The sequence below is a fragment of the Argiope bruennichi genome, chromosome X2 (genome assembly GCF_947563725.1).
Source record: "Argiope bruennichi chromosome X2, qqArgBrue1.1, whole genome shotgun sequence".
Lineage (NCBI taxonomy): Eukaryota > Metazoa > Arthropoda > Arachnida > Araneae > Araneidae > Argiope > Argiope bruennichi.
The window spans coordinates 42232128-42304216 of NC_079163.1; the positions used below are offsets into that span (position 1 = coordinate 42232128).

The window sequence follows — 72089 nt, forward strand, 5'->3', positions numbered from 1 at the left end:
ATTATTATTTTATAGTGAGTGTATCTGCCGTTCTCGCATTTTAGTTTTTACAATAATTTTATTGATTTCCTCCAGACTGGAAATTTTCAAATGGATATATATTTAATCTTTCAACTAAAGAACCAGAAACACAGTTTTTATCACCATCATAAATTATTTCTTGAGCTACCTTATTTAAAAAAAAAAAAAAAAAAAAAAAAAAAAAAAAAAAGAAGAAGGAGGAGGAGGAGGAGGAGGAGAAAGAATTATATCTTTTAGGTTATTCTTGGATTTATAAATTTTTTACAGTTATTTTAAAACTTCTTGCCTTTTTCTACGCGGATTGTGAGGAACATACTGCTTGATTGATGGTGTGACAAACATGCTAAGATTTCTTGTTTAAAAGTAGTCTTTTAAGTTGCAATTTATCTCGTTGATTGTCTCCCCCCTCTTTAAGATAAATTACCCCTTTCCCTCCATTTTCAATAAAAGCGTCGTGCAAAATTATTCACAAAGCCTCTTCCCTCTGAGCTGTTTGGTACTATATAAGAATTTTTATGATTAACCTTCAATCCAAAGCTAAATAATATGAATATAACTTCTATAATTTTGAAACGACAGGGATAGCAGCAACACAGTTTTTCTTAATTCCTGAACTCGGTCTCTTAGAATATTTTCTGTAAAATTAAAAATAAATTACGCTTTTTTTTAGTTTATTCCCTGACTTCAAAATTTTTGAGATTTTTTTAAATATATATATATATATTATAATTATTTTAAAACTGCCTTACTTTTTCCATTTGATCTATGTTATACAAGTTCATTTTGTTATCTAAAAAAAATGCCTAAGTTATTTAATATAAAAGTAGTTCTGGAATTCTAACTCAGTTTCGTGACCCTCTGCTTCAAGTTTGATTAAAATGCCTCCCCTCCCTCTCAATTTGCATAGCCTGATGATTTCTCCGTTTATTTCGTTAGTTCTAAAAATGTGTCATCATAGTTTACAATTTTCCCAATATTTCACCTTTCTCAGCTGATTGCTTATTTTCCCATATATATTTTAATGACTTTCCCCGATTAAAAATGGCAGCAGCTCTTAAATTTTCAAAATTTGTCAACAAATTCTAGAGAGTCAAAAGGTTAAAGCCTACTATCATAATCGTTTTTCACTTTGGTTGCTTGATGAGAAATTAGAAAATTTTAATTTTACTTTTTTTGGCCCAATTTGCATATAAGAAAATTCTACAGTCACTCTTTCCTTCCTCCATTGTAGATGATTAGGAATGTGATTTTACTCATATGATTCAACACACAAAAATAGCCTGTAAAAGATTTAACGGATTATTTATTGATGTTCAAAGCATTGAGTTTAAGAAATTTGGAGAATGAGGAGCTGGAATTACTACTGTAAAATCGCCAACTGAATATTCTTTTTTAATCCATTGCTATTTTTAGACATGATAAAGAAAAATTTAAGTGTCTTTAACTCAATATAATCCTCGGTTCATTATAGATATCTTTTGTTTGTTTCCATGTGTTTCTTTCTTCCTTTTTACTTCTCACCAAGTTCATTTTTACATAAATTGTAATTTAACTATTTATTATTTTATTTCCGCCACTTTAATTTTTTCTTCTCTTTGTGTAAGTGAAGGAATGGTCTTTATTTATTTTCAAACAGAAATGTTCTTTATTTGATGATTCCACAGAACGTTCATTTTCTCTTGGAGTTATCTGTATCTAAAGAAACAGTTCCTTGGTTTTTATGAAAAGTAATACTGGAAAATGGGTAACAGATACTTCTTAAGGAAAATTTCTAATTAAATATTCTTTTTGCTTCAATGTTATTTTTGATAAGTGGCACAAATACCGACAAAAATCAAGAATACAAATGTATGGCACAGATTTGATAAATTTGGAGAAAATATGATTAATCTTGATTATTTTTCCATTTATGAAATACCAAAAAATAAGCAAACTGAAATATAAATTTGCATTAAAGATGAAAATAAATGCAAATTAAAACACGAGTAATTTGGTTAACTCCAAAATAAAATTACAGTCTTTTTATCTGATTTATGTTATTTATTTACTTAAAAAAATTTTTTACACGATATGACATACTCAACATTTTACTAGTAATTACATTCACACACACACACACACACACACACGCACAAAAAAAAAAAAATTACTTTAATTGAGTATGGCTTATTTTTTTCAGAATATAAGGTAACCCACCAGAATAGAATCAATTTTATAACAGCACTAGCTCTATCGTGTGTAATATGTAATTTTATTCAAATCTTTGAATGTATTCAGAAGTTATATATAGAAAACTGTTTATCTGTACGTTCACCTATTTATGCTGTTTGATTAAAACTGGATTTTTGAAATGAATGAATGACTTTTATGAAATTAATCATCAAATGTTGCGAAAGCATACTTAAAATACCTGTCATTAAACGCCTTCCTGTGGTGTGGCGTGGAAGTTTGGAAAGGAAGTGTCCATTCATATTTCATTCTCACCTTTGACTACTGATTAAAATTACAAGGTCCATTTCAAAATAGGTGTAGTTCAAACCGAAATAAAAACAAGACTCATATATTCGTCAACTAGATATCTTATAACTGCCATGCTATGTTATCATATTGTGTTATTTGTGTTTAAACGTAAAATCATTTAGTGAAAACTTTGGATTTATCTCCGCTTATTACAAGATAACTTGGCTTTTTCTTAAACAGTTGTCCATTTTTACATATTATACCAAGTTATATGAGGATATAAGTATAATACAGAATAAAAAGCAGTGTTTAATAACTACATTACAGATTTATTAAGAGATCATTTTTGCTTGAATATTGCATGATTTCAAAAATAAATGGAATTTTATTGGCAATCAAAGGAATTTTATTTGAAATCTGTATGAAAGAGAATTTCATATTTTTATGGAAAATTCTTAATAGTAATTTTTAATATCTGTTAAGATGTGCTGCTGTTAAAGATAATTTGACATGTGCTACAGTATGTGGAAATCATGAACAGTGTTTATAAATTATCAAAATTTAATTGAGAAATTAAGTCAGTTCTGGCTCCACATTTAATGTTAATACTTGCATTCATTAGAGACAAGGTTTTAAAACACTTCACATTTCTGAAAAAGATGTTTCCGATTTAAAAATTACAGTACCAAATCCATTTTTTGAAGAATTGGCTCTAATATTTTGTGTATGAAACAGTTCAAAATGTAAATTTTAAGGTAGTTTTACACAAAATTGTAAAAAATGAGAGCATTTTAAATTTAAACTAATTGTAAAGCCATATTCTTATAATAAAACAGCATAATATAAAACTTGCAAAAAGGGATTAATTAAGAATACTGTTCGAATACCGTTCCGAAATTCAAGGATACTTTATTTTAAAATGAATAAGTTCGAATACACAGCCCTTGTAATCTAAACGAAAACATGATATTAAGTTACTTTGAAAATACCTCAAAAAAGATATTGTAGCTTCTAAGTAGTCTTTTACTTTAGCTATCTAATAATAGGTTGTTTAAAACAGAAGTTACATAAAGTATACAGTTTCTTAAAAACAAATAATGACATAGCATGAAATAAAATATTAAGAGATTTCGTGGAATTTACACTGTAAAAAAGATGTTTCTTAATAAACAAAATTTATATTCTTCATTATTTCATAATAATTAATTTTCTTTAAACTAAGCATTAACTGCAAATAAAACATTTCTTTCTCAAAATATCTGTTTCATCCTTTAGATCATAAAATTGAGAAAGCATTCTTGATCAGCAATTCAATTAAGCTTTAGATTCTTGTTTTGCATTTAATAATCAGTTTTTTGACGACAATAACAATAAAAAATATGTAAATAAGTCTTCATGATTATATCTTATAATATTTTCATCCATGTAAAAAAACGGAATAACTGATTACATTATACTTTTGTGTGTGTGTGAAATAAAGATATGTTTTAGTTCAAAATTTTATTTAAGATTGTACAAATTGCATAATACTTTAAACGTTACTGGTGGATGGAATTGTTGAAATAGCAAAAAAAAAAAAAAAAAAGTTTGTACATTTTTGCAATTGCAAAATATACAAACCAGCTCCAGAAGTGGAAATGAAAGACCTGCAAAAATACAAACGGAAAAAATAAAAGATCGACTAAAGAGCCGTAAAAATTATCATAGCGAGCCATTCGTTTTGGGGTTGCTAGACTGAATATTGTATTTATACCTCTTGCACTCAAGGTCATACGTATCATACGATGAGTTGCTTGTTATTGAGCGCCCTAGGTAATTTCCGTAGTGTACTACTACTTTAAAAGATTGTCGCTGCATTGAGATATCTGCAATAAGTATTTTTCTGCTGGGAATGCCAAAAATCATTTAAAGTCTAAATCATATCTTGACGGTTTGAGCGAATTCAGTAAGCATAAGGATAGAAAGACTAGCAAAGAAGTTGCTCGTATTGGTGATAAAGAAGCAAAGTGGATGCAAATACTGATGATAAAAAGGCAGACAAATCAGGTAGTAGAAAATGACATGGACGTAGATGAGGACGATGATTGGGAAAGCTACAACGGTAGTGATGATGACGAGAAAAGTCATAATTGATGGGACTATACTGTAGAAACCAATGATTCTTTATTTTGTAACCATTAGTCAGTTAAGGATGCATATATGAAGGAAGCGCATTTATTTTTCATTTCTGAAAAGAAAAACGTGTATCTGGATAAATTTAAATATCAATATTTAGTTGTCATATTTTGATAGCTAAATATCCTTTAAACTTTGGATTTTGCGTGTGGTGTAATGGAAGAGGTAAATATTTCAAAATTGTAGAATCTTTCAACAAGCATATGATTGATAAAGGGCATTGCAAAATTCTCTTTAAAGGGAAGGCAAAATCTGTTTATAAATGACTTTATAAAGAAGGATATCCTGATGTAAAAGAATTTGAAGAAATTGGTGAGTTTGATGAAGCTAAGAAGCAAATTGAAGAATATAATAGCTCTGATGATGAAGAAGAAAACATTAAAAGGTTGTCGAAAGATGCATATTATGAAGTAAAACTACTATTTAGAACTATTCTTGAACATTTTTCATTAGCAATATATTATAAACAAAATTTGAAATCTGTTAATTCTGGTATCCAACAAAAGGTGAAGAGAGTACTACAGCAAAAAAAATTTTTAGGATACATAAGCTGGGGCAAGTGGACTACATGTGTTAAAGTTACTCGTGATATATTTTATGCTCAAAACATGAAACAATGTTATAATTCATTTAAACCAAAGTATGAAATTGAATAAAGTGCAATCACATTTTACCCGCAAGTAAGGTTCTAGAAAGCTTCGAAATAAGTACTTGTTCATATTTCAAGCCATTTCTTATTTTGATTGATTATCGATTTTAAAAAAAGGGAGATAATCATTAGTTATTTTATTTCTTTATTTTTTCTTGTAAGGAATTCTCAAAATCATTTGTTTGAATGGTACTTATGTTTTAACTTCAATACTATTAATGAACATATTTGCTACAATTAATATGACAACTTTGGCATTTTTTTTCTTTTTTTGCGATTAATCGCTGGCATTTTGTTAATAATAACCCATCGATTAATTTATTTAATATTTATTTTCATCTGTATGGTTAACTAAAATTAAAATGAACATTTTATTCCATTATATAACTAACTTGAATGTGTTGATGTTAATTATGTCATATACGATAAAATTATGAATTAACGCTATATAAGCTAATCTTCATAAATATATTGGCAGAATTGTCACGTATTTAATCACGTACTATTTTGAAGTTGCATGAAGGTTGTGAATTCGGTTCCTCAAAATCCCCCGCCCCCCAAAGTACGTTTTTCAAATATTTTTTAAAAAATTATTTTTGTTTACTTTTTTTGTTGCTTAAATTAAATTCGCCGTTGCTTAGCTCGGAAAAACTGTATGATAATACAATACATCTTTGAATTTTAGGATGAACTTCCTTTTTCAAGTAAAGGAAAATTCATAATTGTAATCACAAATATCTCCGCCAATTGTACAGATAACTCCATGAATTTTTCTCCAGTTTTTATTATGGTATAACGTACATTTTTTCTAACTCAACTTTTTGGCCGATCTTTTTTATTTATTAGTTATTTTTGTAACTTCTTTATTTCCCCACTAGTGGTGCTTAATAATAATAAATAAATTTAGTATATATCACTCTACTATATGTAAACGTTATTTCTTAGTCTATACGAGATGCCATGTTGAATATAAAGGACTTAAAAGAACTTTACCGATCACCTTGCATATAAATATATATGTGTATTTATATGAGGATATCTCTTAATTTAAATCTTAATTAATTTCCTAATTTATAAATATTAAATTATCCCGTATTACTTTATTTTTAAATGTTCTCTTTTGTCCTAATCCACTTCCTTTCCTAAGTCTCACGAATACAACAGCAATATGTATATAACAATTGATACAGCATACCTACCCCCCCCCCAAAAAAAAATGCAAAAAAAAAAAAAAAAAAAAACCCTGAGAAAAAAAAACACCGCGATTTGGTTTTAACTTTCCTTTTGCTGAATTTAAATTCAATATCGTTCTCTTCTTATATAATTTTCTTAGTTTCACTGCCTGACGAATATGTCTTTATAATGGCTTCATTATCTAAGAAAGAATCCTTTTTCAGAGTCAACATATTTTATTCCATGTTGATTAAACTGAAAGCATCAAAAGGAAATCATACAAAAATTTTGTTAATTGATAAGATTGTTTTTTTTATATAATAATTGTCCTAACATAACGCTCTACAAATTATTTATTAATAAACTTAAATAATTTTTGGATCATTTTTATATATCTTAAAATTCCTATTTACCTGCTTCTTTTTGTCAGTTTAATTTGACTGTTGAATTTTTTAAAAACTTTTTAAAAAAACTAACAAATTAATTAAGCTAGTCAATTAAACTGAATCATAAATATTTCTTCACAATAACTATCCTAGGATGGTCAGTGTCCTTATTGTTGTGAGCAAAGCGGGCAGGGTTTGCTTAGCCAACATTGAAGGATTGCTTAACACTAGAACTACCAGACCAATGAAAATGACTGGTAGTTCTAGTCGATCTCAGAAAGAATCTTAGATATAGATAAATCTTAGATATAATCTCAGATAGATCTTAGATATAATCTCAGATAGATCTTAGATATAACCTCAGATAGATCTTAGATATAATCTCAGATAGATCTTAGATATAGATAGAATCTATATCTAAGTCGGTCTCTGGTAGTTCTAGTGTTAACAACATTCTCGAGGGATGGCAAGCATTAGCCAGCAAGCAATAAAATCCCTTAGTTCAAAATAGTTTGTATTTCCTTTTTTATGAATAATTTTTTTCACTTATTTCTTTCCAACTTATTAGGTGCCTGCTCAATTCCTCATAAAAGCTGAAGTGCAATTTCGCTACATAACTCTATTTACTTTTTTTTTAAATATGCTGAAAATTTTTTGAGTGTAATATCAAATTATATAATTTTTTGTTTTGTTCAGAATTTGTCTAAAATATTAAATTTTAACTAAAAGTATAGCGTGTTAAAATTTTTTGAGACCTAAACTGTAAAGTCCCCTATGCAAGTTAAGATAATAATTAGTTTTTATAAAAAATACATACTATGGAATTTTTGGTCAAAGAACAAATGGCACTTAAAAGAATTCAAATTGTTTGTTTGGTTAGGCTTTGGGCATAAAAAAAGGATTCAAACGAGCTATATTTAGTTTCTAATGCCATTATGAAACGAATGAATAGTTTCTTTTCCATGTTTTCAAATTTCGTGGCATGGCTAAAAAGCTACATACTTTTAAACAATAATAAAGCAAAAATTCAGCAGCTCGTTTTGATCATAACATTTTCTTTCAAAGTAATTATGTTTTTTTCTCTTTCCCAAATATTTTCTTCTAATTTGCTTTTGAATTTACTTAAAGTTAGTAATATCTTTCATTCATACTCTTTAATGTCTTAATTTTCAATTTTAGAAAGTTTTCCAGGAACTTCCTTTAAAAGCTTTTATAATTTTGGTTATAAGAATGTAAAAATATCCTATTCCCGAGATTATAGTGGAAATAATTTCTTGATGAATTATTCTCTGATTTGATCGAGGAACTATTTCGTGATTTAACTGTTATTTGTTTTTTGTAAATAATATTAACCTAGATGAGAACAAGTTTTTTGTCAATATATAGAGCTGTAAATAAAAGAATTATTTTGTTACGCTACTCTCTTATTTGATCGGTCTTGATCAAGGTATTACAATAATTATTTCATCCTTTAAAAAGCTTTTTGTTTGTTTGTTTTGTTCATGATACATTAAAATATATTTGGGATTGAAATCAATTTAAGACACGAGTTTCATTTAGTTTATTAGATAAAATCAATTTAGTAAATTAACAAATCAAAATCTTTCATTATGATTTGAAATAGGAAATGGAATATATAAGTTTTTGTTTCCTTGAAAAGTTAGGCAGAAAATTTTCATCAATGTTCTTTCCATCGTTAAGTTCTGACATGTTAGTATTTTTAAATAGTAATTAAATTCATTGTTAAAACAACATTATATGTTTTGTTAATTAGTTTTTTAGAGTTCCTCAAATTATTAAAATATAACAGCTCTAATCAGAGATGGTAAAATAACTTATCATGAACATTTAAAAATTTAAGTCTTTTGTTGTATGTATATTTCCAATGGTCTAAGAATATTTAAAGAGCAAATTCAAATTTGAAATATAACCTAAATTCCCTCAATAAATTTAATTTGTAAACACAAGAAAAGTTACGCACACATCCAAATAAAAATCAAAAAGTAACACATATAAATATTTTATTTACTAATTTTTAATACACAAACATTCATTATCAAATAATGATTATTGTAATTATTTAAATTTACTGAAATATCTAAAGTGTGTTTGTATAGACACAAAATATTATAGAGTAGTGAAAATATGAATTTAATTTTAATGTAAATAGGAAAAAACAATACACAGGTATCTAAAGTCTTTTCATAGGACATAAAGATTAGTACAGTGATTACCATATTAGTACAGCAATAAGACAGTAAACATTATATAAATTCGTTAATCAAGAAGTAACACAAAAAAATATTCCATTTATTAATTTTTAATACACAAACATTTATCATCAAATAATGATTATTATAATTGTTTATATTTAAGGAAATATCTAAAGTGTGTTTGTATAGACACAAAATATTACAACTACTTCAATGCAATAATAATATAAGTAGATCTGTGAAAATATGAAATTAAATTCAGTTTTAATATAAATAGGGAAAGATAATATACAAGTATTCATCGTCTTTTGCACAGGACATAAAGATTAGTACAGTGATTACCATATTAGTATCAAAAATTGATTACCATATTATTATTAGTATTAGCACAGTATTAAGTCAGTAAATAATAGGGCTCGGAGATGACAGAACTTCATCATCGATGTATATCATTCAACACATATCGATATTTTTCGATATATCGTGATATCATTATTTATTTATAGCTATTATAAATAGCATCTCGTAACATATCGACTAATCAGGACTCCAAATAAAAGGAAATTTACATAATGAAAATATTTGCTTTCTTTTGAATAAAAATAGTTAGAAAATAATTATTTTAAAACCCTTTTAATAAACTTCCATATTCCCCAATCGTAGTTAAACATCAGTTGGTGATTAATCACTGCTCAGCGGTCAAATGGGTATTGTCCAGACCAAATCGGTTTTCAATTTCTCCCGTTTTGCGTCATTTCTTTAACATCCCGAACAGATGATCACATTCTGATCAACTGTTTTTCGGACGCAGTTGAATATTCGTGAAGATTTCGAGATGGAGAAGAGACTAAAAAAGAATCTAATATCATTGTTTTTGTGTATTTAAACTGAAATTGATCGTTTTTGTCCATTACAAGAAAAGTATTAGAATAGAATTTTGAAGAAAATAAAAATTGTGTTTGCTATGTTTTGATTTTATCTAAGGTAATCTAGTAAGCATTCATACTTTGAAAAAAATCCAGAATTTTATTATCTGTATATTGTAATTTATAGTATGATTTTTTTTTAAAGTAAGATTGATGCATAAAAATGCTTGAAGTTTTGTTCAATTCTACAAAATTTTGCAGTTAGGTTTATTTAAAATTAATTTAATTATCTATCATGAAAGTAGTGTTTGATATTTTTCAATTATATAATTTTCAGAGTTATATATCATCATTACAAATTAAAGTTAAAAATTAAGTTTGTGTTATAAAGTTGTTATATAAAAACAAATCATCAATTGCTATATATGAACAAAGCATGAAGTCATATTTATTTATTCAAAACTTTTTAAAATATCATTTTGTAGTACTGTATACTTAAACTATAAAATTTATTAAATATTTATATTGCTTTCATTATAATTTTTAGTTTATCATTAGCAAATTTTGTGGATTTTCATTATTTTGTAAGCGATAAATGAATTTGTATGGTGATGAGTTTACAGGATTGATTTTTGCACTATAAAAACTTTCCTATATGATCTGTTTCCATGGCTATCTCTAATTATAACTTTTCTGACATTAATTAATAAGTTTTTTTAAATTAAATATTATCTAAACATCTTAGTACATATCATTGATTAGTATTTAAAATATATATATAAGTCATATTATGGAAAACCAATTTCTGTATCAGCTTTATTATGTTTTTTTTCTTTTTTTTTTAATTATTATTTTCAACTTTTGTGCTACATGGATATTTTACCAAAGCTTTTTTCTGGGATATATTACTAATTTTATATACTATATCATCATATATTAAATATATTGTATTCATTATGCTCTTTTTTGTAGAAATTAATTAGACTTTTTAATTGTTGCTTCAGAGGAAAAAAATCTGCTTATTATTTATATGTCAGAAAATTTGTATATGCAAAAGAAAATGAAAAATCAGACATCTGATAAAGTAAATACAGATCACATAATTAAAAGCTTCTACAATGGGATGAAAGGATAAATTGAAAGAAAAAAATTAAATTTAATGTACCAAAAAGATAAAAATACTACTCAAGAAAATGTAGAATCTTTGACAAGAGAAAAAGATAGCATAGGAAAAGTTAATTCATGTAGTCATCTGAAATTCAAACTCTTGGTCATTGATTGTGAAATGTAAATTTTATTCAGACTAATGTTTAAACTATAACCTAAGAATCCCAAAAGAATTATGAACAATTCTTTAATTTTAGTTTTTATTATCAGCTCTTTATTATTTTAAAACCAAACTCAAAATTTCCTTTTTTTAATTTATTTAAAATGATTTATTTTTTTACAAAATCTGCAAATACATTATTATTCATTTAATATTTGTAAACTAAAAGGATTAATATTTAAATAAAATTTTGTATGAAAAATACATAGTTGCATTTATTTTTTGGTTAATTTTGTAAAAATCTTCATAAAATTAAAACTGAAAAGCTGCTTATTTTTCCTTATCTCATTTTTATGCTCAATGTATATAAGAATATCATATTACACACCAATGCAGGCATTTTATATAATAAATTGAAAAATAAACTAATTACAAATAAATATCCAAGTGCATCACTATTACTATTGTTTTTAAAACAGTTATTTTTTACAGTACTTTCATTTTCAATCTAAGCAGCTTATATTGATATTTTAAACCCTTCATTTACCAATGCTGCATTGGTATTATATATGAACCATCTCAAAATATTTTGATACGTATTAGGGTAGGAAAAATTTAGTAAAAATTAAGCTTTATGTGATAATTTTGTTAATATGCTTAGTAGTAAATTTTTTTAATTAACATGCTCTGATAAATTTATTTTTAATAAAGCTGAATTACAAACATATTTGTATTAAAAAATTCAGATAAAAATGGTACTCATATACTCTAAATTTTCATAGCTCTCCTATGGAATCAGGCCATTATCATTTGTTGTCTCTCAGAACATAATTGGGATCAGAATTTGATTCATAATTTTAAGTGTACAAAGATATGTTTCAAAGTTTGTCAAAAATTATCAAAAGATAGTTAGTTTATCATTATGAAATTTAACAAATACATTTTTTATATATTGTTTTAAATGGGTATTACTTTTTTAAAAGGAAATAATAAATTTCCATAGAGTTTAGTTATAAAATATAAATACATGAGCAAAAATGTTAAACAACAGAAAAATTTCTCTATAATGTTAACTAACAGTAACTTAAATTATAAATCAGAAAATAAATATTTCAAACACATTCATGAAGTAACAGGATTTGAATTATAATTGTTTTATTTGTGCAAAGTAATGAGAAATAAAATGTCTTCATTTGAAAGAAATAAATGAAAATGATATTAAAAAACTGACAGGAGAAAAAATTTTGAGATAGTTTTCGTCAAAACAATTTATTGTCATAAAAGTTGGTTTAATTTACAAACAAATTTTCTTTTCTTCTAATGTTTTAAATGTAGGTTTCTAATGCATTGTTAAGTGCACAAAACATTCTAATCTAAAATATTTCCTAAATATTCTAAGAATTTGTTGGTAAAATCAATAGAATCAGTTTACTTAATACTTTGAAAGATGACAAATTTATTATGAATTCCTGAAAAACATAAAAGATCTTGAGAATAAACAAATATGAAACACATCACTATTTTGATAATGCTATGAAACAGAGTTTTAATGTTTATATATCTATATATATTGTTACGAATCTGTGATGCGGCTTCCCACCATAGTTGGTTCCATCATCAGAAAGACAGTTTTACAGTCATCTGTATTGGACGGAGTCCGAGTGTCGCGTCGGAGGTCCCAGAGCTTGGCGACTTTGGCGCCAAAATAGATTATACCCGAAACATCGCGAATTTTCCCGATCCGTCCATTAGGAACCGAGATACGCCTCGAAAGCTCCTGATTGGTTGAGAGGCTTCTAGCCCCGCCTCCTGATAAATATAAAAGGAGGCAGTCTGCGGCTGCCAGGGGAGAATAGTCGGAATCGACGGTGAAGATCGAGTCTTCCAGAGATTAGCAGAGCAGCGACGGAGTCAAGCTAGTGCTGAACTAAGCTGTGCGCTACTGTGTGCAGTAGAGTCTTGTTGTGTGCACGTCTCTGCTGAAGATAATTGTCTTCTCTGTTCTGTATATAGTTGTCGTCTTTGTGCTGTCCTGTGTGTCTTCGTGTAAATAAACGCCGTTGTTTTTTTTTTCTACTGCCGCCTGCTGATTGAACGTTCTCTACACCATATAATTTCCACTATCCAAACGAACCCGGAAATTTCGTAACAATATATATATATATATAAATATATATAAGTATGTTATTTTGCATTCATATACTAAAGATTTAACAAAGAAATTTATTTTCTTGATAATTATAGAAATGTTTCAAGCAATCACAAAATATCTAATTTTCTGTTTACTTTTAATTAACGTAATTCATTGCTTATTTATAATGGAATACGTTTTTATTCCATTCAATCGAAAATAACAAACACCTTCAACAGGGAGTCAAGTAAAAAATAGCTCTTATATAGAAAATTTTATATTGGTAGTAGGAAAATTTAGTTCATGAAGTAAAAATGATTTTTTTAGTACTTGTAGCAGCTATATCTTTATTTTATTATCTTTGTTTTTGCCAGTTTGTTTGTTTAAAAAGTGGCAACTACAGTTGCTTGTGATGGAATAAAAATATGTCGACTTGATATAGTTTCGCTTATTTTAATTTCAAATATAATCTGCATTAATCACTCCGGAAATATAATCCATATGAATAACCGATCGTAATGAGCTGTACATAATTGCGCTACAATTTGGTGATCGGAATTGGGAATAATATTTTTTTTGTCTACCTACGTAGTTATGGCTACCAGCGACGTTTCTGTTTTAAATACGGCAAATGGCGAACAAGGTAAGCGTAAAAATTCCTCAATTTTGGGAAGAAAAACCAGAAATTTGGTTTTTCCAAGTAGATGCACAATTCTCTATTGCAAACATCACTCAAAATCAAACTAAAGTTACCGTTTATTTGTTACCGATAAAACAACCGGTTTACGCTTTCTTGTAGATAGTGGTGCTGATCTTTCGATTATTCCAGCCACATCAAACCATAAAGCATGTAATTCCTTTAAATTGTATGCTGCAAATGGAACAATAATACCCAGGTTTGGGTTCAAAATTTTAACTTTGGATTTAGGTCTACGTCGAGCATTCCAGTTTCCTTTTGTAATCGCTAAAGTGGATCGAGCGATCTTAGGCGCAGACTTTTTAACCAAATTTAAATTACTCATTGATATGCATAACAGAAAATTAATAGATGGTGTTACAAATTTAACCATTCGAAGCCATATTACGTGTATAACAAGTGCCGATAGCATAAGCACGACTGATAAAAATTCTCAATATGCGAAATTGTTGTTACAATATCCGAATTTAACCAAACTAAATCTTTTAATTTCTAATTCGAAACATAACGTAAAACATCATATAGCTACAAAAGCCCCCCCCCCCCTGTTTTTTCAAAAGCTCGACAGTTAGATACAAATAAATTAAAATTAGCCAAACAGGAGTTCAAATTTATGTTAGATAATGATATAATTAGACCTTCAAAATCTCCATGGGCCATTCCACTCCATTTAGTTAGAAAAAAGGACGGAAGTTTACGACCATGCGGGGACTACAGGCGCTTAAACGCACAAACGATTCCCGATCGTTATCCAATTCCACGGATCGAGGACTTCCATCATATCTTAAAAAACAAACAAATATTCTCAAGAATTGACCTATTTAACGCCTATTTTCAAATCCCAATAGCGGAAAAAGATAAAGAAAAAACAGCTATCATAACGCCATTCGGCTTATATGAATTTAACGCTATGAGCTTTGGGTTAAGGAACGCCCCATCTACGCTTCAACGTTTCATCAATGAAGTGTTTTTTGGATTGGACTTTGTTTTTGCATACTTAGATGACATTTTAGTAACTTCTTCAACAGAAGATGAACATTCAGAAAACCTAAAAATAGTTTTCTCTCGTTTAAATAAATATGACCTTCGTATAAATCTTGGAAAGTCGATTTTTGGAGTGAATCAGCTATAATTTTTAGGATACTTGATTACTCCTTAAGGCTCTCAACCCCTTCCCGAAAGAATAAATGCCATCTTCAATTATAGGGTACCGGAAACTATTCATGAATTGCGTACCTTCCTTGGTCTTATTAATTTCTATAGGCGATACATCAAAGATGCTGCCAAAAACCAAGCAATTCTTCATGAGTATTTAAAGGGTTCCAAGAAAAAGGATAAACGTAAAATTCCTTGGACCGATGAAGCAAAAGAAAAATTTGAGCAATGCAAAAAAGATCTAGCGAATGCTACATTGCTAAGTTTTCCAAATCCTGACTCAATGTTAGCTCTTTTCAGCGATGCTTCAGATTTCGCTGTTGGATCCGTGCTGCAACAGTTTGAAGGAGGCAGTTGGAAACCCTTAGCTTTCTTTTCTAAGAAGTTATCTAATGCTCATAAAGGATGTAGTACTTACGACAGGGAACTGTTAGGAATATACCTTTCAATAAAACAATTCAAGCATATTCTTGAAGGAAAATAATTTATACCGATCAAAAACCTTTGACGTTTGCTTTTCAACAAAAAAACGAAAAAGCTTCTTCTAGACAATTATGTCATTTACAATACATCTCAGAATTTTCAACTGATATTCGTTACGTTGGCGGAAAAGAAAATATTGTCGCAGATTCACTATCCAGGATAGAAACCATCTCTGAAATAGATTATGATAAAATTGCAGAAGCACAAATTGATAATCAAGATCTTAACGAGCTACGCTCGAAACCATCTTTGATTTTCAAACAATATCCTCTGGATTCAGGAAAGGAACTTTGGTGCGATATTTCAACTACAAAAATTCGTCCATTTATACCTCAACAATTTCGAATGCAAATTTTTCACAAAATTCATGGCTTAGCACACCCTGGTGTGAAATCTACGGTTAAGCAAATATCTTCCAGATTTATTTGGTTCAACATTCGGAAAGATATCGCCCTATGGGGAAAATCTTGTATCCACTGCCAAAAGAATAAAATTAACAGGCATACGCACTCCCAAATTGCCAATTACAAGGAAGTAGATGATAGATTCACTATTATTCATATTGACATCATAGGCCATATACCTACTGCTGAAGGTAAAACTTACTGTCTTACTTGCATCGACCGATTCACATGTTGGATAGAAGTCATACCTTTAGCAAATGTGATCGCCGAAACTGCGGCTCGAGAATTTTATAATCATTGGATTTCACGTTTCGGAATGCCTTATCGTGTTATTACCGATCAAGGTAGTCAATTTAGGTCTGAACTTTTTACAAGTATCGGCATGATATGTGGTTTCCATATAAGTACAACAACAGCTTACCACCCACAATGCAATGGGAAAATTGAAAGGACCCATCGGACCTAAAAAGCCGCAATAAGAGCGCATAATTCCATTAAATGGACTCAAACTTTACCTACAGTATTGTTGGGACTAAGAGCTGTTCTGCGTGGAGATACGAATTTCACCATTGCCCAAATGGTTTATGGACAATCTATCAGGTTGCCGGGAGAGTTTTTCGAAAAAACTAAAAATAGCTGGGATATCGATACGTTTGCAAAAGACCTACAGAAACAGATGCAACAGTTAAAACCATTAGAATCTCGCCGCAAATCTTCTAAATCTGTTTTCATTCACAAAGACTTGGGCCACAGTACACATGTCTTCATACGCGTTGACAGAACGTCAGCCTTTGGAACCATCGTATGATGGACCTTTTCTAATTGTAAAAAGACATGATAAATATTTCACTGTTAAAATTAAGGGCAAGGATACAAATGAATCTATTGATAGATTAAAACCGGCATATCTGCTAACTGATATACATGTTCCTCTTCTGGACTCAGGTCATGCCCAAATATTGTCCAACGAAACACTGACGACAGCAGATCCAGAAACTGAAAAACAACCATCAGATCTGTTAAACAAAAATGTTCAAACGGAAAAAATTACACGCTCTGGTAGACATGTAAGATTTCCAGTGCGTTACCGAGATTAAGTACATTCTGTTCATTATTTTTTTTTCATTTAATTTTATTTGTATATATGTATTCCTCTCACATTTGTATAAAATGCATGATGTAAGCTGTATCATAACTCGATTGTTACTGGGGAAGGAGTGATGTAGCAGCTATATCTTTATTTTATTATCTTTGTTTTTGCCAGTTTGTCTTTTTAAAAAGTGGCAACATCAGTTGCTTGCGATGGAATAAAAATATATCGACTTGATATAGTTTCGCTTATTTTAATTTCAAATATAATCTGCATTAATCATTCCGGAAATATAATCCATATGAATAACCGATCGTAATGAGCTGTACATAATTGCGCTACATACTCTTTGAACAGCATTTTCATAAAAATCTGATTGTTTACTATTTATGAATCATGCATATATTTGATATAAAGATATCGACTCTAAAATAACCATAATTAATATCACTCTTATTCAAATTTATCAGAACTATATATTTTCAAGTAAACAATAGTTTACTCTTTCAAATAAATTTCAAAATTTTACAAAAGTTTTAGATATGTGATACTAATAAATTCTCTTTTCTTGCACAGTAAAATTCAGTAATGTTATAATATTATTTAAATGGACTTATAATAATTTGCTTTGTTTAAATAGATATTGGTTTTCATAAAAATTATCCCATTTTCATACACAGTTTTGATTGATTTTAAATTAATCTTTTTACAGTTGAAACTTATTTGGATATTCTCATAAATATAGGGCATAAATTACTTTAAATTAATAAAATACATTTCTTTTAGAAATTAAATAGTCTGATACAAATTTAATTTCATTAAAAAACTATTGATATTAGTATAAAAAAAATTTATAGCCTACCTGCTTATTAAATCAAGTCAGAGAAACAATCCCAAAAAACGCCGAGTTGATATCACACAAGCATTTCTATGGGATTGTCACTAGACATTAGTGCATTTTATTAACTGTAAATGGAAATGTGATTTCTTGTTAATAGAATCAATGAAGGAAAAGAAATAGCAAGTGTATAATAACAATAACATTTTAAGGCGCCAATTGTAAGGAGATAAAAATGTGACATACTTGGACCAATGATGATCCATTACCGGGACGAAACGCGGGAAAAGCGCTACCTGTTGGCTTGATGTTGTTTACAGCCGGTTAGGAGAATACGGCCGAAAGTGTCTAAATGCCAAAGCAATGTCTGCAAGTTACACTTTATAATATTACGTTTTTTCGATATAGTAATTTCTAATTAATTTATTGTAATTTAAGTTGATTTATTATATCTCGATTTATCGGGATGCACTAGGCGAAAGCGGAAGTATAAGGGAATTTCTTTTCTTTTTATGCGAATGCTTGAGTGTGAAAATGAGAGCTACGAATAAAATTGTGCATTTAATCTGAATTAATCCTTTTTGCTTTTATTTCTAAAGATGAATATTTAGTGATTAAACAAAGGACAGTCAATAACCTTCTGATAACCATAACCATTTTTCCATAATGGTGTCATTCAGTTAGGGAACAGAAAATAGTTTATTCCAAAACGCATGCTTACAACAAGTATATTTATATATTACACTATGACGTATTTTTAGAAAGGTAACAAAAATTCTGTATGAAGGTGTATAGAAATGAAGAGCAACAAAAATAAACACTAACCGATAACCAAAACAAAATCAAAAACGCAAATTAATTGTGAATATCGAATTATTGTATCGCGATTCATCGTGAACTATTTTTTATGATCATGCTTTCGATATATCGTTATTTTTTGAAAAATGGCATCGAAAAATGAATCTCTCAGAAATATCGATATTTTTCGATCAACAGAAAATCAGCAGTCCTAGTAAATACACACAAACGAAGTTTTATAAATTTGTAGGAATCTCATTTGATAAAAATAATTTAAAAGATCATGGTTCAATAAATTAATATTACTGAGTTTCTATTTTTAACATTAAAAAAAGCAATGGCTATTAACAATAAAAGTTGCATTGACTAAAAAAAATCTTTCATAACAACAAAATTTCAAGAAAAACTGCAATCAAGATGATATGGTATAAAGGAATTTTCAAGTGCTGGAAAAACAGGAGCTGAAATGGAAAAAAAAAAAAAAAAAAAAAAAAGGCATTTAAAATTTAAAAAAATTCATAAAAATATGATATAATGAAGCCAATGAACATGCACCACTTGCGTTTTTTTATATGGCATTATAAATTTAAATTGGGCAAACAATATTGTAAAAAACAAAGGGTGATTGGTTGAAAAAGGGGCAATTTGGTTGGAAATACGACTGTATGACTGCATCATACTTAAGTGATTATACAGGCTCACGTATAAAATATGGCAAAGTCTAGGGTAATGCATTTTCATTGGCTACTATTATACCGGGTGCGGCATAAATTCGTGCAAACTTCAAAAAATCATAATAAAAAAAGTAATGCTCGAAAAAAATTGCGGTTTGCGGGAATATGTAGAGAGCCTTTGGATTTTGTTATTTCCATTAAAAAATGTATTTAAAAATGACCGATAGATGGAGCTCACACGTTATACCGAGACTGTTTATGCAAATCAGTATAGCTATAAAACACAAGGCTGGAAATGGATCTGTCATTCGACGTCAGTAGCATGCTATCGCTACCGGATCGAGCATTAGTGGTTAAACTGTTCTATAAGAACGGTGAATCCGCGACTAACGCATTGCGACAGTTACGGACGGTGAAAGGAAGTAAGGCGAAGAAAAACCCAATTTCATTGAATGGGACATTGAATTCAGTACGCCGTTTTGAGGAAACGGGAAGATTAGAGGATCGTTCATGAAGTGGCAGACCATCCGTCAGCGCTGATTGTCCACAAGGTCCTGAAAAATGTGGTAGCCGAGACTTCAACGGGGAGTTCCAGTACATGTGAAGAAGGTAAAATAACAGGAATTCCGGAAAGGTTGATCCGACGCATTTTACACGAAATCTTGAGCTGCAACCGTACAAGATAGAGGCATTTCACCAGTTGTTGCCAGCAGATTGCGAGAAAAGACAAGCTTTTGTAACATGGGCGCTCGCACAAATGGAACGTGACCCACAATGGTTACTGAACATCATGTGGACAGATGAAGCCCACTTTTCATTGCATGGTGACGTCAATACGCAAAACAGTCGTATCTGGGCAGCATCAAACCCTCGTGCGTACACGACCAAACCACTACATTCTCCACATGTGACTGTTTAGTGCGGTTTCGCTGCGTCCTTTATTCTAGGCCCTTTCTTTATTGAAGATCATTGTCCTGTATCCGGTTGGGAAACCTGTTCCGTCACTGCAGAACGCTATCTTAGGCTTTTGCGAGACCACGTTATGCCTGCTTTGCAGCAAAGACGTGCGTTATCTTCCGTCACCTTCATGCAGGATGGTGCCCCGCCCCACGTTACTAGTTCAGTTAAGACGTTCCTCCTAGACACATTCACCGAGGACAGGGTGATAAACAGAGGATGTAAGAATGAGTGTCCCTCACGATCGCCAGATCTTTCTCCAGCGGACTTTTGGTTGTGGGGATACCTGAAGTCTCGTGTCTACCGGGGCTCTCCTGCCACTTTGATGGAACTGAAAGATTCTATTTAATTGGCCGTTAGTGGCATCGGTGCCGACATGTTACACGCAGCTGTAATAGGCGTAGTTACGCGCCTCACTTGCTTAATACCTTGGGTGGCGGTCATGTTGAGCATCTTTTGCTTTAAAATAAAATGTACTATAATATTCTGTGTTTTCCTGATTTGCATAAACCTGTCTCGGTATGACCGCCATCTATCGGTCATTTTTAAATACATTTTTTTTAATGAAAATAACGAAATCCAAAGGCTTCCTGAACATATTCCCGTAAACCGCAATTTTTTTCGAGCATTACTTTTTTTATTATGATTTTTTGAAGTTTGCACGAATTTATGCCGCATCCGGTATATATAGAGAGAAGTCCAAAACTACAAAGGACATAAAATAAAGGAAATCTTGAAATAGAAAATTAATAATCTAGCAACTTTTATCAACAGCGCAACATTTAATCATTTGTCAAATACATGTTCTTATTACTTCTACTGCTATTGCTTTGTTTTACAGCTTTTTAACAATTCATTATTATTTTAAATTTCCGCATAAATTTAAGAAATTTTGACTCCTAATGAGACTATATCTAAGAAAATTTTATTGAAAAATAACATACTTGCCTGATATAAATCAGTTTTTCTATTTTGGGTTCTATATTAGTAAATTACTTTTTCCAAATTTAATTTCTTGAGATGTCAGTATGCATTTCGCAGCTTAGTATATCAACACAAGTAAAATATGCTTTTGATTCAAAGCATATTCATTGAGGTGTTTAAACAACAGTATGTCAACTCTAACAGAATATACTTTAACCCTCTTTTTAGGGAAAAAGGCAGAGATTTCGTTGTCCTTTCATTAACCCGTCAAGTACACCCTCGTTTTTTTTATCTCATCCTTCCTTTTTTTTGTTTAGAAGCTCTGGGAATTTATAAAAATTTACATCCTGCACCTTCATGAGGGAGCAAGAAGGACGTTAGAACAGTAGACATCAAGGAATCAATGTATCTCATTTTTTGTAGGAGGATTGGGGTCAGATTGACCCCGACGTGTTCAAGCGTTTCAGATTATTTTAATGTTACGGCTATGAACATGATCAGCAAAGATCCAGAGATATTCTTGCTAACAGACAAAAGTATGATAGCTCAAATTCGTAATATATTGATGACATTTTAGAAAGTGATCATGATAGAGAATCAATAAAAGGCAGATTTTGAATACTCTTTTCCTGTTAGGGGAAAAAGCAGTAAATCTTTTTTTATATAAAATGCATTCTCTTAAAATATGAATAAATTATCTCAAAATTTATATTAAATATCATTTTATTCTGAATGAAGGATGCTAAATGTATTTTTTGAGCATGTATATAAAAATGAAAAACAAAAGTTGTGGAATTTTCAAAGTTGTAGATGCTTAAGCTTCTTTTTTCGATAAATTTCAAATGTAAAATATAGATTTTTCTTATTTTTTTCAATATTTTTATACAGAAAAAAACTACTTAAGAATGCTTTGCTATGCTTTTTTCCCCCTTACTTTAATAACTTTTATATGAATGGCATAAGGAAAAGAATACAGAAAAGATACGGGAAAAAAAGGCTAAGTTAGTTTTGGGTTTTCTTATTAAAAATCGCATTTGTATCTTAAATAAGAAGTTATTGCTATGAAAAAATATTCATATACTCTGATCATACTTAATTTTAAGCAAATAGCTAATAAGATAAGGAGTGAGTGCTTGATAATTTGGGGTCCAAATGACCTCGTACATGTGCTAATGCTAGGGGGGGGGGAATGGTGCGTGTTTTTTTAAGTATCTGAAAGGCGGCCCAAAATACTCATGCCTTCCCCTCTTTTTTTCCACAAAGAGATCTCTAAGCTGCTATCTATCTTCAGAGTCAAGGAGAAAAGAAGTCCATACTGGGGGCCGAACTAACATGGAATCTAATCAAATTTGTGATTTTAGATACGGACAATTGGGGGAGAATTTTTATTTTACGTGCCGAAAAATGAACAAATTTTATGATTCCAAATATTAACCTATTCGTTTCTCCAAAAGCTGTTAGATTTGTTGAAAGAAGACTTTATCGCCGTTAAAGTCGAAGTGAAATAAACTGTGCAGTTGGTTTGTTTATAATCAATCTGTTTATATTCGAGTGAACTTTTTCGCTATTCAGATTTTTAGAACATGAAGTCATTTAAATTCGGAATAGTAACGACTTGCGTCGAATTTTTTTTTAAATTGAAATATTGTGTTATTTATGATTTTTTCTCAAACACTGAAATACAATAAAAAGGATAGATTTCAGGAGAATTGACGTATTCTCTACATCGAAACAGAAAGGTTTTAAATAAAAAAAACAAACAAAAAAAATAATAGCCAATAGCCACAATAATTAACTAACTACCATATGATGGACTAAAAATGTAAATCCTCCAAAATGTGAGCACGTTTGGAAAAATATAATTTGAAATGAATTTGAATAATAAATTTTAAGTTTGATGAATCATCAATATATAAAAATCCAATTACATTTGTTGATATTGACTTCATTTGTTTTTGAAAATTGGAAATCTAAAATATATGCATACGCTTGTTTTATTTGTTTTTAAAAAATTGCAGTTTAAGAGACCTCCTTTCATAAAAGTACCGACTTCGCCTATTTGGGGCCCGGGGCAAACACTTCTTTGGGCCCCGCCACCTCTGCTTCAATACTTTAGTAATGAATAGGGTTTGACGGTTTTCAAACCCGGTTTTAAAAAACCGGTTTTTTAAAGTAAATTTGTCGCATTCCAAAACCGGTTTTTAAATTAAGAAAACCGGTTTTAATAATTCATATTATTATGTAAAAATTAATTTTGAGCTTATTTGATTTGCTATTCATTTTATGCAACGGGCAGCAAACACATTTTTTCATCGTTGCAAGTTGCGTTGGTCAGTGCTTGTGCACTGCACAGTTGCGCCTCGAATTCGTCAATTTATATGTTTTCATGAACATCCCTTTACACTTTTTTTTCTAGGAGAAACAAAAGTTTGATAAAGTTCATCTCTTGCTTCTCGTCGGATGTTTTGTCTATCGGTATGAAGTTGGTGCTAATAGAAACGTCAGCAATTTGACTTGCTCGTTTCGAAGAACGTGTGAAAGGAATAAATAATTCCCCGTTTTCTGCTTCTTGATCTCAGTATTTAATGATATCATATAAAATTTTCTTCATACCACTCCTGAAAGCTTTTTTACACCACTTGAACTAGCCATATCAATATGAAATATTCAGTTAAAATAAAATGCTGTCAAAAATGACATAACACTCACATACACATGAAAAAAATAGAACTAAAAAAGTATCTAATGCGAGAAATCCAAGGTCAAAGGTGCTCATCGTTCCGCATCTTACCCCTTAATGAAATGGAATTGTCGAAATGTGGTCTCACAATCCGATCTGTCTCACGACAGGTTTGCTTAATATTGTGAAGGTGAAAACTGGAAACAAAAATATAAGGTTGTTATATTTGGTAAAAATAACGTAAGTATTAAGTATGTTTAATTTTTATGTTTATATTTTCTATTTTAAAATTTAAATTTTATTATATAAATTTCTTCTATCAAAAATTAATGTAAAATAAAAAGTTATGGCTTCTGTTTAATAGAATTTTAAATAAAACACAGGGTGTTAAAATATTCCATATTTTCTTTCACAACATTTTAACATAAATTTTGTCTTTAGCAAGCATTGGAATTAGATTAAGAAGTGTCTTTTTTTTTTCAAAATTCCTAGAAAATGTGTAGATTAGATTATTTTAAATTGCATTAATATTAATAGTTAAAATAATAAAATTGTAAAATAAACGTCAAAAATATTTATTCAATAACTTTAATTTCATTTTTATATAAAAATGAAGATTGGGATAGTTTCAAAAAGTTCGGAATAGACGAGGCAATCTGAAATCATTGTAATAATATGTTGAGCTGCAAAGGATCATCTAGGAGCAATCTACATAATCATTTGAAAGCAGTTCATAAAATAATTGTCGGAAATAATATAATTGTTTTGTTTCTTGAAGTCCCCGAAGAAAAACTTACAAATCCAAAGACACTGAAAGCTGAATTTTCATTATTTGAACAAACGAATAAAAAGAACAACAACAAAACAAAAAAAAAACTGAGATTTGTAATTTGATGCCAAACTCAGTAACTAGTGAACGAGTATTTTCAATTTCAGGCAATATTGTGTCCAAAACAAGAACGAGGCTTAGCCACCGTTCAGTGGCTGTTTTTTTAAAATCTTATTTTCTTAGGAGAAATTAAAATTAGTGAAAATAATATAATTATTATTTGAAATTTTTGTTTGAGTTTTCATTATTTTGTGTAAGCAATATGTATATATAATCTTTAATTTTATTTTTTATATTTTAACTTTGATATTGATTTCGTTTTTTGTCATTCTATATAAATTTTTAAAAAATTGAATAGGGAAAAATAAAATATTTTTCCCTATTCAATTTTTTTTTTGACAAAAATTCGAAAACCGGTTTTTTGGAAATATCGAACTCGAAAACCGGTTTTTGTATAAACCCTAGAAATGAAGAACCAAACTTTATGGAGGTATTTAAAATTTTCACCTCATTATAGAAATATAACAAGAATATTGACTAGAACCTAAAATAGATATAAAGTCCCCCCCCCTCCAATGGTCAGACGAAATAACGTTCTGTCCATTTCATTGATTTTCTGACAATTCTATGTCCATCATTAAAAGGATACAGCACATCTAAAGTGCCAAAATTTGACAAAAATGCTATTTAAATTTATAATTAGAAAATGTAAAGATTTTTTTAGCAATTTGAAGTCCGTATTTTTGTGAACATATAGCATTTTGCAATATGTAAAAATACAGGCTTTTGATTGGCCAAATTTGTAGATCGTAATTGCGAAAATTTAGCTTAATTCCACTCTAGAAAGCCATGGATTTACGAAATATAGATTTTGTGTGTGTGTGTGTTCATACGATAGATTAAAGAAGCAAACATAAAACTGTCGGATTTTACACTTTATTGATATTTTGTTTTTAAAAAAAGTTCATTAAAGAAGGAAACGCAAAATAAACTTTCTATTCGTTTTGGGGGCCCCTCTCTCATGTGGGGGCTTGAGCCAACTGCCCCGTATGCCCCTGTCTTAGTCAGGCTCTGACCGCAGTCTTTTACGAATGAAAAAATGTTCATTTTAAAATTTGTTAGTGTTAGGTAGGTATTTTTAAACAAAGCACGCATCTTGTATTGTCTAGTTCTAATAAGAACCATGAGATTTCAATCGTAAAATAGATTCATTACTTATTTTATCATTATATTATCTTACTTATTTATTATTATCTTACCGATTTTTTTTTACTTACTTCATTATTTCATCATTTTTCATTAATCTAATTTTAAAAGAATAATCGAAAAAAGATTTTCATATCACATTAGTTTTAACGCTTTATGAGATTAGCATAAAAAATTATTTAATTTATAAATATTATAAATTTTATATGCATTACATTTCATTTTTACTTTTCATTCTTAAATTTCCATCATTTAATTTATATTATTGTGTTAAGAAAATACAGCTTTGCTTCAGATTATAGTCTGTGTAATTTCTGTACGCGTTTCAAGGACACTCATTTCCCCTACTCTTCACTCTTTCTTCTTCTGCGTTGCCATGGTTTCGACAAAGCTTGTTTTTTTTTCCCACGCCAGTACGTTTCAGTAAGGACTTTAAGCTGGCAGTGTAAACAAACAATTTTATTCAGTCGTTGAATCTGAGATATTTTCTTAAGTAAATAAAACAAATAATAATAAATAAAATAATAATTTTAAAAAAAAGACAGCTGGAGTGGTCTCTGTAAAACTTTCTGGCATTCTTTAATAAAGGTGCCAAGAACGCCTTGCATGGTGTAGAATAGTTATGAAATATTAATCTTTGGCATGAATTTAGCATTTTTTACTGAATCTACCGTCTGATTCTCGGCCAATTTTTTTGGCGGTTAATCCCTGGCAAATGGGCACTAATATCTGAAAATAAAATTTTCGTTTATGGCACGGTTTTTTTTCTTTTTCCCTTGATTGAAATAAAAATTATGGTCATAAAATCACATACCAAATTTGATATATTTAAAGCATTGTGTTTTTGAGTTCGAAAAATAAATGCATATAATTTTATACATCGTTATGTTTATCAGAGTAATTTTTGCACGTTTCATATTGAAATAAATAAAAGAATTATAAAACATATCTGCTATTTTCAAAAATACTCCTTTTAAAGTAAGCAACAACAAACTAATGTTCTTTTAATGCAATAAATATAATTGCGAAGGAAATAAAATATATAGAATGATAATTGTTTGGAACGCTCCAACGATTCTACACTCATGTCCAAAATTAAGGTCACAAAAATGTTTTTCAAAGTGGTGGCTAACAGTTAAATTTAAACAAATTATATTTTATATATTGTGAAGGACCGCTAACACGATATTAACCTTTGTTGTGGGAAAAAAATGTTGTTTAGCATTAGTTTTGAAGGAACTACTGAAATTAGATCGTTTAGGCATCTAGGATTTTTGCCTGCAATTTTGTGAATATTGCATTAAAACAAAAAAATTAACCTGTTTCCAGTGAGAATGAGTTCTCATAATCGTTTAGAAGATGCCTTGAGATGGAGAACCTTTGGCAGGCTTGAAGCTGGGCAGTCTCAAGCGGAGGTGGCTCGATGGTTACAAGTGGCATCCAGGTCACGACCTGCGTAATACAAGGCCTCACAACTCCCAACGCTTTCAGCCCGTGACGTCATGAGGTTGGATGAATTCTGTAGAAAACGATAGTCGTTATCGTAGTGAAGAATGGCTAATATGTTATTGGCTTTGTTTGAAAGTTTTCTGATCTTTTTGCATATTAATTTTAATTTATCGTAATGAAGATGCCTAGTGCGTGCTGTGTTCCCAATTGTAAAAGTAATTACACAAAAAATAGCTCCAATGTTTCTGTATTTTCGTTTAAAAACGATGAAAGAAGTCTAGAAGAGCATGGATCTTTGCAATAAAGCGGGACGATTTCGTACCAACTAAATATAGTAAGGTAAGTTTGATTTTTTTTTGTACAATTTTTAGTTATTTAATTCTTTTGAAATACGAAACATTTAAAATTATGTATAACTTCCATTTATCTTCTGTCATTTTTGTTTGCTCTACATTTAGTTGCTTATGCTTCCAATTATTTTGGTATTGTTTGCTTGAGCTAAATAAAAAACTTCTGTTTTATTGTTACTGGTATTGTTAAAAACTGTTTTATTGTTGCTTCTCATAGTCTTTTGTTTATTTGTTCCTAATATTTAAAATGTTTTGTTTCTGTATCTTTTTAGTTATACTTCATACATATTTTTTTAAATCTGATTTAGGCCTAATATTTGTTGCTAACATTTAGGTCTGTGCTAAACATTTTCAAGAATATCAGTTTTTAACAGTTAGAGAAACGTTTAATACCAGTACAGGAGAACTTATTCAAGTACCACTAGAGTGTAAAAGGCAATTATTTTTAGAAATTTTTAATAATTATCACCAAAATCTTACGAAGTACTTAAGTGATTTATTGTTATTATGCTCTTATAAAAAAGTTTAAATCATTTAATGAATAATAAAACTTAATTTTTAATTATATATATCATGACTATAGATTGTAGAAGATTAAACTTATATTTTATTCTAAAATATTATGTAAAAAAGTTACATATAGTTGTAAAAATAATATGAATTGCATGCTTATATAGGTTTAGAAAATGTAGTTTTTATTTGTTTATTATTTTTAAATATCATTAGTTATACACAATCTATAATTATAAATGAATGTAACTTTTACAAAATATCTGAAACTTTTTTTAAAAGTAATGAAAAGTTATTGTTTTTAAATCCATTTTTCATACCGTGTAAAATCAATTGATTAATTGATGTAAAATATTGTATTACTTGAATGGTAGTATAAATAATTACTATAGATATTCCAACATAATATTGAACTAGGTATTTATTTTGGATGAATGAATGTTTCTGCTGATTTTAAATTTTATTATTTAATACTCAATATGATTTTATATACTACTGTCCAACATACATTAACTTTTAGTTTATGTATTAAGAAAATATCTATTCTGTTTTTGATTTTGTTTTAATAAATTACTAATTTTTTTTTTTTATCTAAAGAATTCCACTTTTTTTTTCTTCTTTTTTTTCTAGGCTTGTACCTGATGCTGTACCTTCAATTTTCCTTAATTTACCCTCATACTTTTCCTCAGAATCAAAAGCAAGAAGAGAAACTCCAATAGATAGGACAACATAAAAAAATGGGAAAACTTAAAAGCAGCTTTAAATAGCAGTCTCCAGGACATAGCAAAAAGAGAGGAGACAGAAAAAAATCAACACTTTTTCTGATTTAATTCTAAAATTTAAAAACTTTAAATCAAATACTTGGAGTATAATTCAAAAAGCAAACAAAATAATTTTTATTTGTCTAGGCACTTCTCAAGCTCCTAAGGTAAGTCATTCTTTATTAATTTCTTCCAAATTGGAAGTAATTTGTAAGTTTGTATTTTAACTTTATTCAATATTATAATTATTTTCATTTGTCTGTGTGAAATTTATAATAAAGTTGGAAAACAAAATGTATTCTGTTATTGTCTCTCTGTAAATAAAATGTTATGATTCAAATAGTGTGTGATTTTTTTTTTATTTGTGTTTTCTTTTACTGTTTCTACAGGTTGAAATGAAATTAATTATAAATGCATTGAAATGTAAAATCAGATATAATAAAAGCTAGTTTATTAAATTGTATGAATTACAATTTAATAAACTAATATATTAAATGAAAACAATTCTTAATGTGAAAAAAAAAGCTGTGAAAGTAATTCTTTTTTATCAACAGAAATAGTTGGTGTAAAATTTAAATTTTATATTAAATACATTAATATTTTATTTGAAAGATCATGAGTAATTTGAGAAATAAACAATTTTATGTTTATAAAATACAAGTATTACCTGTCACAAGAATAAAAAAAATCACCAAAAGCTTAAAAAAGTATTAGATTAATTTAATTGTAAGCTTTAAAAAATATTTTCAGGGAAAAAACAAAACGATTTTTAATAAAATAAAAACGAAAATCTCCATTAAAACAAGAAAAACTAACAATAATACCCCAATGTATATAATAAATTTACATTGTGATTTAAATGTTATTAAATGGTCAATAAGCTATAGAGGACCTTAAGATTTTCTACCATGCCGTTTCTCTTATTCACACAGGGGGAAAAATAAATAATTTTGAATTTTATGCAAAGTAAATGTCTTAATATTAATAATAAGTTATTTTTAAGTGAATTTAAAATATACAAAAACATCAAGGAAGAAAGCGGGATTCTGCTCATGGCAGCCAATCATCCTACCCGTGTGACGTCACAAATAAGTTGTGAGGCCTTGTTTTACTAAGGTCGTGTCCAGGTTGTGGAATCAATTCCAAACAAGTGGTACTGTAACCAGGAAGGCCGGCCAGGGCCGTCACAGAGCAACGACGCCTGCACAGGATCGCTATTTGGCATTAAGCGTACGACGGCATAGACTGACAACGGCTCCTCAACTTGCTCGTGACCTTGCTGCTGCGTCTGGAATAAGAATTTCCAGACAAAACGTATACAGACGTCTAGCAGAGAAGGCTCTTTATGCCCGGCAACCAGTTGAGTGCGTCCCCTTAATTGCATCCAACAGAAAAGGCCGTTGTTGTGGTGTCTAACATATCATTCTTGGACATAGCAAGTCCAAGTGACACTCGTCGAATCTTCATATAGAGAGCGAGGAACTCGTTATCATCCCTCCTATGTAAAAGAAATCGTCAGATTTGGTGGCAGAGGAATCCTTATCTGGGGTGGCATAATGTTGGGCAGTCGTACACACTGCACGTCTCCGATGCGAGTACTGTCAATGCACATCGCTATAGGGATGAGATCCTTGAAGCCTATCTGAGGTTGTTCCGGGGTGCTTTTGGCCCAGACTTAATGCTTATGAATGAAAACGCGCTTCCACACAGAGCCCAGATCGTTGATGATTTTCTTGTGGAAAAGGATATTCGACGTATGGACTGGCCCTCGAAGACTCCGGATCACAATCCTATTGAACATGTTTGGGATGGTCTCGGAAGAGCCACTGCACAGCGTAACCCCCCTCCTAATACCCTCCAAGAGTTAAAAGCCGCGCTTTTGGAAGAATGGGCTTTGTTGCTCCAAGCATTTAATGACACCCTCATAAACAGTATGAAAGCTCGTTGTGAAGCCTGTATAGCAGTGCACGGTGGTCACATTCCATATTAGGCAGGCTTTTCCCGAGATAAATGCTTCATCTCTGATTCATAATGTAGCACTTTTTTTATATATCCTATTTCTTAATTCCCAATTAAAATCTTTTCCATGTTGTTTTGTGTCTATGTTCTTTCTACCATTGTAGTGTACCTCTGTGCCAAATTTCGTGGCAACACAGTAAATAGTTTTTCATTTTTCGCAGATTTTGTGTTTGTGACTTTAATTTTGGACATGAGTGTATTTACTGACCAATTACATTAGATTTTTTTTTGTTGTTAATTTATATAGTTGTATCACTAAAACCTGAATTCAAAGTCAAAACTTGTCTTGTCATAGCCTAAAAATTCAATTCCCTATGTGTTAGGTATCCTATTCTAGCTAAGATATAGTTTTCAAATTTCGTTAAGTGAAAATGTCCTCTTTAGACATCTATCTTCTTTATTTTTTTGTAAAATATAATTATCTATTAGATATCATAATGTCAATGTTTAGAAGAGACAAATTCTTAGTGAGAACTTAGTTTTACCGTGAGAAAAAAAGGTAAATATTTCAAGGAAAAGGACCCTTAATCATCAATCATTCTCTTATCAATGTGAGAAATGTGCATTCTCTATAGCCCCTCTATACTCTGTTTCACCCTAACTTGGCAGTAGTGTATATTCTAGGCATGCCGAATCGCAGTTGTCGTCAGGGGAACAGGGTTACTTTAAAGTACAAAGTTACTAGAAATGCAGATCGCTGGCGAAACTTTATCTCGCAAATTTTTCGCCAAATAGTAAATATTTATTTACTTTATCATATTATCACTTTATCGGAGAATTAATTGTTTCCTTATTTTCATTATTTTTTCAATATTATTGACACATTATTTTAATAAATCATTAAAGTTATTTCATTTCGTTTCACCGTTTCTCAAAAGAAAACAATATATCTTTCAATATTCTGTAAAGCGTAGTTCGGCTAATGTTTTTCGAAAAGATATCTGTATCATTGTTCACATCTTTTAAAACTTTATCTAATGTTGGGATCTCATTTCTGCGAAAAAAATGCATGGATTTTTCGTCAAACACAGAATAATGTAAAATCATCATATTTTACAAGACCTAAATGTTTATCTACTGGGCCTGGTCGCTTCTTTCCAGGGGTACTTAAAGGATGCCTTTATTTCTTTTTTCAAAAGGAAAACTGTTCATTGCGAAACATCTGTAAGATGCGAAACTTTATCAACGATTTGATTGATAGAATCTTAAGGGTTTTCTCGGAGTCGAGAATAAACATTTAATATGTTTTTACATGTTGCACTTTTTGTTGGTTTCACTCGTCTTGAAGGTGTGCACAGCGTAGTCGGTGGAAACACTTTCTCTTTTTTAAACATTTTAGAAGTAAATTGAAATGACGAATCGAATAAATATTCACCAAACAAAACTTATAACTACTAATGCGATTAATAGTATCAAAAATATCAGCTGCTAAAAAAGCGAGAATAAAAACAGTACGAAAGCTGATAATGGTTGCGAACTGAATGAAGTTGAGTTGGCGGAGACGTAAAAGAAAAGCGCGCCAAATATTGACCTTGAAGACCGGTTCTAGCCAAAGTGGAATTCAATATGTCAATCTTTTAGTTTTATTCGTTCGCTTTATTTACAAAATACTTAACATATAAGCACTTCTAACTTGAGAATAATTTTAAACACATATTGATAAAAAAAGGATTTCTGTAATTTATGATATTATTTGATAAATTTCTCCATATTTTAACTATTTTAAAGTCGGAATTGATGGGGAACTCTTTCCCAACGCGGAGCGTCACATTTTTTACCTTTTACAATACTGCCAAGTTAGGGTGAAACAGAGTATAGATGCATACCAAGATTTCCTGTCAAAGATAATTAAATACCAGTAAACCTACAATGCGAGCGTAAATGAATCTTATAATCCCGAACAAACTATAACGAACTTGAACAAAGTATAAAGCAGAAAGCTATCGGAATACCTTAACAGCTGTGGAAAAAAAAAAAAAAAAAGTGACACTGTTGTCTGCCTCAGCGTTGCGAGGCAGACGGTAGTGGGACAAATGCGTACGGGTCATAAAAGACCAGTAAATCATACATAGCTCTTTGAAAAACAGGGGGTAAGGAGTGATTAGTCTAGGTTTGCTAAAACATATGTTATCTGTTGGCAAGAGTATTTGGCGTGAAAATGTATTGGTATTTTAACTAAATACTGATGTTTAAACACAAGGAAAAAAACTTTTGTCTTTATGTGTATAAGCTGGCTCTGTACACACCAGGCCGTCTGCCTATCAAATTTGGCAAATATATACTTTGGAGGGTAGAAAAGTGATTTTTTAATTAGAATTTTAATTAATCAAAAATTAAGAGAAATATTGACTTTTTTCCGGATAACTTTCTAAAAATTTACAGTAAAAAATAGTTTTTACTTTCAAATCATATCAATTCTCTGTATTATTCATTCACAGTTAAAGTATGCTAAATATAGTTCTCAAATGAAAATCAATAAACTTTAAAAGAAAATCTGAAATAGAAATTCTATTCTAACAAATTACACCTGAACTTAACTATTACCATCACAAACGATTCCAATTGTTTTAAGATAAGTGGATTACTTAAATGCGCATTTCAGCTAATTAATAACACACAAGTCAATAAGACAATTTAACAGTTGATAAATTTCCTACTATTTGAAATTAAATCTGTTTAAAGCTTTTGATAAATCTAGTAATCAAATAAACAATTCATATACACGTGAAATAAATAACAAGCCTGATATAGTTATAAAAATGCATCTTCTCTTATATTTAAAAATCTAGTATTCTCGTTTATATGAAAACTTTATCTTTTCATGCGTAAATATAAACAGAAGATCTTGACTATAAAATATACATGCTATCTAAGATCTTTATTCTTTTTACAGAATAAAAATATGCAAAAACAGATAAACCAATAAAATTTATGAATTTTTAAATTTTAAGATAATTTACGTTAGAGATAACATTATTTTTTGTATATTTTTAAATGCATTGAATTGCATACTTCTTTCTCCCAAATATACGTGTGTTAAATTTCGTATATCTACGTTCAATGGGCAATATTTTAAATAGACTGGTAGACGCATATATATACATTCACTTTTATTTTTGGAAGAAAATCTTATTTTGTAAATTAAAAGTTTTAGATTAAAATCTGAATATTCCACACTTTAATTTTTGAATAATTTTAAACGAAAAATTTGGAGATATCTGTGAAATTTAAAGTATATCCTTCCGTGTTAAAAGTCAATTTTTTCCATTCTCTCCCTACCCTCCTCCTTTGTGTGTGTGTGTGTGCGCGCGTATGTTATCAGGTATTTTGTTATTTAAGTTCCTAAAACAGTCCTTATTTTATTTTATGAATTAAAAATAAAATTCGGGTTATTTTAATGGAATATTAGAACGAAAAATGAAATAATAATACGTAAGAAAGCATTTTTTACTATTTTTTAAACTTATCCGGCATTTACTATTTATTTGATTTTTATAATATCGCAATGTATTGAATATTATTTTAAAATATTCTCAGTGTGATTTCTTTTATCTTTTGTGACATTGTTACATATTTAGATAATTTTGAAACGTTGCATTCTCTTATTTTTCCATTGATGATGTAAATTTTGAAAGTAGAATGCATAAGAAGCTTATAAAGAACACTTACGATAAATATTAATCGCAAAATGCATATGCAGATAAGTTAATATATTATTCTAGTTGGATGAAGAAGTATTTAAATATGACGAGTCTGATTAAATGACAAATCTTAACAAAGAGTGATTAGTTAAAAAAAAGCAACAAAGAAAAATACCCTCAGCTCTTGAAAATTTTTAGTAGTTGTAGAAAGGTATTTAGTTTTACACTTTCATTTAATGACAGACGGCCTTGCAGTCAAATTTATTCAAGTCATAATCAAGTATTGATTAAATTAATTTTGGAACTTTATTCTAGTAATATTCCTAATTACCATTTACAAGTTATTTGTTATGCTATTTTATAATTCTAAAAAATTTGGAGCTTTACAGTTTAAAAAATATATTCCCTCCTTTTACAATATTGTTTAGAGTGTTATATAAAGTTGTCTTTTGTTTTTGATATTTTGCTTAAAATTAATTTTACGTTTTGACTGTGCACTTTTTTTATTTGTACAATATTGAAATGGACCTTTTAGAAAGGAGCTTGCGACTTCAGTTTTCAAAATTTACTCCTTAAAATTGCTAAATCAAATTAAAATCAATAAAAAGAATTTGGAGAGAAAAAGGGGCTTTGAGATTTGAATTATTTCAGAGCCCCTGGAAGGTTTCAAACGGCCATGAATTCTTCTGAAATTAGAAATAATTACATTGTTTAAAATATGGAAAAAACGCATAGCTAATCAGTAAACATTTCAATAAAGGTGTAGATGTATATTGTTGAAGAGTGTATTACCAGAACTTCATTCAACACTATTTTTAATGATTTATTGTACATATAAGAACGATCTTCAATAAAATTAAAGTTTCTGAAGAACATATACTACATATATTAATGTAAAAATCATTTTTCTTAATTCTATTTCATTTTTTAACAGTAGATTTGGATTTTGGTTTAATAAATAGTGCAACTAGAAGAAAATTAAATTTGAATCCAGCTAATATCTCCTACAAATTTTCTCAGATACAAATGATTAGTTAGCAAAATATTAATATACTTCTGATTTAGTAAGCTGCTTATTTTATGCACCGTATACTTACAATATTTCATATACAAAATGCAAAGTCATATAATGAACAAATAATTTATCTTTATCAGAGTACATATTTAAAAAAAAAATGTAACAACATTTAAATTAAATCTACGATGATAAACAGAAAAGTTTAAATCTGTAATGGCGTTCTACTCTGGAAACTGATTTTTTTAAAAACTGATATAGCATAGAAACTTAACATCCGTAGTTGGAAGCTTTTCTTACTACTTACGACATTTCAAGATTTGCTTTTGCAACTTTTCCCTCCTTACAAATCATTCCAATACCACTAACCTCATTTAATTGTACTTTAAATTTAATAAACAACTTTTTTTTAAGTGCCTATATTTAAATAACATATATTTTAATGTTCGAAATTATTGAATTAAATAAACGAATCAAGAAGAAATAAAGCAAAAACTAATGAAACGCAAACTCTTTCGCTTAATGCAAAACGTTATATTTATGTCAAGTAATGCATTTATATCTAAAATCTAGAAGAAATGATTATTGTTTCGAAGTGGATACACTATTTATATAAGAAGAAATATCATTCCTTAATGATTTTTATCCTACATTTTTGAATAAATACATTGAAAAGCAACCCATCTTTCATAAAAAGCAAAGTGGAAATTATTCATATATTAAAAAGCATGAAATTGTATTAATGAACGTATCGTTAAGTATTCGAAATTGTGTCAACCATGCTAACTCTTGCCAAATATGACACTTTTAGATAACGTTTAAAATGTTGTAACCTCTTCTAGTACTGATCCTTATCAGTAACACACCGCATTGTAGACGAGACTATTGAATGACAGTTTTATGACTGGACACAAAGTGTACTGTACGCGAAAGTCATACAACCGTGGCAAACAACCAGTAACGAGGCAGAAATGTGATCTTGAACCGCCTACAGAAAATACACTGACTATAGTAGTGTCGGTTTGGCAACCATGACTTTACGAGTTATAAACTGAGTATCTGTGGACGAAGCATTTTTAGGTATTTGATAATATAGCTCAGAACAGCACAGTTTTGAAATATATTTCAAAGTGAAAGTGAATGTAGTTTTATTAATGTTGAAAGCAAAGTGTGGAGGTAAAACTCTTCTGATTGGTCCGAACTGAATGAATCGAATGTTTTTATGTATTCTATATAACCATGTCGTCTCCTATTTTATAACTTTTTTTTTTACCGACAAATAAGTTATGGTTAAAGGGACAATGTAAGAACATTGCAATCGAAACAATTCCCAGCTTTATGGATAAAGTTTTCTACCCTGGAAAAATTTCTCACAATGTAAACTAAGTCAAAGACAACTTATGAATCCTTTAAGTATAAAATGACCGCATTACACTACTCTAGGGAAAGTCGGAAAATAATGGCCCTTCGCGGTTACATGACGACCCAATTTTATGACTGATACGGAAAAGTCATACAATCGTATTGAAATGGAGAGGATAATTGCTAAAGGGCTAGTTTTGAAATGCCATAAATAAACATACAGAAAGACCATAGTACGGAAATTATGCCATTATGAGACGGCTTGTTATATCAACTTCAAAACATAAATTTGAAGAACATCAGTGTTATCAGTTATTACAAATTTAAACCTTTCTGGTTCTCTTTATAGGCTCAGTTTCAATGTTGTTGCATTTTTTCTAAATTGCTACTCTGATAGGTATATAATTTCTCATTTTGTATATGAAATATAGTAAGCACAAAGACATAATCTCTTTATCGGCAGGACAAAATGCGATAATCTGAGTAAAACCTTCTCTAACAACTCAAAACTACACTACTTTCAAAAGGATTATCATTACGTAGATATATAGGTTTATTTATATATCTATATAGTATTTTGATTGAATATCTGCTAAATTTTAGATAGATTTTTTAAAATAAAACTTTAATTACCTATTTAAAAATTAACATTTACGAAAAAAAATCATATTTCAATAAAAATATGTTTTTATTTACACTGCCAAGTAAAAAAGACATTTCTCCAATATTCCCAATTTTTTATGCTATTCTTTCTATTCCTTCAAATGTATTCAATCTCTCTCTCTCTCTTTTTAATTTTAACTAGAGGGAAATTATTATTTGATGTTTCCTTGACTAATCAATCTTTATTACGATTTGTCATCCAATCGGCAACGACATATTTCCTCAGTCAAACAACTTGAACACCAATGTTAGCTCACTTGAATTACTTTCAGCGATTGATATTTATCATAAGTATCTTTTATATGATTTCCATGCATTTACTGTCAAAAATTATAGAGTCTATGGAAGATCAAGATAATATAGTGTTTCAAAATTCTTTAAATTGTTAACAATGCCGCGAAAGGCAAAGTAAGTTCAATGTAAAAAAATTCCAAAATAATAATTGATATATTGCAAATGTTACAAAACATAAATAAGTATTAAATATTATAAAAGCTTAATGGAGAAAAAATTCTTTCTTTATTATTTTTTCTCATTTTTAATTGTTAGGTTCTATTTAAATGCTTCGAATTTCAATTTTAATTGCAGTAAAATAAAAAAAGTTTAAAAAAATAAAATACTAGTTTTTCAGATAAAATGCAAGAAGAAATGCTTTATATAATATAAAAAATTCCAATTTTTCGCTTAAAATTATGCATACCATTTCAAAAATTAAAGTATCAAATATTCATAAATTAATCTAAGAATTTTAATTCACAAAGTAAGGTTTTCTGCTAAGAATAAAAATGAATGTGTCTATGTTTGTCCGTTTTACAAAATAGAAAGTTAAATAAAGTTTCTAAAATAAACTGTAATAGACCGTAAATAAAGTTACTAAATTTAGTACAAATTTATTTTGAAAGAAGGAATGTGGAATTCTGAGCGATTTTTTCGAAGCTTCAAGTTTAATTTTTAAAAAATCAAACAAAGTGCAACACACAAAAATAAAGTTATTTCACACAGGTTATCTTAAAATTATGTCTTTAATTTATAAAATAAAATCTTAAAAATCATATATATATATATATATATTTAGTCAAGATCTTCCGTTTATATTTAAGAAAGAAAATATAAAGTTTCCATATATAAATATAAACATTAATGTTATATTTTTAAGTATTCCTGAGATAGGAAATGAAGTTCTTAAGAAAATTAAAGACGATACAAAAGTAGTGTATGTAGAGTGTGTAGTAGTGTAGTACAAAAGTAGTGTAGAGTGTGTACATGTATTACAGTATTAAAGCTGTTCTACTTCTGATTATTTCCCATAAAAAACAAACTTCAGTCTTTATTAGGTATGTAAATTTTGAAGAGAAAGGATTAAATGAGTCATTTCTAGGGTTTACTGAAGTAACTGATGTGACTGGAGAACTAGCAAAAGCTCTATTGGAAATATTAAGTCAGCTCGATATAGATATTATTAATTGTATTGGACAGGTATTCAACAGTAACAACATGAGAGGGAAATATAAAGGTGCACCATTTCAAAATAATTGCTCCAATATACAATAATTGTTCTAAATCCCTCATGCAATTTATGTGCCTTGCCTATGACACTTCCAGCAGTTATGTGTAATTTTTTTTTTGGGGGGGGGGGATTTTGCAACGTTTATTTTGCTTATTTTCTGCATCTACAAAAAGATGGGAAATTCTACAAAAGCATTTAAATATTACTCTTAAACCATTATGCGATACTCGTTGGAAAACCAAAATAGATATGGTTAAAGTAGTCTATATACACAGGGTGCGTAGTGAAAAACTGCTGCAAAAATTAAGTATTTTTAAGCACCTTAGCCCCAAAAATTAAGCACCTTGGTATAAGTATGCACACATAAACTGCGTATTTTCTAAGCGTAGTATTTTTTTTTTCTATTTTATAATAATGCATAGTTTTTATTGAAAAAAAAAAAATTCTTAAAAATTAATTTTAAATATTTATTTTTTAAAATTTAAATATTTATTTCTGTACTTACACAACATCTTCTATTGTAAAATTACGCCTTTTTGAATTTGACAAAAACATAGAAATGATCTAAAAAATGAGAAGAAAAATAAAATATTAATACCAAAAAAATTAAGTCAACTTTTATAAGATTAACAATGAAGATCTTTTTCAACTTTTCTTAAAATTAAAATAAAATATTAGATAGATACAACATTCTGAAAATGTCGATAGTGGTGTAGGAGCTCAGCATGACCAAATATTTTGTATTTGTTTTCAGCATGATCCAAGATGATATAAGCAACAACAATTAAGATCCAACATTGCTGGGTTGGAAAAAGTAAATTTCTCCCTGCACTGATTTATTCTATTAAGTAATTTCAATTGCAATCTTATAAAGCTAGGAACTAAAGCATTCATATGGCTATCATCATACATACTGGCAAGACTACCATGAAATTGACGATAGAACAAAGTCATGTTCTAAATAAGTTTTTAAATCATTTTTAATAGAAAATAATAGCAGCGTTTACAAATGATCAGACAAAAAAGAAATTGTCTTATCGCCTCTTATTTTTAAAAGTGTAGTAAAAGTCTTTTTTGAACGTTTAACGTTCCTAAAATTTAATGAAAACCTGCTTTTTGATCGATAAACAAAAATTCTTACTTAAAAAAATTGCAGAAGAAACGATATATATAATTTCCGAAGAAATGAAAATGCTTTGACAAGTCCTAATTTTCATAAATAACGAAAACAAATTTAAAAAAATCAGCTTTGTAGTTAGAAGTAGGGATTGCAATACCGGACCAAAATTTCAATACCGGTATTCGGTATTTTTTAAATCTTAATACCGGGATACCGGTTTTAATACCGGTATTAGAAATTTCAGAAAAAGAAAGAAAACACAGGTGTTTCTTTGTTTTATTTACCAGTTTTGTTAGAGAGTGTAAATATCACAAAAATAATTTGTGACTTATAAATTATAACAGTATATAATCACAAAAAAGTAAAGAAACATCTTATTTATTTAAATCACAAAAAAAGTGTAAATATCACTATTCAGTCTGTGGTACTATTACAAATTTTTGAAATGCTATCTTAAAAAACATAATGCATCAATTGTACTATCATTAAGCCTGAAAAGTAATTTTGTGTAAAAATTACCAGCTGTCGAAAACGCTCTTTCGGTATCTACGGTAGTTGGTAGTATTGTTAGCAATGCGTGATATACTTTTTCCAAGTATTTACCTCTAAATCCCTCATCTTCAAATAAATCGATTTCTCGTCGGATTGTTTTGGATATAACTGATTTCTGTATTGTATTTTTGGTTCGTTGAAATTTTATTTATCGCTAATTCTAATTTTTGTTCAAGAGACAATTCTTTTTCACTATCGACAGTAGTGACATCATAATCTTCGATAGTTGAACCGAATCCTTCCGAATGTGGATTGGTTTGTGTGTAAACAATTTTAAGAAAATTTACTCTAAACTTAATCAGATTTGAATTGGTTATTTTCTTTTCTTCATTTTCATTTTTAAAATCATTATAATTATGTAAATACTATAAGACATTTTCTATTTCGGTATGCCTTTCTTCTGTGAGATTTTTCAATGTAATATATAATTCTTCAGATAGTGATGTGTGCTGTTCTTTTAATGACTGCAACATGAAATTTATTGTTGCATTAGCTGTTAATAAATTAAAATCTCTCAGACATAATGCCTCAATAGTCAGTTTTATTGGAAGTAGAGTTGATATAGTTCTGGATATTAAGCCGAATTCACTATCTGAAAAATTAATTTACAGGTTTAAGTCGATTATTGCTTTTTGGATTGGATTTCCCAGTTTCAAAAATCGTTCCATCATTAGAAGTAAACTGTTCCAACGTGTTTTAGAATCTAATATTAACATATATTCCGTTTTATTTTCAGTTAGTATATATTTTAGTAATATGTCCTTTTTATAGGGGAACGTTTAAATATCTTGACAATTTTTCGAACTTTATAAATTATAGGAAGCAATTCTTGATAAGTTAATATTTCATCCTCATTAGCAATATCTTCTTCAACAATTACATTGTCATTATCTTCATTGTCAATATCACTCTCACTCTTACTCTTTTCAAAGTTGGAATCCGAAATTTCTATATCCACAGTATTTGGATTCTTCTGTTCTTTATTTTTTCGGTATAACACATCTATTATTCCTAATTGAATTCCATGTGCATAGCACAACTACTGATTTGCACCAATCAACTTTCCAACTTTTTTCATAATTGTTGCTCCATCAGTCGTTATGGATACAATATTTTCTTTCAGGGATAACCCATGTTTCGCTAATTTAGATTTAAGCAATTAATTAAGCCATTAATTAGCTAATTAATTTCGCCCGTTATGGAGACATAAAAACAAAAACGTATACTATTTTGCTATGTTCGCGATACCTGAACATATAGTGGAGACAATTTTAAAAATTTCTAGTAAATACCGAAAAACCGGTATTTAAACTTGTGAATACCGGTATTACGAAATGGTACAAATGGCTCAAAATACCGGTATTCGGTATCCCGGTATTGCAATCTCTAGTTAGAAGTTAAACGGAAATAAATCAGCCAGAGCGTCTCTCCAAAATTTTCTGGCATATTGCAGAGAAATGCTTTGAGTGACATTGGCGTACGTTACGGAATATTATCACTAGGCGTGAATTAAATATTTTTACTGTTTCTATCTATAGTGTGATTGTGGGCAAGTGTTTTGAGATTAATCTCTGGCATGCGGTTGAAAGTATCCGAAAAGCAAATTTGGGTTTTAGACGCAATCTTCCCAATTGATTAAAACAAGAATTTGATTCAAAATTACATTTATCGTCACAAAATTACATACCAAATTTACTATAGTTTTGAGTTGCCGCGCTTACATATTTCTGAAAGTACAGGCGGACATGTAACGAACTCCTTGTTGGATTTGGCTTAAAATTTGACAGATGTTTATACAATAGATACTAAATCTCTGTAATAAATTTTAAGTATCTAGCTCTCTTCCTTTTATAGTTATCATGCTGACTTATATTCGAAAAGTCAGACAGACAAACAGATTTCCTCTAAACGGATGTTGCTGAAAATTTGATCGAAATCTACAAGTTTGGTGTGAGGACCGCATATCAAATTTCATCCATCTAGCACAAAATGTTTCTTTGTCAGATAGATACTTTCAGAAAATGTTTTTGAATTCAAGGAGGTATGAAACGTGGAGATGCATTAAAATCTCGAGTTCGAATTTTTTGACGATTGCAATATTTTCGCTAAATTTTGTATACGGAAAAGTAAAAATGCCAATTGAAGCTTTTTTTTAAGAAAGTCTTTCTTGAAGTCCGAGACAATATATCGCATTGTCCAAAACTAATTTCTCAGAATAAAAAAATAATTAAAATTTACATTCAACCAACAAATTTTTTATTATTCAAAGGTTCTTTTTTAACCTTTAAAACGGTGTTAAAATAATGTTATGCCATAATATGCTTTGATGTTATGAAAACACGTTAAAATTCTATTTTTTTAATTAAACTTCGAATTAAAAGTTTAAGAAAGCCGTTCTTAGTGTGCCTCTAATGCCCAAAAAATAACTTCCCAAACTTCAAGCTCCTAACTTCAATGGCTTAATGCTGGGCGTTGCTAAGGGCAAGACTTTATTTATAAAAAGAGATTTTATTTGGAAAAAAATTCTGTTTATAAAAAGAAAAAAAAATCAATATAAAAAGATAAAACCTAAAAAAAAATTCTAAAAAACTTTTTAAAAAAATTTCTTTACAAATATTTAAGTACCAGATACAGCAGTTCCTTTTTTATTTTTCTTAGTCAAAAAAAATTTGGCAAGATTAGTCCAATAAATAAAAATGTTCAAATGGATGGGGACATTAAAAAAATACCACGAAAGATATCAAGATCATTGAAAATTAAAGGCGTCAAGTTAAAATTTCACTATACTAGATTTTAAGCGATTGATTAACGTAATTACGTACCGCAATTAATAACAATTCAATATAGTACAGTTGAATACCTGTAGTAGGTCGTTCAAGCAAAGTATGGCACCGCCCCTTCTAAATAACTATTCCAGTATTTTAATAAATGGCAGTGCACATTGTTGAAGAAAAAGGGAGGTTTTAAAATAAAAACGAAAAAAGGAAGGGGTGCTTAATATGTGCTGGAACCCTTGGAATAATTCTTATAATTTTCCCTTTTGTTGGTTTTCTTTTTTGATACATCCGGTAAACAAGCCTTTATGACCATGATTTCGAATTGTCATTTTCAACTTATGGGGAAACAAAACAAAAGGCTTTCTTCAACTTCACGAGAAAATTAAGTACTTTTTAAGGACCTTTTCTGAAAATTAAGCACTTTTAAGGTGCTTAAAAATAGTTTTCAAATTTAAGCACTTTTTATGATCCTACGCACCCTGATACAGTTTGAACAAACTCGCAATGCACTAGAAGAATTTACTGATGCAAATAACAATAATACAGTAGTACAAGAACCTAACAGATTCAATACAAGAAATGACATTTATTTTATGTTTAACCATATTGTTCAAAAATTAACTCTATCAATAAACTATTTCAAGCAAAAACAATTGTTCTTGCCTCGGCTTTCAATTTAGTCAATAAAATTAAAACTGAAAAAAAAAAAATTAAGAACAAAATTTAACTCATTTTTAGACCAAGCAAAAGCGATAGCACGTAATTTGAATATTTCAGAGCATTTTCCTGAAAAACGAATTAGAAAAAGCGAAAAATTATATTTCGATACAGCAGAAGATGAAATTATAGAAAACACGGTTGAGGAATTTTGACGTCATTTTTTAATTTTATAACTGATACTAGTATTGTACAGATATATTTAAAAGTATTTCAAATTAATCAATAATATAAAAATCTTTGAAGAATGTTCCAAACACATTGTAACGTTTCATAATAACGATGTAGATGAAAACCTAATCCAAATAATTGTTTTGCTGCGGGATTTGATTTTGAATGAAAGGGATGTAAATGACGCTCAACACATATTGCAATATATACTAATTCATAATTATAATGATTTATTTCTAAATGTCTTAACTGTGTTAAAACTTTTCTTTGCATTGCCAGTTACTATAATAAATGCTGAGCGATCTTTTAACAGATTAAAATTACTAAAGAATTGTCTACGGGCAAGCATGTGCGCATAATGATTAAATGCACTTGTTATGCTAAGCATCGAAAAAGAAGTTGCAATTTTCCTGAAGTAATTAATAGCAAAAACAAAATTACGCATTAAAAAAAACAGGTAATAGTAATATGTTTTCAGTTTATTTATTTTTACTTTGCAAAAAAAAGGGGGGGGGGGGGGTCCCAAATGGGTTTTTGCACCCGGGCCCTCTTCATAGAGAAGGCCGACTCTGACTGGAGGCAGATTATTTCTTAACTTCGGATGAGCCAAATCTTTGCTGTGGCTCTTCGCTTTCAAAACAAAATGAGAAAACTGTTAAAGAATCGAATACTTTTTCTTTTTCACATTAAGTTAACGTGCACAATCAATGCATTATTCGTGAACTTATTACACACATATTATTTTGATCTAAAAGATATATGATATGTTTCAATAATTAAAAGCAATACGTAACTAAATATTAACATATTTATTTCGCATCATTATAGATATATATAATGGATAGTTGGATAACATTTTAATAAATCTCAAATTAAACACAAAATTTTTTTAATTATATACTCCTTTACATAACATTTAAAAATTCTCTTTTCTATTACAGAGATACAAGGAAATTATTTTTTAAAAAATTAATATGATGTGTACTTTAAATATGTAGTATGTACATTGTGCAGAACAACTGCTAGCATCATATTCTATTTATATTTTCCAATAATATTGTCCACAATTTTATGAATACACTTTTGTTCCAATTTCTCAGTTAAAATTTGAAGTTTATTGTATTTTACATGAATTGCATATTGAATCAAACATATAAAAATAATCAAATTTAAAAGAATATACTACAAAATAAATATATTTACAATGAGTAATTATAACAGAACTAAATTATACTAAATATCAAACTGCACCACAAAAATTAAATGCAAAATTATATTTTTATTTTCACTCTTATAATAAGCAGTTACCATAAAATTTTTGAAATTAATATGGTATGTATATTAAATATAAAAGACAGCTGCAAGTGCCATTCTATTTTAAACATTCTTTTTGGCATTGTTCACGATTTTACGAAAACACTTTCAACCCAATTACATCAAAGGTAAATTTAGCTACTGTTCTAAATTGTTAAATCCAGTGTTTACTATATTTTACATTAAGATAAAAATTTAAATCTAAAATTATGAAACATATAAATATCGAAAAAATAATACATAAACAAAGGTATCAAATTTAAAAAAGAAAAGGCAAACATAGTGATACACGCTGGACAACATTTTAATATACCATTACAATTACACATCAATATATCTGTACATTTTTAAAAATGAAATGATTAATTAAGCAATTTTACTTTCTCCGAGTATCATTGGTTAGAAAGTTGAATACTTAATTTACTTTGCTCCCAAGCATCTTCTATCAGGCCATCTAATGCCTTGATTTTTTTTAAACATAAGTAATAGCCTTTTCACAGTTTTTTGCAAGCCTTCATGCAATAAAATGTTATCACCTGTTGAAATTTGATCTTGGTGGGTAACATAACTTTTTTTTTTCATCGGTTTTGCTTTCTTACTATTATATTGAGATAAAGAATAGATGGAATGTTTCAGAACTTAAAAATAATAACTTATTAACAAAGAATAATGATAACATTTAAACATATAATATATATTTGTATTAAATTACGATAAATATCAAACTGCAACAAAAATTTTAAACTATGTATATAGTTTCTTTTCTTTCTTTTTTTTCCGTTTGAAAGTTTTTTGAAATCAAAATAATATACACATTACATATTTTACTATAATGTTATATAGCACAAATACAAACTTCATGTCTTATTTGAAATATTTCAAATGGCAGAATTCAAGACAGTCAGTTCATTCAATTTTCACAGGTACACTTTTGCCCCCCTCCCATAGTCTTTAAATTCAGAATTCACCTAACTTTACATTCTTTCTGATTTATTAGATGGGAGAAAAAAAGGGGGGGGGGTATTGTTGGTTTCATGTTTCTGCAGTTCCTTCAAAGAAAGTGAACACAAAAATCTGTGAAAAGCACAACTGAGGCACAGCACAAATTATCCAGCAAAGAATTGCTGCACTGATATTAATAATTTTAAGTAACTTCATTGAATATATTTTCTTCAAAATTTGTGAAGACATCTATTGTTTTCAATTTATATATGATTCTCTTGCATCACAGATTCTTCCCAAAATTCATTTTTTTATAAATAAAAAAAAACACATTTAAAAAAAAACATGATTTTAAAATCATTTTTTTAGTCATCCCACTGAATTTTCAATTACACAGCAATATAAAAAAACTTAAAAAGCATTGAAACAATATTTGTGATAATAAATCATAAGGCATGTTTACAAAAGCAAAAAGTTGCAGCAAATGGAATAGAAAATACTAGAACCATAAATAGGAAATCAAACTACTCATTTATTTCTTCAAAATGGGAAAAAAAAAAAAAAAAAAAAAAACTTGCATATGAAAGTAATTGGATCTAAAACAAAGTAAATGCTCATGTTCTTAAACCAGTGAGTTGACATAATTCTCGCACAAATAATGAGAAATAATAAATGGAATTAATGAAAATTTGTTTCAGGATATTTAATATTAGATTAAAATTATCAAAAATTGAGCATTGGAAACACAGTTTTTTTATCTTTACTTTTAAATTTTAATTGCTTTTATTTACTTATATTTTTATTTTTATCAGATCTTGCGAAGATTTCATGTTCCTCTTTTTATAAACATATATGTTATATATATTGCTGAGTATAATTTTATATCATACGAAAACAGAGAGAGAAAAAAAAAAAAAACAGGATCATAAAATAATTTTAAAATCAATGACATTTAAGAAATTCTTATATATAAAAAAAGAACTGAAACAAAATAAATCAAAACCACATGTTTTGAATAATAATTAATACAAAGAGAGATAAATGGCCAATCTTCTGTTTTGAGACAACAAACCAGTCCCCCCCCTTCATGCATGATTTACCAAAGTCGAATTTCAAATTGCAGCATCTCAGGGGGAAAAAAACAAAAACAATGAAACTACTTTGACATTTAAAATATCACCACATATCGATTTTAAATGCCTTTTTCGAATGATTCTAGCCGAAATCTGACACGAACAATTTAAGTAATAAGTTTACATATCAATTTTCATTTATCTAAATCTTGCTTGTTTGAGTTATCAGGTTTACCTGCATGCAAAAATATTGACCAACAGATGGTCAACCCCTTAATGGATTTGGTACAAAATTTGATATGGACTTGCATTTTAGATATTAAATCTTTACATCAAATTTTATTCCTTTATCTTGTTTGTACATTGTAGTTATTGTATTCGTTTTTACTCAGACAGTGACACAAACTTCCTTTGAATGGATTTTGTTCAAAATTGGTAGAAATTTTCAAATTTGATTTTAAGATGATATACCAGATTTCATTCCACTAGCTCAAAGCATTTTTGAGTTTTCTCATGTTCAGACAAACATAATTTCAAAAGTATACATTTCAGATTCATGGGGATTTCATCAAAATCCTATAAGTTTGAAAGTTATGATGACGACTGTTCTTTCTCTTTGTAAATGAGAAAGTAAAAACGCTAACATTTCGTAAATATTTCACAGTTAACATTTAATTTACTAAAAATTCTAAGTGCGATCGTAGTTTAACCCCTCTGATGGACGTACTTTTCAAAATCACCAAACAAGAGCTTACGCTGTGTACTTCGGACGACTCCCAGGCTACAGAAAACGGGGTTGCCAGATATCGCCAAAGCGAAAAAGAGGGTTAAACTACGATTCACCCAAAATTCTATCTTTCAAAATTGTTTGTATCATTCTAATATTATTATCTTCAGAAAGTTGTAAAAGATAGTTTAAGGTTCTGAAGTTGATTTTCAATAATATTCAAAGGAACATAAGTGATAAACATATGGGTTAATTAATGTAGCTCTTTTCTTTAAAAGATATAATGATAGGTGTGTTTTTTGTGATGTTGTAAACATATGATCTCTAGAGTCACAGACCAAAATTTGCTTTGAAAGAAAATTTTATGAGATCATTGTAAGATAATTCGTAAAAATAAGTTATATTTTGATATGAGTTTTATTATTTATAATCATTTATGAATTTCTATTTTTACATTATTAACTTTATTTAATATTTTCATACCACTGCTATCTTATTACTTTGTAAGCACTTCGATCAGACACACAGCAAGACTTTCTATTGATTAAAATTTTCTAATTTTCAATCAAAAATAATATTACACCTCTCAGTACATAAGCATGAATATAAGCTCAGCAACATAAAAATGTTTCTTTGCCAAGTCAACAACATTCATCTCAAGAATCTAAAGGTTTTACTTTTCAAAACTGTCTGTATCATTCTAACATAATCTTTATCATCAGAAGCTTATGAAAGATGATTTGCTCCACACTTTTATTTGTCCTGCACCAAAATGGAATGTTTGTCATGTTCCTGCATACATGTGTAATTTTTAATTTAAAATTCAATTTGATAAATTTATGTAAAAGAATATTTATTCGTAAACTAAAAAAACTTATAAAAAATATATTAAATAAATCATTTTTTTAAACTCATGCACAATTAACACCACTAAATATTATAAAAAATGAATTTTGCAATTCTTTAACAAATAATTAAGGAACCATTGATGCAAATGAACCAGAAAAATAAACATTTAATATAATTTGTATCTGTTAAGTAACTTCAGATGCCTTTTCAAATCTGAATGAAAGAATATATAAAAACATATATATAAGGTTGAATATATATAAGGTTGAATTTCCATAAATTGGTTTAATAAGTTTCATAAACCATATATTAATTTTTTCTTAAACTTTATATAAAATATCAAGCTTCCTTGTACTTTATATAGAGAGAAATTACAACTATTTGAAAAACTAAAATTACTTTTTATCAAGTACATTTATTACATACTGTGAGTGATGTAAGGAAGGAAGGAAGGAATGAGGTTTGTTTTCCGGCGTATGCTCCTGAACGGATTCTTAGCTTGTGCCGGGTTCACAAAAATCAAAAAGTGATGTAAGAAAATTCTTGATAATGATGGCAAAAATATACAAGGTGTCCACTCTAAATGTGAACCAAATGGAAATTTCTAAACCATTACAAAACATATACCTCAAATTGAAAAATAAAATTAATAATGTCAAAAATTATTTTTTTCTATTGTTCAAGAAATTCTGAAAAAAAAATTACAATATGAAAATCTTCATATTATTTCAAGTACTTTTGTTAATAAAATGGTAAAATAACCTTCACATCCTAACATAAGCAATACATTTTTTTTTTTTTTTTTTTTACTATTTTATATCTAAAACTGGCTAAGTAATAGTTTTTTTAGAGTAAATGAGATTTGTGAGTAAATTTATTTCAGGGAGAAATTATCAGCTCTTGAAAATGAAAAATGTGTGGACCAAATTAAAATTGCTATGGTGAATTTTTCTTTTAAAAAATTCTACTGACTATTGTAAAAGAAATACACAGCTGATACTCAAATCACAAATGAAAAACAATACAGTACGTGTGATGAACTATGTGATAAAAAAAGCAACATTATTTCATTATAGAATAATTATAAATATAAAATATAATTATAATCAAGAATTTTCAAAATTTTACTGAAAAAGAACTTTAACATAATATTTGCTTAAAGTGCCTGAAATACAAAAAGACAACCATTAAATAAATTTTTCTTCTGGCACATTAAGTTAAACTGTAAGTACAACAGATTTACATGTGATGAGAATTTCATTAATTATATCTGCTCTACTTATGAATTCTTTTCTGCAGACAGCCCACAGAAAGTAAATTAAACGAATAAATCTAATGATTACAGCGTTGCCCACAAGGGCCTCCTTCTCTCAGAATGTTACTTCTTTAACATTTTTCAGTAAAGAACACAACTCAAGGAATGAATATCTTGGAATTCCATCATGTTGAAGACATATTCCTGACAAATCCCATGGAAAACCAGATTCTTCTAAACATGATTCCTCCTTTAGAAAGAATGTGAGGAATACCAAAATAATAAAATGATATTTATAAAGCTAAAAATAAATGAATTAATAAACATTGCAAACAAACAGGTTTCCATTTTATTCCATTATAACTGAATTATATATGGAATTTTATAGTTTTTAAATAACACTTACCTCATTTCAGCAAAACAACATAAAATGAGTAATTAAATTAACACACAGAAATGCAAGTGAAAAATTACAGAAACAAGCATTTCACCTAAAGCCCAAAATTTTAAATAGTAAGAAATTAAAATTTGTTAAAAAAAAACATTAAAATACTCACCCGTAGCAAGTAAACTAACTGGGCAGTGCAGATTATAAATTAAATATGAAAGGATATTATTGTTTGCAAGTATACATAAATAGGTAACATATATTTACCTTCTCTAAGGAGATCCAATTATTCAGCTTCTTTTTCATAACTGTACAGTTTATAAGTGAAATGTTTCTATAACTGTAGCAAAGGAAGAATATTTTCTTCATGTACAACAAAGTTCGCAGTATAATTAGTCCACTGCAATAGTTGCATTCACAAATAGGTAACATATATTTACCTTCTCCAAGGAGATCCAATTATTCAGCTCCTTTTTCATAACTGTACAGTTTATAAGTGAAATGTTTCTATAACTGTAGCAAAGGAAGAATATTTTCTTCATGTACAACAAAGTTCGCAGTATAATTAGTCCACTGCAATAGTTGCATTCACAAATAGGTAACATATATTTACCTTCCCCAAGGAGATCCAATTATTCGGCTTCTTTTTCATAACTGTACAGTTTATAAGTGAAATGTTTCTATAACTGCAGCAAAGGAAGAATATTTTCTTCATGTACAACAAAGTTCGCAGTATAATTAGTCCACTGCAATAGTTGCATTCACACCGTAAAAATAGAAATAATACTGGAATAGTACTGATATACCAAAAAAATTGCTAGAGAAATACAACACTACAAAGCCAGAAAAGAAAAGTACATTTGTACCGATGCTTTGATCAGCAAGTTGCAGTAAAAACAGGGAAAAAAAAAAAAATTATTCACAAAAATCTTTATATCAAATGACTGTAAATTCTCCAGTTCAAAAACCTTGAAACTAATGTTTTTGTCTTCAATACCATCTAATTTAATAAAATGAGGTGAACACTAAAAATAATAATTAAAGTTGGAACTATTTCCACCTTATTCATCTATAACTGATGTCTTTCAGTTCAACTGGAATGAAACAAATACTTACTATTACAATGAAAATTGCAGTCTTTTTGCATGAATAATTGAGAGAGATACTGTTCAGTAATTCTACATAAAATAAGTTGACGTTGCTTATCTACATCTAATTAGTCATATTTAATCAAACAATAAGGAACATTTTTTAAATCACTAAAAACATTTTTGAAAATTTTAACTGCACCAGTAAGTATTTCTGGATCTATATTTATTACTTATCAAGTAATTTTCTGGTTTCCGGAGTGATACTTATACAAATCCATACTTTTTTCTCAAAAGGAAAAACTGGCTGGTATTCCAGAAAAATGTTTGGATATTTCCTCAAAATTTTTTCTACATCTGCTGCATTAGTAAATGGAATGCTTTCCTTTAAATGGGAATAAATATCATTTAAATCCGCTCCATCTGAATGATCAAACAAAAAAATAGAAATTAAAGAAACAATGTGCGCTTCATTTCGATCTACATTGCACTGAGAAGCAGCCTGAACAGAAACAGAAGCTTTTTGTTCTCTATTTAACATCAGATTGTGTGCGTTGTGGCTTAGCCTACTCTTTTCCAATTCTGCCCTTAATTCTAGAATTTTCTTTGCATTTTCTTCGCATTTTGCTTTCATTTTTTCAGTTTCCCGATTAACAAAATTTATTTTAGAAGTTAAACTGCTGACTTTAGCCTGCAATTTATGAGTAGTACTTTCTGCTTGTTCATCATCAATATTCTCAACATCTGACTCTTTTTGCAATTCGCTATCTGCAGAATCTTTTATGACATCTTGTTTAAAGTTAAAAAGATCTGCTCTCATCTCTTGTATGTTTTCAAAATGATCCTGAGAGAAATTAGTCCACAAGTTTTGTTTTTCTATTGTACTGAATATTTCTTCAACTTCAGTCAGCCTATTTTGAATGCAACTATTTCTGCTCAATACATTTTTATCTACGCGTTTAATTTCTTCTTGATATTCTTTCTCCTCAGCTTGAAGTTTTTCAACACGATTCCAACATAGTTGAATCAAAAAATGAAAGCATGTAGAATTGCTCTCGTTACATTCCCCACTTTCTAACCATGAAATTAAAATTTTCATAGCTTCTTGAAAAGTATTTTTATTATCTAATCTTTTTGCCAAAGCTTGAGCTTCTTCTTCAGAATAACGAGGAACTGAATTATAAGCAAAAAATCTTCCAGCATTAGCAGAACTTTCATCATTACTTGAATCCTTGCTTTCGTCGCCAGGAGGCCAATCCTTAGAATTCTTCTCCATTTGTTTAGCGTCCCTTGTTTGGGGAAATGCAACTAGTTTTACGTTTGGATGACAGGAGAATTTGGGAGTTTTTACCTTATTGCAGATTGTCGATTAGAGTTTATCGCAAGCAATAAGCAAAGAGAGCGATAGCTCACCGACGTCGCTTTTCCAATCGTTGACGTCTGTTAACTTCTCAAAACACAGATCTCAACACTTTTCCAAAAGCATCACAGGCTTGCTCCGTGGAGAAATGAAAGAGAAATTCTTCAGGATAGAAGGCTATCACCTGATCACGGCTTTAAATAGCACAAGCCTGTAATAACACTACCTCATTTTCCAGGAGAGAATTTAATACTAAACTTTTGATGTATATCATCACCTGCAAACAGCTAACTGGAGAAGATGAAAATGGTGGATTGAATAAGATCGAGAACAATCTACTGCGCAGGATGGCAGAATTGGATATTGACACTTTCTAGAGATCGGCCAGACCATGTCAACCTAAATGAGTACAATCACAGCACAGCTTATAAAAGCGTCATGATGGTTGATGTGAGCTTTCCTGTGATTGGACGGCTAAAGATTGACATGAACATGGTGATTCCACCGCTTATTTCTTGTTTACACTTCCGAGATTCATATGGTAAACATAGTTTTTAGCGCAAGTTTCAACTCTGTAAAATAAATTCTCTTTGTTAGCATTAATTAAAATTATTTATTGATTGTAAATTAAACTATTATTAATGAATATCTAAATTCAACACTAAAATTAGATGAACATTAATTGAAATAAAATATAAAATACATAGAAACATGAGTGTTGGTCAAAAGAAAGTTAAGATAATTAGAATGAATTATTTGTAAAAAAAAAAAAAAATCTATAAATAAAATAACTTTTTAAAACATTCATAAATTTAATGGGAATTTTTTTAATTACTACATAGCATTAATTATTACTTGATAAATAATTGTAATTGTTTTCTTAAAACCTTTTTGAAAGCTAGGAATATAGTAGCATTCATGTTGTTTATATTCACTAAAATATTTCTAACATTGTTATACACAATATGAAAATAATTTTCAAAAATGCCTGTTACGGCATTAAAGGTTCGAAATTATGAGGGAAAAAACATTTTCATGTCCCATCTCAAACTTATATAGGTAAACATTAATTTAATAATACAAATTCCCCTCTTTATTTTCCATCTATAATGTCAATAAACACGTAATTCTCTAACCAATCACAATCTAAGAAACAACAAACCACATAGACGGAGAAAGAAAGCCTTTTTTGAGTCCAATCATAGGCTGACATACAAAGAGTCGATCTCTAGATTGTGTTTTGTTCTCTTTTTTAGTTTATAGTGTTAGGAATGGCATAATTTAAATAAAAATTATCAAAAATCAAATAATATAAAACGCACATTGATTAGTCAGTAGAAATATATATTTAAAATCCCTCTTGATGTGTTATTTTATAAATTCTTACTGTTTGTGTAAGTAAAACGTTGTAATTACTCTCGATTCCGTTAACAGCATGGCTAGCCGACCGGGAATCTTCAGAGAATTCCAGGAGGTTGCGAAAAATCAGAGAAATTTATTATAAAACTGGAATTTTTTTATAAATCGGTAATTTTTATGGAGCATGAAACTTCACTGGTATTTTTTCATAAGTAGAATGAAACAATCGTAGACAACTAAAGAAAACTAACCTTTTACTGATAGTCTAAAGCAGACTATTGAAGAGAGAAATCAACCCGCCATATCTAATTTATTGCATATATGTATAAATATATAATATTTTCGATGAAAGTTTTGGTTTTCTTTATTTCAGAATGTCAAGTTACTGACATAAATAGCGGAAGTGGCTTTGCGTACTATGGGAAAAGGCAGCCTAACTAAAGTACAGCTCCTTTTACTGTTATGATTTTAAACTTTAATGTTTTTGTTATTTAAAAAGATATATGGAGCTAACCCCCCCCCCCTTCTTACTTCGAACGTCAAATCGATCGTACCACTTATTACGAGAGCAAAAATATAAATGTTGGGTATTATTATTCAAAACTGATTGTAAAATATTGACACATTATTACAATTCTGGTTGCTCTTACCTTACTGTGGATGATCAGGATGTCACAAATTTGTTTATCTTTCGTATCGCCAAATCTGACTACTGTTAATCTCCACACGGAATACACAGTAATGTATTTTTTACAGCATACTGATACATGCATTTGTTATGGGATGTATCACTACGTAGTACGAACAAGCAGATAATTTTTACCTTAGAAGTGTTTTTCACCTTGTTTTCTAAAACTAACTCTTGGCTCTAGATGGCAATCAAAATAGTCTGAAAAAACTAAGAACAATAAATATTGTAGGCCAAATATAATTAATGAATTGAAATAAACCATGGAGCAAAGGCATTCCGCATGAACAATTTACTTATGCTTTAATGCTTTCTTTTCAGGCAATTTCCTGAGTTTCAAACTGAAAATATTTTGAATGAAAGTATGACATTATGAGATTTAATTGTGAAAAAAAATTGGTAACTGAAAAATATAAAGGAAAAAAGGGATGTGTGAAATTATATTAATAATTAAGTAAAAAGTTGATGATTAAAAAATGTATAAATGAAAGCAATAGATAAAAAATATCACTTACTCTTTATTCTCATTTGTTAATATTTAACTATAAATTTATTTCCATGAACTGTACATTTTTTTCTAGAAATTGTGAAATAATCTATATACTTCTATGCTACTTCGAACACATATTCTTACTAATTAACTAATTTGTTACTAATTAATTAATTACTAATTTGTATTCTTACTAATTAACAGAATCTTTAGTAATTTCAATTGTCTGAATAGTTTCACTAACACAATTATTATTCATTTAAAAATTATTCGTTGTTATATACATTATTTCCAGTGAAATTAAAGAAATATTCCATTAAAAATTTCTTAATTTGTAAAGTTAATTTCTATTTTTAGTAAATAATTTCATGATTCTTTGTTGAAAAATAATAAAATCTTTAAAATTTCCTTTAATTCCATTTGCATTAGCAGATCCTGGAAAGATTCTTAACAAAAGATAATGCAGCATACAATTTATCTAAAAAAATAATTGGCAATATCGAAAATGCATTGGACTAGTGATAAATTTATAATTTTTTCTCTCGCTGTACTTGTGTTGTTGTATGAGGATACCATATAGCATTTTCTTTTGATTCAGAAAATAATAATAAATTGATCAGGTGAAGAAATTTTCTCTCTCTCTCTCTCTCCTTTTTTTTTTTTTTTTTTTTTGTCCGACCAAATTGAAGATTATATTCTATATTGGAGTTAAATATTTAATGAAAAATTTCTGAATTTAAAGGGCTCAGGGTTTTTTTTTTTTTTTGCAGTAATTCATTTTGTAATGGGGTCAATTCACGGTCACGTGTCAGGTACCAAACAAACCGTTTCTGTTCAATTTTTAACCGTTCAACGCATGTCGGGTTGTCTGCCTATAACGTTGATGAAACCATTGTTTAGTAAATGTCACGCTGGCCGATCAATTTTGAAAACTTCTGATTTTTTTCAAAAAAAGATATTATTTTGAATTATTTCTCCAAATTTTCGTAGTTATATAATTTTATTTCTTATATTAAAAATTTAATTAGTATTTCCAATGGAATTATTGTTTTTGCATAATTAATTAACATCGCTTTTTAAGTAGTTTGGTACTGCTTTATTCTTTCCTTTCCCATATCTTCCCCCCCCCCCTTTTTTATCCAAAGGATACATTTTGACAAATGACTATGGCAGTATTTTTGAAAAATTACGTATGTTCTTTTTTACATATTATTTAAATATTATTGAATGTTGAATCTTATGAATATAGTTCCCCCAATTAGTTCTTTTTAAAAATAATTATTACTCTTAGATAAGATAATGTTTTAAAGCTTACTAATAAAATTATTATATTTTTTCCTTATGTAATTACTTTTATAAATATTGAGACTTTGATGTTTTCAGTTTGCTCAGAAGAAAGAACATGAAACTCAAATTAGTACATATTGAATAAATTATGTTTACAATTTCAAATTATAAAAGGTATGGATACCTTTTTTTAAATCTATGCAACTTATGAATAAGTAATTTCATTTTAATTTGTAGAAATCTTTAAAGGAAAACAAACAAAATCAAGCTTTCATAATTTTTATTTACACATTACAAATTTATATATATATATATATATATAGAGAGAGAGAGAGATAAAATATATGTGATAATTTTTGAAAAAATATGATCAAATGTATGTTTCAATGTACTCACTAATTCAAAAAACTAAAAAAAAAAAACTATTTACTATTTATCAACATTTATTTTTCTAGAGACTTAGAAATAATATAAACACAGTATGACAAGAATGTTAATGTAAATGATGAAATCAATTTTATTCAACAGAAACATCCTAGATACTAAAGGACAGTTTTTTTTTATCACCAATAGAAACATAATGTTGAACAATGTACTTTTAAAGCAGATCATTTATGAAATTTTTTTTTAATGCTAAAGTTACATTGATAAAAATTACATTGAATGAATATCATAAAATAAAACAAAAACATACAATACAGTAAATTTAATAAACAAGAATAAAGTCATGATATATATATATATATATATATATATATATATATACAGAGAGAGAGAGAGAGAGAAGTTAAATAGGATATAAAGAGGAGCTGAAAGAAACACTTTTATGCCTTCATAGAATTTTATAATTCAAAATTGATATCTTAAAGAAATAGAAAAAAAAAAGTAAAGCATGCATGTAGTAATGAAGATGGGAATAAAAATTATATAATAAATGCTGATTGGAAATTTATTTTCAGTGAAAAGACCTTTATTTATTAAAACAGAAATCACTAAAGTACATAGCGTTATAACAGGATATTATGGTAACAGTCAATTTCAGTTTAAATACAATAAACTACTGACATTTCATTTTTAACAATAGAAAAGTTGTTTGATATAAATTCACTTTGAATCCAACACAAATCTGCAAATGTAATTAGAAAACTAGTAATATTCACTTCCACCTAAGTTTAGCATTATAGCAGTTGTTATTTTTGCAACAGGAGTTTGTTTACTTACATTAATTAAATTTAAATAAGATTTTGTCAAAAAATGCAATGTAATATTCATGTTAACATTTTAAAATCTTCTAAGCATATTCAAAATTATCATAAATTTCATTAAATGTGAATAAAATAAATTAGAAATGCACTCACGATTTTGTTTGATTGTTTTTGACAGCGAATCGCTTACCGATTTCTTTTCTTTTTTTTTTCGAAGAGTTTTTCTAACAAATTACTGGAAAAGCTATATTTAATAAATGGACACACACTGAATGAATTCTTCAAAATGATCGGAGCATATCACTGACTTCGAAGGCTTCAAAAAAATCCATACCAAAGCTATCAACACAAGTCAGGATTGTTGAAAGGAAAATAAGAAAACATTTTATCATGACAGTCACTCTTGTGTTTCGCATTAAAGCATGCATCCATGAGTACACCAGTATTTCCTCTGTTAACACATAATGAAAAGAAAGAAAATGACTCAAAAATTATAACTTCAAATGTAAACAAAAAATCCGCTTCATACTAGGCGGAGAACGTTAATGGCAGACTGATCGACGAAAGCGGTGCGGATGATACTTAAATGCCATGCGCAAGAAGTACATGACATGTGACTTTTACTTCACATGAATTGACCCCATTCCGTAATGAAAAATAATGAAATCCTTAGAATCCTGTTCCATTCCATTTACATCAACAGGTCCTGGAAAGATTCTAAACGGAAGATAATTCAATTTATCTAGAAAAATAACTAACAAACAGTACTGAAAATACATTGAAAGACTGAGGAATTTATAATTTTTCCTCTAGCTCTATTTCTGTTATTGCTCGAGGACATGACACAATATTGAAAATATTTCCTTCCAAAGGAAAAAAAAAATCAGATGTAAGAATTTTTTTTTTTTTTGCCGACCATATAGATGATTATGTTCTGCGAATGTGGAAAGGCTGGAAAGTAGAATTTTCAGAAAATTCTTAGGCCTTATGACACGGCCAAATTCCGTCTACACATTCGTGACACGGAAAAATGTGTGTAGTGACGTCACGTGGGGATCTGCAGTATGGTAAACCTAACACACAGGTGTACTTTATGGCTAATTTATCGCTCTTTATTCGCTTTTTCTGTTTGGTGAATATCTGTAGTTTACTCATTTCGTTAATGGGATTCCTGTTCATACATTCCCTACATTATATCCTAGGATATATTGCTGCCATCAATTTTGTTAATTTTTCGGTAATAATGACAGGTTTACGTACAAAAAAAATCTAATAATTGCATAATGTATCTGTATTGGTATTTTATAAATAAAATTGTGAAAATCAAATTTCACACAGAAATATGCTAAAAAAGCGATTTTGTGAGTTGGATGTGCAATTAATTTTAAAAATAAAAACTTCACTATTATTTATTAATTAAAACATTAAACAATAACAGAATCATTCTTATTCTGCAATTTCCTTAAATGCACTATATAATGTGCTGAATAATATTTCAGTGGTAAGAAAATGAATTGATCCTTATTAACTTTCACAACAGCATAGGAATTTTGGTGCGTGGTTTAACACGCATTGCCAAATTTACTTTAAATTAAAGTATTAAAACATTTTTACTTAATGAAAACTGCCAGCCATGTAAATAACAAAAATAAATTTTAATTACAAATTAAATTAACAAATATAAATCATGATACATTGGCCGTAATTCCATCGACCAGCACGAGGCAGAAGTTCTAAGCCAGCTAGTGAAGGCAGGAAGTGAGTCACTCGTATTCGTTGGAGAGCAAAGTTCATCTCCTTAGGTATGATTGATGCTTATCGCCAACTGGCGAAACAAACAGTCATTTATCGCCTGTTTGGCCGCTGCACACTCCCTCCGCAGTCTCATTGGAAATGGACATAACGACGTGGGGGTCAAACTTGTCGGCCTGAGCGAGTTGTTTGCCTTGCTGGAACGACGATGGATGTCTCAGCTGGAAGTGTTTTGGTACACTTAGTAGTGGGACTTGCTTCTTGCTTGGCCGGTGGTATACTGGAACACTCAGGAGGAATAATAAAAGCAGGTTTCAGACGGTCTATAGAAATAGTATGGGAAGTTCCCTTGATCTCGAGATCAAACGTTTTTTGTCGCCTGACAAGAACTTTGTATGGTCCATCATATGGTGCTTGTAGAGGTTTACGTACACCGTCATGTCTCACAAATACATGTGAGCACACGTTGAGGTGAGGATGGCCATGACAGGACGTTGGAACTGGTCTCATCTTTGTAAAATGGCGTTTTAAGTCCTCCACGAGTTGCTTGGGCGATGCGTCTCCAGGTGTTGGATCGAAAAATTCTCCTGGTAGTCGCAGAGACTTGCCATATACCAGCTCAGCTGTCGTCGCTTGTAGATCCTCTTTGAAGACAGACCGGAATCCGAGTAACAAGGTGAGCAGTGCTGCAGACCACTGATCGGTGTTGTAGGCTTTCAAAGCTGCCTTTAATGGGCGGTGGAACTCTTCGATCAGACCATTGGCCTGAGGATGATAAGGAGAAGATCTTATCCTTTTAATTCTTAGTAGTTGAGAGAGAGCACGGAACAAACCACTCTCAAACTGTCTGCCTTGGTCAGTAGTAATTCTTGCAGGACAACCAAATCTGGCTATCCAGTGCTTAAAAAATTTTGTGCTACTGTCTGTGCTGTCATGTCTGGAATTGGTACGGCTTCTGGCCATCTCGTGAACCTATCTATCATTGTTAAGCAGTAATAGTTTCCTTGAGAAGGAGGTAGAGGGCCTACAAGGTCCAGGTGCACATGTTCGAACCTCTGCGATTGGTCTACAAATTTTCCTACCGGGGTCTTAGTATGGCGAATTACCTTCGAATTTTGACACGGGATGCAATGTTTAGCCCAATTGTTGCAGTCTTTTCGAATGGAAGGCCAAATAAAACGCAATCGAATTAATTTTGAAGTGCTGCGAATGCTAGGATGAGATAAATTATGTAGTGATGCAAAAATTTGTTGACGAAATGATTCAGGAATATAAGGTCGAGTTGTACCGGTTGATACATCACAATAAATGGGTGTTTCGCAATTTGGAAAAGCAATTCTTTTAAATTGTAATGTTTCAGAATTATCGATTAAATTTTTTAATTCAGAATCAATTTGTTGCGCTTGTGCAATTTCGTTATAATCTATGGGATTTGGCATGTTTATAGCGTTTATCCTCGAAAGTGCATCTGCTAATATATTCTCAGAGCCATTTATGTGGTGAATATCGGTGGTAAACTGAGATATAAAATCTAATTGTCTAGCCTGTCTCGGAGAGCATTTGTCCAAGCGTTGTTGGAAAGCGTAAGTTAACGGCTTATGATCCGTAAACAAAGAGAAATTTCTAGCATCAAGCATATGCCTAAAGTGTTTGATGGCAGCATAAGCTGCTAATAATTCTCTGTCGTAAGCGCTATAGTTTCTTTCTACTGGGGAGAGTTTCTGAGAAAAGAATGCGAGTGGTTGCAATTCTTCATCAACTAATTGAGACAATGTCCCTCCGATTGCAAAGTCTGAAGCGTCGACTTGTAAAATTAATGTGGCATCTGGTTTTGGAAGTGCCAATAAAACAGCATTTGAGATTAATTGTTTACAATTTTGGAATTCTTCTTCCGCTTTATCTGACCAGTCCAATTTCGTTTTATCATTCTTTTTTGCGCCTTTTAAATATGAAGTTAAATGCACCTGATGTTTTGCTACGTTCGGTAAAAATCTACGGAAGATATTTAAAAAACCTAAAAATCTTTGAAGATCTTTAACTGTTTTTGGTTGCGGATACTTAAGAATCGGTTCAACTTTATTGGGTAAAGGTTTAGTTCCCGAACTAGTAATTAAATGACCTAAGAAAGGAATTTCTGAGACGCCAAATATGCATTTTGAAACATTTATGGTTAGTCCATATGTATTTAATCTCTCTAGTACGATTCGTAAATGAGCTTTATGCTCTTCTTGGCTGGAACTAAATATTAAAATATCATCCAAATAAACATAGCAAAATTTAATATCTCCCAGGATTTCATTCATGAATCGCTGAAAAGTTTGTGCTGCCCCACATAGTCCAAAATTTAAGAATGGGAATTCAAACAGTCCAAATGGTGTACAAACTGCTGTTTTTTGTATATGATCCGGATGGACTGGTATGTGAAAATAAGCACGGACTATATCAAGTTTCGAAAAAATATTTTTTCCGTGGAGTGCATTGGAAAAATCTTGGATATGGGGTATGGGGTAACGGTCCAGTACAGTACAGGCATTCAATCTCCTATAATCACCAACAGGACGGATGCTGCCTGAGCTTTTGGAAACGACATGAAGGGGAGATGACCAAGGTGATTTTGATGGTCGGCATATGCCTTGGTCCATCAGGAACTGAAATTCTTTTTTGACGGCGTCATACATTTCTGGATTTAGCCTTCTAGGTTTACTATGGAAAGACGGACCGGTTGTTTCAATAAAATGTACCGTATTATGTTTAACAGGTTTAACCCAAATGTTAATTTTGTTAATTCTGGGAATTCTTCTAAAATTTTATGGTATACTGATTCACCAGAAATAAGTTTTAGAGACGCATAATCTGTTGGTTTTGAAATTATTCCGGATTGGGTAAATTTAGTTACATTATCAATAAGTTTGCGCCCTTTGAGATCTATTAATAGGTTAAAGGTTTGTAAAAAATCGGCCCCTATTATGGGAACAGGCACATCAGCAATTAAAAATTTCCATGGAAAATTTCGCCTCAGACCTAAGTCCACATTTAATAATTTAGATCCATAAGTATAAATTTTGGAGTTGTTAGCTGCAAAAAGTTGCAGAGAATAAGGTTTTAGATTTTTTTGGTTTTTATTGAGTGGTATGCATGAAACATCAGAGCCAGAATCGATCAAAAATTTGAAATGTGATCTCTTATCAAAAACATGCAAACGATACGAGTTCGCGGCTGCCGCCGATGTAGGTTGATCGACAGCCACTATTGCGAGTTTCCCTGGTCCGCGTTAGTTGAGTACGAACATGGCGATACGCACTTCAGTGCCTTTTCTCCGAAACGCGCATGATAGTAACAGAATTTTCTCCCACGATCACAGGAACACCCACGCGAAAAACTGCGCTGTCTGTTTTTCCGATGGAAAGGGCCTCTGCTTCTGTCACGGGAAAGCCGTTGTACCTGTTTACTTAAAGCGGCGATTTCGCTTCGGAGTGCAGTAAACTCATCCAGAGTGGAAGCTTTCCGCATGGCATTACTTTCCGCGCTTCGGCTTACGGCAAAGACGCTACTATCTGTTGAGGAAATACGGACCTCGGCAATTTTGTCAGCCATGTTGGCCAAATTGTCCATGGGTTCAGAACTTATTGATAAAATTGCCTGCATTTCTGACGGCAGTCTTTGCAGCCATAAAGTTTTGAGAAAATCGTCTTTTATGCCCGTGCCACCACCGAGTTCGCGCATCTTTCGGAGTAACTGCGATGGTTTATCGGCGCCTAAATGTAATTCAGAAAGCAGTCGACGGATCTGTTCATTTTCCGAAGCGGAAAATTCGGCTATAAGTCGAGTCTTTAACGCATCATATTTGTTGGTGTCAGGGGGTGCGAGTAAAATATCAGCTACCGCAGATAAAGTTTCCGGATCAATAGTTGCAATCAAATGATTGTATTTTGTAAGATCATTGGTTATTTTAGCTAGAGCGAAATTGCTTTCCACTTGAATGAACCATAATTTTATATTGTTCCTCCACAGCGGTGGTATTTTCACCGAAAGATGGGACACCTGCGACTCTGTCGGAGCGTCAGCATTGACAGTTTCGTTTTCAGTATTAAGCATTTTTGGTTACTCGTTGTGGGAAAAGTGATAATTTTTACAATAATTACGAGTATTAGAAAAAATTATAATTATTTAAAAATACACATTTGTTTAAAAAAAATTAGGAGTTAAGAATCATAATAATAAACATGGTAGCCAAAACGAAAGTAATAAGAAATTAATACTTCGAATACCATAAATAACACAAAAATTAATACTGAATATAAATAATAGGATTTCTTTGCCAAAATAATGGGGAAATGAAATATTGACCAATCACAGAGAAATGAACAGAAAATTCGAGCACATACCTGGTCCTTGATGCATTACTTCTCGGCACAGTAATCCAAAATAATCCATTACGAAAAGTAATTGAAGAGCTCAATTACTAAAATCTGATTTGAGCATATTTTAGAAATTTTGAGGCTGGACTTCGCAAATTTTAGAAAAGTAAAAAAGAAAGTACCGGGTCAGCAGTTTGGTGCGTGGTTTAACACGCATTGCCAAATTTACTTTAAATTAAAGTATTAAAACATTTTTACTTAATGAAAACTGCCAGCCATGTAAGTAACAAAAATAAATTTTAATTACAAATTAAATTAACAAATATAAATCATGATACATTGGCCGTAATTCCATCGACCAGCACGAGGCAGAAGTTCTAAGCCAGCTGGTGAAGGCAGGAAGTGAGTCACTCGTATTCGTTGGAGAGCAAAGTTCATCTCCTTAGGTATGATTGATGCTTATCGCCAACTGGCGAAACAAACAGTCATTTATCGCCTGTTTGGCCGCTGCAGAATTAAATAATTTTTTAATTGTATAAAAGATGTTAATTACATATTTTAGAAATTCAAAAATTCTACCATTATTTTAAAAAAATTAAAGATTTAATCAGATTAAATACAGTTCACAAAAAGAAGACAGTTCACATAAACATTAATAATTTTTTTAAATTCTGAAGATAAATTTTCTTGGTTTTGATGACTATTTACGGGTGTCAATATCTCTTCATCTTCTGATAATTATTGTATGAATTTCTTCGTGTAACATTTTTTCTTTAATAATGAATATTCAGTGGATTCCAAATAGTCGGTTTTCATGAATGAAGTCGATCAAAACCCATTTTTTATCACACGACAATATAGCATTTTTTCCCCCGTCTTTTAAGGAGTGATTCGGAAATGTGTTTACAAATTAGTTTCATATTGGCATCAATCGCGTCATTCTTGGCAACTACGTCACTACAAAAGCCATGCGCGATTGGTTGAATTTCGTTTGCAAACAATCTTTCCGTCGCTATTGTCTACATTTTCAAGCTTGTTGAAAAAAGCTCACGATGACGGAAAACTTGCTTGACCGGTTGCCTGCGGGTAAAAACGGAAAATTGTCCACGAAAGTGTAGACGGTATTTGCCCGTGTAATAAGGCCTTAAGGCCTTATCACACGGGCAAATTATTACTGAAAAATTAACAAAATTGATGGAACAGCAATATATCCCAGGATATAATGTATGGAATGCATGAACAGGAATCCCACTAACGAAATGTGTAAACTACAGATATTCACCAAACAGAAAAAGCGAATAAAGAGCGATAAATTAGCCATAAAGTACACCTGTGTTTTAGGTTTAACATACAGCAAATCCCCACGTGACGTCACTACACACATTTTTCCGTGCACGTTTGTCCACGAAAGTGTAGACGGTATTTGGCCGTGTGATAAGGCCTTTAAATTGCAAAAATTAGTAAATATTTTTTCCTTAAACTGTTCACATTAAAAAAAATAACACTTTATTCAAATTTAAAGAAACTTTTTCAAATTTAATACAAGCATAAATAATTAACGCAACCACCGATGAAACTGAAATTTGTATATATTGAATAAATTATGTATACAATTTAAAATTATTAATTATAAAAAGTATAGATACCATTTTTTAAAAATCTGTGCAACTTATGAATCAGTTATTTCATTTTAATTTGCAGAAATCATTGAAGGACAAACAAGCAAGATTACATCTTCATAATTTTTATTTACACATTATAAAAAAATATATATATATAAAATACATATGATAATTATTTGAAAAAAACATTATCAAATGGATATTTCAATGTACTCAGCTATTAAATAAAAACTCAAAAACTATTTATCAACGTTTATTTTTCTAGAACTTAGAAAAATATAAGCATACCATGACAAGAATGTCAAAGAAAATGATGAAATCAATTTTATGCTACAGAAATATTCTAGATACTAAATAACAGGGTTTTTTTTATCACCAATAAAAACAATGTTGAGAATATACTTTTAAAGCAGAACATTTTTTAAATGTATTTTAAAATTGTCAAGTTACACTGATAAAGTAAAAAGTAAAAGGAAGTAAAATATTTCAAAGATTCTTCTAAAAAAACAAAGTGTATTAAATATTTTTACCATAAATTCAAAGATTTTGTTTTAAACTCAAATAATGTCATTGAATAATTTTTTTTCCAAATCTAATGTAGACGTAAATACACAACCACTAAATTGGTGGTCTCGTAATGATCTGGTCACTAGAAGCTGGCTTTCTAATATTTTCCCTCCAAATATTGATCTATTATATTCTTCAGGTATCCATTTGAAAGGAAAGACAACAAACTCTGTCAATGAAAGATGGAAGGTTAGAATGTTTATGGCCCCACTTTCTGCTTTAAATGGTGTGGAAAAAGGCTCTTTTCATACACCCTGATTTGAGAGAGTCCATAAGATGTTTCAAATTCAATTTTGAATTCATAATTCATTTTCTATCCAATGGTTTTTAAGAAGAAGAAGGGGGAAAAAAAAGGAGGAAATAGATTTGATTTAAAAAAAATCATGCCTAATAAACTATTATTTTAATGAATTCCTGTTAACAGATCAGGTGAATTAAATTCTGTCAAAATAAGAAGAACTTTCTTTTAATATATTTAAACTGGTTAATTTTTATTTAAGTGTACACGATTTTCTAATGCAAGAGTTGACTAGAGGATTAAAAGTTTTATGATTGTTAACTCAATTTCTTACTGTGAAAATAATTAAAGATTTCTTCTGCTTATATCTAAATAACAAATGAAATTGCATGAGAGTGATATTACCATTAATTATTTTTTTTTATGAAATAGTAGCCATATTTTTTGACCATTTGGCACGCAGGATAAATGGTTATTAAAAATTTCACTTAAATATTCTTTTTTTTGTGTGTGTGTGTTTGTGTGACTATGTCTTAATAGCTTCCCCAGCAAAATCTTCAAACAATGATTGATACATTTATAACTCAGGCTATTTTAGAAGCCTTACATCACTCAATTCATTGTGCTAAGCATTTCCTTAATTTTCTACCCATGAATTTATACATTCAGTTATATGACAGAAATGTCACCATTATTTCATTCTGAAGTTAAAACCTTAATTGTAAGAAAATAAAATTTTATTAAAACCATATTTGATACTGGAAACTACTCAATATGGGTAAAGAAGTCAAATCTTCTTTTTTCCTTCAGAAACAATTGGGGAAATGTCAGGATGAAATATTAATAGCAACAATTAAAACATTTTGAATTTCACTTCAACAATGAAATTTATTGCGACCAAATATACTTAAGATATTTAGAAAAAATAATCATATTAAAAAGATAATGTTTTGAATTTTAACATAATCTTTTAATGTTAATGTAAAAATTATCGTTGTGTCAAAATATCTCCAGGAGTTATAGTGAAAAAATGCTAAAATTTTGCTTATTTTTAATTAATTAAAATTTTAGTTAAAATATAAAAAAATTGCCCGAAAGTGTGTAAATTGTCAACAAAAGGCACAAAGACCATATTTATTATTAGTAGAAATAGAGTTAAAAACAGAGAATCTCAAAATTTTTGTAAAATGCTATAACTTCTGAATGAAGACCTTTAAATTCTTAAAAATGTTATTTATTTATTATTCTCAAAGAATTATTACTTATTATTTTAGAAATTATTGGAGTAGTTATTATTTTAATCCTAGTGTTATAGTTTTTAATTTATTATTTTTATTGAAATTATTCTGCAAAGAGTTCAATAAACCTTATAAATATTAAAGTAGATAAAATAAAATATACTATTACATTAATTATTATAAAGATCATCAATAAATTATTTTCTTAAAATTCTTTTTTTATATAGAATTTAGATTAGATTTTGAACATAATGAGCTGTGAAGTATGCAGTTTGATAACTCAGGCAGATTTATTTAGGAATTAAATTTAGTTGTGGCCATAAATTTGTATCCATTCTTTGAAGTTATGGTTAGCGGAGGATGTACTAATAGATCAATATTTTCATAATTCAATCAATATATATTTTTTGTATTGAGTACATTTCAATTTCTGTGTTTTACCATTTTAAATTTTTCTAATTTAATTTACCATTTCTAAACTTTCTACTTTTGAATGAATCACAGCACAAAAAAATATATTTATACTATCTTAAAATTAAAACAAAAAAAAAAGTTAGCATCATAGTGACATCAGTTCCATTATCATGCAAATTTTCTCTCGTTTTTAATTAGTTTTCGAAGTTAATTTAAACAAAATTCGTGCGGTGATATTGAAATATTAAAAATATTTCATTTTAATCCTATATCAATCGCACATTTCGTTATCAATGTTAATATGAAGTTGCTTTCTAACAATATTTTTAATTTTAATACATAGTGTAAAAGCAAAAATATGCACATGCAGAAATTAAATACTGTCTTTTAAAATTTTTCCAATTTCTTTAACTGTTTCACCTATTTTTGTCTCATGTTTTTGCCTTTTTCATTAAAAAATTGTAGCTCGTTCAGTTGATATATCATATCTCTTTGCCAAGCATGACAAAATCCTCGAACTTCTTGTATGGAACTTCTATTATATAAATTTTTCTCCATTTCCCCTCCCTTTAAAAATTTATTTTATTTTCCTCGTATCTACAAATCTATTTCTATTAGATATTGTTACAAAATTTCCGGGTTCGTTTGGATAGTGGGAGTTATATGGTGTGGAGAACGCTCAATCAGCAGGCGGCAGTAGAAAATAAAACAACGACGTTTATTTACACGAAGACATACAGGACAGCACAAAGACGACAACTATATACAGCACAAAAGACGATTATCTTCAGCCGAGACGTGCAACATACAACCAGACTCCACTGCAGACAGTAGCGCACAGCTTAGTTCAGCACTAGCTTCACTCCGTCGCTGCTCCGCTTATCTCTGGAAGGCCAGTTCTTTATCGTCCCTTCCGACTATTCTGCCCTAGCAGCTGCGGCCGCCTCCTTTTATAGGTCTCAGGAAGCGGGGCTAGAAGCCTCTCAACCAATCAGGAACGTTCGAGGCGTATCTCGGTTCCTAATGGACGGAGTGGGAAAATTCTCGATGTTTCGGGTATAATCTATTTTGGCGCCGAAGTCGCCAAATTCGGCGTCAAGTCGCCAAATGGTCGCCAAGCTCCAGGACCTCCGACGCGACGCACGGATTCCGTCCAATACAGATGACTGTAAAACATTCTTTCCGATGATGGAACCAACTATGCTGGGAAGCAGCATTAGAGATTCGTAACAATATTTTGAATTTTCTATATTTCTCTGCAATCAAAATCTTACATATAATTGTACCTATTTTGTATTTTTTCTCAACTTTATTAGGATCAAAGGTTAAGAACTTCCAGTTCAAATGCTCCATGATCAACCCCTGAAATCAGCAAATATCATCTTTTTTTTTTTTTTTTTTCAGGTTGAGTTTGTAAAATCTTTTATTTTACTTGATAAGTTTGCCAGTTTTTATTGCATTGTTATGTGCTATATGGGAAAACTAAAGTTGCTGTTTATCCTAAAGATTTGGTGTAGTAATTAATTAATTAATAGATTTAAGAATCTTAAAGGACAAAGTGTAAGAATTCGAAAGCTCTTAAACGAAGAATATGTTTTTCGCTTTTTTTTTTTCTTCTAACAAATAAAATGTATTAATGATGGTGGGGCCATGGGTACTGCAGCTATTATAATGCAGCATTATGGTGGTATGTAGATAATTATGATCCATGCAGGGAGCAACAGGACGAATGTTTTTAGGAACATTTCTTTTAATAATCACATTCACACACTAAACAAGCACAAAGATTAGACATTCACGCGCGCGGCTTCACAGTTCAGCATCACATCTCATTCTTATTACAATCGCAATGCACTATGGGATGACATATGGGATGGCCTAATCAGGCATCGCCATCTAGTATCCAAAAGAGAAGATAAGAGTAATGCAACTGCTACATCCTCCCCCTACACCAACGAAGACCGTCCCGGCGAGGTGGTGTGATTTTGGATATTTCCCCCTTAGATAGAAAAGCCATTTTTGATTATTGAAATGAGACAGGAAGTTAAACAAGAAAACTTGAATATGACGGATCAGTTACACACTTACCCTCTCTTTTGAATGTACAAAAAAAAAAAAAAAAAAAAAAAATCAATAAAGTAGGTAGAACACAAAGGATTTAAATCTCCATATATATATATATATATATATATATATATATATATATATGTAATGATATTTTAAACTCTCAATTTTAATTTAATTAATTTCCAAGATTTTATCTTAATTTAGCTCATAGTAACTTCATTCTAAAAATATTCTCTTATTTCGTGATCCAATTCCACTTTCTCTACTTAATTAATTCAAGAGAAGCTTCATAAAATTGCTTAGTCAGCTAAACGCCGATATCTTCACACGCTCGGCGTGAAGGGGTAAAAATGTCCAGTAAGCACATTCTTTCTTAAAAGATCCCTGTGTTTCCCTTACATGTGATTGACATGCATCAGAAATCCCTATGAGAATCTTATTAATATATTGGCACTGTGAAGAAATATTTTCCCTATCAAAATCTAAGGTTATATAAGGCGAGGGATAATTTATTTCGGCCCCTTTTTTTCCCCACTCTGGCTTTTGTACTGCGCTGTGGCGGACGTCTTGTCCGCGTTTCTGCTTGTAAATAATTATGCTTTCCCGATGGATTAAAAAGAAGTTAAAAAGATAAAAAGTCTCTTCACTGCTGGTCACAACTGCATTCTGCTCACATAAAATAATATTACATATTAAAAAGCCGACAGGATTCGAAAAGTGTTACATATATATATATATATATATATATATATATATATATATATATATATATATATATATATATATATATATATATATATATATATATATATATATATATATATATATATATATATATATATATATATATATTAAGAATGCAAAATAATTATAATATTCCATTAGGAGATAAATATATACTCAGCAATGGAAAAAAATATTTATATTCCAAAAACTTTATATTTTAGATGAAGCAACACATATAGACAGAAATTAAATTCAAATTATTTCAATTGTTAATTGCAAGTATATATACACATTTAATAAAAGAAAATCTGATATAGCAAATAATTGCTATTAAATTTGCGTAAGTACTGAAAAAGAATTAGATTTAAGAATTCTTAACCATAAAAATAACA

The 72089-nt window shown here is 29.5% G+C and overlaps 2 protein-coding genes across 6 annotated transcripts; both read right to left on the bottom strand.

The window, feature by feature from the left end:
* Positions 1-17826: 17826 nt before the first annotated feature.
* LOC129961114 (ecto-NOX disulfide-thiol exchanger 1-like) lies at positions 17827-54019 on the bottom strand. Of its 5 annotated transcripts, XM_056074950.1 has the most exons (5): positions 51506-54019; positions 39859-39917; positions 27396-27595; positions 24153-24238; positions 17827-19267 (listed from the first exon to the last, which is right to left on the bottom strand). In XM_056074950.1, exon 1 carries the CDS (start codon positions 53600-53602, stop codon positions 52556-52558), a length of 1047 nt encoding a protein of 348 aa, XP_055930925.1. In that variant the 5' UTR covers positions 53603-54019; the 3' UTR covers positions 17827-19267; positions 24153-24238; positions 27396-27595; positions 39859-39917; positions 51506-52555. The 5 variants fall into 5 exon arrangements, with proteins under 5 accessions (XP_055930925.1, XP_055930923.1, XP_055930927.1 ...); XM_056074948.1 differs by lacking the exon at positions 24153-24238 and having other exon boundaries at positions 17828-19267; XM_056074949.1 differs by lacking the exon at positions 17827-19267 and having other exon boundaries at positions 22106-24238.
* Positions 54020-60629: 6610 nt separating this feature from the next.
* Positions 60630-61430, bottom strand: LOC129959712 (uncharacterized). Its single transcript, XM_056072602.1, has one exon. It carries the CDS (start codon positions 61428-61430, stop codon positions 60630-60632), a length of 801 nt encoding a protein of 266 aa, XP_055928577.1.
* Positions 61431-72089: the final 10659 nt, after the last annotated feature.

Bases quoted from the DNA above. Each gene is read 5' to 3' on its own strand.
- LOC129961114 (XM_056074950.1), bottom strand. From the start codon at position 53,602: ATGGAGAAGAATTCTAAGGATTGGCCTCCTGGCGACGAAAGCAAGGAT.
- LOC129959712 (XM_056072602.1), bottom strand. From the start codon at position 61,430: ATGGCCAGAAGCCGTACCAATTCCAGACATGACAGCACAGACAGTAGC.